Source organism: Hibiscus syriacus, unplaced genomic scaffold (assembly GCF_006381635.1).
Source record: "Hibiscus syriacus cultivar Baekdansim isolate YM2019G1 unplaced genomic scaffold, ASM638163v2 tig00000340_pilon, whole genome shotgun sequence".
In the NCBI taxonomy this organism is placed as follows: domain Eukaryota; kingdom Viridiplantae; phylum Streptophyta; class Magnoliopsida; order Malvales; family Malvaceae; genus Hibiscus; species Hibiscus syriacus.
In genome coordinates, this window is record NW_024061783.1 from 10829456 (window position 1) to 10901544 (window position 72089).

The 72089-nt window shown below is 32.4% G+C and overlaps 1 non-coding gene and 2 pseudogenes across 1 annotated transcript; all 3 read right to left on the minus strand.

Moving 5' to 3' along the window:
• Positions 1–12740: 12740 nt before the first annotated feature.
• Positions 12741–19135, minus strand: LOC120198816 (annotated as a pseudogene).
• Positions 19136–22545: 3410 nt separating this feature from the next.
• On the minus strand, positions 22546–28729 carry LOC120204295 (annotated as a pseudogene).
• Positions 24768–24840, minus strand: TRNAK-CUU. Its single transcript has one exon. It is a non-coding gene; the product is annotated as a tRNA-Lys (tRNA).
• Positions 28730–72089: the final 43360 nt, after the last annotated feature.

The window sequence follows — 72089 nt, forward strand, 5'->3', positions numbered from 1 at the left end:
GTTTAGCCAGAATTCACATTTGGACAATTTTGCATAGAGATTTTTATCCATGAGAATTTGCAAAACTAGCCTCAGATGTGCACTGTGCACTTCAATGGACTTCGAGTAAACCAGTATGTCATTAATAAAGGCAACAACAAACTAGTCCAAATAGGGCTGAAAAATCTTGTTCATGAGATCCATGAAAGTAGCTGGTGCATTAGTTACTCCAAATGGCATTACAATGAATTCATAATGACCATATCTCGTTCTGAAAGTCGTCTTCGGAATATATTTCTCCTGAATCTTCAATTGATGATAACCCGAACGTAGATCGATCTTCGAAAATATCGAAGCTCCTTTTAGTTGATCAAACAAGTCATCAATGCGCGGAAGGGGATACTTGTTCTTGATGGTCACCTTATTAAGCTGACGATAATCAATAAAGAGAAGCATTGATCCATCCTTCTTCTTAACAAATAACACCGGAGCTCCCCAAGGTGATACACTTGGTCGAATAAATCCATTTCCTAACAACTCTTGCAATTGATTCTTTAACTCTTGCAATTATTTCGGAGCCATCCGATAAGGTGTCATTGCAATTGGAGCGGTTCCTGGCATTACTTCAATTTGAAATTCTACCTCTCTATCTGGAGGTAATCCTGGAAACTCAGCCGGGAAAACTTCAGGGAATTCTTGAACTATTGGAATCTCCTCTAGCCCTTTCTCTATCGCTCTTAAATATATCACATTTGCAAGAAATCCTTGACATCCTTGTAGCAATAGCTTCTTAGCTGACATTACTGACATTACATTTGCTAAGGGACTAAACTTTTCACTGCTCACACTTATCTCTGTTTCTCCTGGACTTTTCAGGGTTACCTTTTTCAATATGCAATTAACATCTCCATAGTAACGGAACAACCAATCTATTCCCAGAATCACTTTAAACTCGTCAAAGGGCAATTCCATCAGATTAGCAGGGAATTCAATTCCCTGAACCTTTATGGGACACCCCTTACAGACTTTATTCACACGAGCACTATGGCCTAAAGAAGTTGTTACTATAATCTCATTACTCGTAGCTTCTAAGGGAATCCTCAATTCCTTTACTAACTTACTTGTAATATAAGAATAATTAGAACCCGGATCAATCAGTACCAATACTAATTTATCGTACAGATGAAAAGTACCTGCTATAATATCAGGGTCATCACGATCTTTACTTGTCTTTAGATGGTACACCCGTGCGGTTGACTGAACTTCAGGTTGAGCAGGGAATTCAGACGGGTTCCTTCCTCTGCCTCTTCCTCGTCCTCTTTGTGAGGAAGAACCAACTCTTTCAGATGGTGCAGGCTCACCAACCATCAATGGACAATCCCGGATAAAATGTCCGGCATCTCCGCATCGAAAACAAGTCCCAGCAGCCATCCGACAAGCCCCAGAATGGTTTTTCCCACAGTGCTGACACTGTCTCGCTTGACTCGGAGTAGATCTCCCAATACCAGATCCCACTGACTACGTCTGTCTAGGTCTTGCCTGACTTGCTCCCCTAGCAGACGATGCAACTGATTCTAATCTAGCTTGTGATCGAAATCCTGAGTCTCTTTCCCTTTTTGATGGTGCTGAGCTAGAAGAAGCACCCGTTCTCTTTGATGTCTGAACTCTAAAATCCCCAAATCTCTCATTCTGAGCTCTTTCAAGAGCCTTGGCATGATTAATCACCTCTTGGAACGAGGACAAATTCAATATTATCAGTATCTCTTTCAATCTAGGGCGCAAACCCTCCACAAACCATTCACAAGCCTCTTTTTCAGTAGGCACAAGCTCGGATGCAAACCTACTCAACTTTTTGAACTCACATTCATACTCATATACAGAGAGGTTCATCTGTTTCAAATTCAAAAACTCCTGCTTCATCTGTCGAATAAATTGATCTCCAATGTACTTGTTTTTAAATTCATCTAAGAATAAAGACCATGTCAATTGGTCACTGGGCATCCTCATGGTGACGTTCGTCCACCATATTCTCGCCTGACCCCTCAACAACGAGACAGCTCCATCTAACTTCTCCACTTCAGAATAGTGGAGACCATCCAACATGATTTTTAAATCATTTAACCAAAGATCTGCCGCAATCGGACCTTCTTCGGTTTCTCCCTTAAATTCGGGAGCTCCTAAACCTCTCAACTCTTTTGTTACATTCATCCTTTGAGTTGGTGGAGCAGGAGGTTGAAGACGCGTTAGAATAGCGTCTAACATTCTGAAGAACATATGTTGATCTTGCACAGGAACTCCTTGAGATGCCTGTTCTTCACCTTGTCTGGCCAGGGCAGGTGAATTACTGCTTTCAGCAGGCCTATATTCTCCCGCTTCACTTCGGGAGCTATTATGTCCGGACATCTAATAAGAATAAACACATTGTTCTATTAGCAAAACAACATACTCATACTATACCAGATCAGAAGTTCTCTTTATTTGTTGGCATGTATTCCATTTAAAGACTCTATAGACTCTGGTTTATGCCTAGAATCGGCTAAACCATAGCTCTGATACCATTAAATGTAACACCCCCAACCCGTATCCAACCCAGATACGAGTCAGAGATATTACATTGACTTTTAAAACACAACTCATTACAAATAATAGCAAAATATTTGAACTTATATTACGAAAAATACAATAATATACATATGGTAATATAAGTTTACCAAAATATTCAGAGCATACACAACTTAACTCTTTAGTTACATGCCAACATCCATTTTCATAACAAAATGACCTACTGATTAAGTTGCTTCTGATCTGGTAGTTTCAGGAGTAATGTTGTCCAGCTGCTTAACCTCGATCGTCTACTTTATCGGATCCTACGTGTTAAACACTCACACGCTAAGTCATCGACTTAGTGAGGCAATATAATAATAATATCGATAAATATAAAGTAATTGCCAAAATAAGATGGGTTGCAATGATAAGATGTATGTAAACAATACAATAACCAAAACCATGTTTCTTACGCATATACTTATCAAATTCACATTCATAAGTTCGCCTTAGTAAGTTCATTAGCCCATGGTACCATACAGAGAACCTAAGGTATGCGAGTATTGTGAGGTTGTGCACTATGCTGTCACCACAGCTCATAAAATTGCACCTAAGTGCCACATAGAATTGCACCGGAGTGCCGCGTAGAATTGCACCGTAGTGCCATATAATAATGTCCATAAGGACCACATATCATTCCTTAAGAATCATATACATATTCCAAGGATCAAGTATGTGTCTCACCAGACCTCACACATGTTCCAAAGAATACATATATGTCCCGAAGGACCACATATCATTCCTTAAGAATCATATACATATGCCAAGGATCAAGTATGTGTCTCACCAGACCTCACACATGTTCCAAAGAATACATATATGTCCCGAAGGACCACATAGACCCTCTACCCTTGGCATGCCAACTATACTTATAGTTCTCATTTACATAACATGGGCTTTCACAATTTATCTTATTTGTATCACGTAGACATATTATTTTCATACCTTTATCACATAACTCATATAACTTTTTCTTGCATATTCATGTCCCATAATGCATATGGTATGGATTCATGTCATATATCATAATATGAAATACTATCATGTATCAAAATATTGAATCTAGACTTATCACAAGTCTAGAACTGAATAAAATACATATTCATGCTATGCATATGCACTCACCTAGATTTCTTTGTCTTTCCCTCGATTGATCTTACTTGTTGATGGTTCTGGAACTCGTTTAGGCTCGATATTTACATAGTAATTCATTGATACTTATCAGTATACTAATTAATATATTCTAAACTATCATTTCTTAGGCTAAAAGAAAAGCCATTTTCATCTTTTAATGGAGGTATGCATCGATGCACTACACCATGCATCGATGCATAAATCTTATTCGAGGTTTATATTTAATGGGGATGCATCGATGCACTCCTTATGCATCGATGCATAAATCCTATTTGATGTTTTTCTTTTAAATTAATGCATCTATGCACTGCATGTGCATCGATGCACCTTATACAATTTCTGGGATTTATCATCGATGCATCGGTGCACAATGAATGTGTATCGATGCACATTGCCCATAATTGTCATTTTAGCATGAAAATCTCTTCTTAGTCTACTTAATACTTTATATTTCCCCTCTTTATATATCCTTAACTTGCATACTCTTACTTAAACTAATTATTATCCATTCCATACTTTTGAAACTTAAAAATCCAATTCTCCATGTAGAATTTAAGAATCTAACCCAAATTCCAACATGTTCTAATTTGAATTCTAACACCTCATACTTCTTAGTTAGCTTTATGACAAGTCAAATTCCACTTCTAATTCTTATTAGGAACTCTAATCCAAGATTTCACTTTTCTACTTCCTTTCTTTGATTCTTCATATTCTCCCCATCTTATGGTTTTAAAATAATCTAAGCTTTCCTTAAGCTTAGTTATCAACTAAGGATCAATAAGAAACCTTAAATTCATCAAGAATTTAATCAACAAGAAAACTCACCTTTAGCTTGGTCTCTCGATGGAGAAGAAGAAGTGAAGAAAAAGAGAAATCTGGAAACTTTTGTTCTCTTCATTTGCCTTCCACGTGGATTTAAATATCCTCATCTAATATTTAATTATTTCCCCTATTAAAAGACTCATTTACCCCTTTAGTTCCTCCTTCTTTGTTAATTGATCCTACACATAACATTCCCATTAAATTTTCAACTATTCAATTTATCTACTTTGGTCACTGAATTTTATAATTTCACAATTTGATCACTAACCCGGTATGGAGGATGTTACAACCACCGTCACATAAGAGCCGTCAGCAATGCTAAATGCTCCACCTCTATGGCATGCCAATTATACCTATGACTCTCAATGCATTTACAATGGACATTTCCATTGTTTCATATATCATTCACTATTCAGTGTTCTTTTTTTTCAAAATCAAGAAGACAAAATATCATTTAACAGTATAAAATACAACGGGCAGTTCATACCTAAAATCATTCAAAATAAATCATTTAAAAAATTAATATGAAATATATAATAAAATGACTTGAAAACAATTTCTTTTCAAATCATTCCAGCTTGACTCATCACAAGTCTTCCTTTATTCTTGCACTTTTTCCTTTAGTTTTGATTCGCTTTGGACTTGTTTTTTATCACGATCTACACAATCATTATTTACCCATCATATACAATTTCAAAGCATAGATTAGTATCCTACTAACATAGACACAACTTAGTAATAAATTTCATAGAAGTTCTACCAATACTTATTCGAATCTAAATCAATTTCAAAACGTCCAAACTAGCTGAAACATTTAAATTATAACTTCAATCCTCCAATACTCATATCAACTTATAATTCAACTAACCATTTCAAATTTCATCATTTACCATTAAAATGAATTCTTTGAGAATTCATCTCAAAATTTTCAATTTATTCAAAATGGTTCATTGCCATTTAAATCTTCAAATCCAAGCATCCAACAATCTAATCACACATTTTAAACTTTACTATTCAACTTCATGCTAATTTCTAATTCAAACCCATATTTTTTTCTTTTTAAAATTTGGTCCTTAAACCTTTTTAAACTTCCAAATTGGCCCAAACAACTTTCTAAAGCTTGCAAAATCATCAATTCATCATGTGTAACCTCAAAATAATTTTTCCAAAATTTTTCCGTAATAAATTCATCATGGTCGACTATGAAATGACACCTAAGGCTTGTTTTCCAATTTGATTCAAGCATGAATTCAACTTCCAAACATCATTTCCAATCATATACAATGAAGTCCATATCAATTTCAATTCAAACAACCAATTTCCATAAAACCCTAACTTGGCCAAAACTTACTACAAGCATTTCCGAATAATTTCAATCATCATACAAGCATGGAAATGATTCTCCAACACCAACTACACCATAATCAAGCCTTAGTTCATCAAACCCTAACATCCCCTTCATCCATCAAATTCAAGAATTCAAAGTTCTAAGCATGGAAAACATGAACTAATGGCACCAAATGATAGAGAATTTCATGAAGATCAACTTTGTATTTCATGTTTTCATCCAAATTCCTAAGAAATTAGCTTGAAAATCGAAAATAAAATTTATCCTTACCTGGGATGAAACTCATGGCCAACTTGAAAAAGATGAAGGAAAACCTTAATTTTTCCTTTAAAAAATCTAAGCCTAATTTTTCATCTTTTAATAATAAAATTAATTAAAAATTTATTTAATGCAAAATGACCATTTTGCCCTTGAAATCATAGGCTTCATTTCTTTCCACATGTTAATTTATTCATCTAATGTTAAAAAACCAATCATTTAGTAGTTACCAACTTTTTCCTTTGAATTTTCCAAAATTACAATCTAGTCATTTTTCATCCAACGGTCCAAATTTAATATGAAAAACCAACTTAAATCCAATGATCCATATTAAATCCTTCAAATTTAAGTCATGGAAATGAAATTTTTAACCATGCCTCATCATCCTTCAAAATTTCCCAAAAATACGATTCAACTCGATTATCTGAATTTTTCTCAAACTTTATTGCTTTATAGCTTTTAATAAAAATCCATACGAAAAATCTGATTCCCACATAAATGTCATTCTTGCGGGTCAAATATTAATTTAAGGGACCGGATTACATAACTTTTTAAAATTACACCTTGGTCCCTAAATTTTTCCCAAGTTTATACTTTGGCCACTAAACTTTCAAAATGTACATTTTGATCACTAGTAAAAATTTTGGGATATTACATCATACATGTAGTTTTTGTTTCATTTTATTACCCCGCTGTTAAGTTTTGAAAAAAATGAAAGTCTAGGTACCAAAACATGTTTAGTACCTAAATCATACTTAAGTTTTGAAGAAAAAAAATGAAAATTTAGGTATTAAAACTGATAGTTTAGGTACTAAACACGTTAACTTTTAACGATGGAGTATTAAAATGAAACAAATAGTAAACTTTAGGTATATTTTTTAAAAAATAAAACTTTAGATAATAAATGCATAATTTACCCTTTTTTACCAACATATTTTTCTTGGTTTTATCAAACAATTTGTTAAACTAAACAAAGGAAATACAATCCGTTGCATTTGATCCACCACAACAAATTCCATTAAAAATAAAAATTGCTTCGCAATGCAAATTGACCGATTAAAGTTCTTCTTTTGGGTCTACGCATCCTTAGGGGAATGTATAAGTGACGATAGCTTAATTTAAGGTTAAGGAAATACGTAATCAAAGTTGTTAAAGGAAAGCTTAATATTTTCAGTTAAACGCAACTTAAAATGTTAACTTTTTCTTAGTTTTTTTCTGGTTACACACGTTCTTCATAACATTTTCGGTTGGCAACAAAATTGTTAAAGGAAAGCTTAATATTTTCAGTTAAACGCAACTTAAAATGTTAACTTTTTCTTAGTTTTTTTCTGGTTACACACGTTCTTCATAACATTTTCGGTTGGCAACAAAAAATGTTACATTCTTCATAATATTTTTCAGTTGAACTAAAAATGTTAAAGTTAACATTTTAGGTTGCGCTCAACCGAAAATGTTAAAATTTGTTTTAACATTTTCGGTTGCGCCTTCTTTAGCCTTAAATTAGACCTTCGTACGACAGAACTACCCTTGTTCGATTGATAATTTTAGTTTATATATTTTAAATATTTTAGTCTTTAACGTTATAACTATTTATCAAAATAACTCATGTTAGATAAAAACCATTAGTTGACTAATGATCGATACATGTTGCTAACATGACATTTTTATATATTAAATTGGTGATGTGTCATATATCATATCACCTAAGGAGATAATGGCCAACTTTGATCTCTTGGGTGTATTCCGATTATCTTTATAAAGAAAAAGCAAACAACCCAAATTACGAGAATTTAGGTTTAAGTGTAACTAGCATGTTTTGTACGGAAGAGTTTTTTCTGGTAGTTGGGTTAGTTAGCCACGTATTGTATGTGCCACATCATTTAAGATGATAATGTGACATGCGACATGTCAGTAATTAAGTACAATTTAACATATCATGTTAGCAACGTACGTTGACTGTTAATCAACTAACAATTTTTATCCAACGTGGATCATTTTGATCAAAAATTAAAATATTAAGATTTAAAATTCTTCAAACAAATAATATGAATTAAAATAACTATTTTATCGTCTGAACAACTTTTGAAATTATACCAACACTTTTTTTTATTTTTATTTTTATTTTTATTTCACTTTTTTTCACTTTTTTCAACAATGTCATACTACCAATCCCACCAAAATCCACTCCTACCTCGTTAAATTTATCTCTCTTTTCTCTTCTTAAAATTAATATTTTTTATAATATAAAAGAAGTCATAATCTGAGAATTAAACAACTGTTATAAATGCTGATATTCAAATTTTGTATCTATTGAATATCGTATTTTTTAAAAAATATATATATTATTGTATGAATCATTTTGACTAGGCTCTAAATGCAAAAAATAAAAATAAAAACTAATTATCTACTCTATGAAAATACATAAACGAAATTATTACTTATTTTTAAAAAAATAGAATGAAATGGGCCCCACAAATTTGAAAATTTCAGTTTTAGACCCTTAAATTTTTCAAAAAGAATAATTTGGCCCCCACAAATTTTTTAAAAATTCATATTAAGCTTTAAAAAATTTTAATGTTCTTAATTAAACCCCTCCCATAATTTTTTAAAATTCTCATTAAGTTTCTCAAATTTAAAAAAAAAATTAATTAGACCTCTTTTTTTTTAAAAAAAATATAAATTTAACTCTTGAAAATTTTAATTTAAACCTCTAAATTTTTTTAAAATTGTCTCCCCACCAACTCTATCACCAAGTTCCTCCATTGGTCACATGATCTGAAATTAGAGTTCGATACATCAAATTAACTTTTATATAAATATGCCAAACTTCAAGATCAAGCATGAACAACGTTTGGACTAAAATCCAAAGCATTTAGAATCAACTACATGAAAACTTTTGTCCACATATTGGAGATCCCATTTTTGTCCAACCAAAATCAATAGATGAATATATGAATGAAATAAATTTGGGGAAACTTCAATTATTATCATTGCCAAGCTTCATTTAGAAGATCCCACCACCAAACAAAACAACACTATCATTCATAGAATTTGAAGGCATTACTTTTGTACAAATTAATATGATCCATACATATGTTTTCAACAAGCTAGTGGAAACACAAATTATTTTGAGGATATATATATATAAAGTAAAAGCATAAAATACAAGAGAATAGATCATCTTATCACATGCAATTGTAAAAGAATTGTATTTATCTATGAAAAAATACATACCAACCTTTGTTGTTTGAGAAGCTACAATTTCCCATTAATTTAAATGGAAAAGTTTAAACACATTTTTGTTACTTCTTTCAACATTTTAGGGCATTGAACCACAACATAGAAAGGTGAAATTCAAAGTGAACAAATGTGTATTCATGGAGTTAAGCTTCATATTCTGATTTAATCTGATAAATACGTGGGAAATAAAGAGTTTTACTTTGCTATATGTACAATATATATTTATAAAAAAAAAACTTAGCACACTTTTATGAGTTTGAAGAAATTTATATATTGATGAGAGTATCCTTTATTATTAAGGGTAAAGTACACAAATGGTTTCCCAACTATAGGATATTATTTTGTTGAGTCCATTGACTATTAAAAGTTACAAAATGGTCCCCCGACTATAGAGAGTTGCTTTGTTGAGTCCCTCAATTATTAAAAATTATAAAATAGTCACCTTACTATTCATTATGTTCCAAACTCGTACTTTATCGTTAAAAAATTAACAGTCGTATGGGTTTGACGTTAACATGCGGATATTATAGTTGTTTGAGATTATGAGATCAGATTTTATCATATCTTAGTCAGCATGTTAACGTCCAGCTCAGGCGACATTTAATTTTTTAACGGAAAAGGGCGAGTTTGGAAAATAATGAATAGTTGAGTGACCATTTTGTAACTTTTAATAGTCGAGAGACTCAACAAAGCAACACTTTATAGTCAGGTGATCGTTTTATAACTTTTAATAGTCATATGATTCAACAAAGCAATATCCTATAGCCAGGGGACCATTTTTGTACTTTACCCTATTATTTATTATGTTATTAAATTAATATTAGAAATAAGTTATTGCTATATTACCAATTATTATTGTGTAATACACTTAGAACTAATTTTAATTAATTAAATATTAATTAACGTGTTAATTTATCATTGTTAAATTAATTAACTTAATCATGTATGTTAGAAGTTCAACATGAGAGGCATTCAATCATCTTCAAGACAATTAGTGTACTAAGGATAGTCCTGAATGAAAACAATTGCTTAAATGTTACTAATAAGGCTTGATTTCATCTTACAGTTTACAAGTCGATGTTGCAGCTGATGGATCATTTTCCAATAACAATGTGGTAGAAGCAAGGAGGATCATTGAATAGTTATTCTCAAGGGCTACATTTAATCAAAGGATTAGCTGTCACTTCACTTGTTTTTGTTTACATGTAAATTAAGTATCAATCTATTAGATTTGGTGTTTATCAATACAATTGATTAAAAATGTGCAAGTAACGGTGATAAATAGTAGTAAATCAGCCTTAGTTGAAAATCGTGTTATAAATTTATTATGATCAAGCGATTTCAATAGTAAAAAAATGTTATTCTTTCTAGAGGTCTTGAGTACGATATCTACATGAAAGTACACTATGGGTTCAAGTTAGGAGAAGCAAATGTAACCTTGTCCATACGGCCTACTACTTGGAGATAGCATTTCTTGATCCATTGGCGATGGATTCAAGAAAAATAATTTGGGATAAGTATAATATAGCATTTGTTCAAAAATAATTCTCAATTATTTGACATTGAATGCTCATACTTCTGGCATTTCTGATGTTGAAACTCAGAACTTCAAGAAATAATAATAATTCCTTTACCACCGAGATCGCTTAATTCGTACAATTTTTAACAGAATACAAATAATCATTTTAGGGTTCATACATGTTGCCTTTCGCAGTGTTACAATCAAATCATCAATGTTCTCAATCTTCAAGTAGAAGATACCACAAACTAACAAAATGCCATTTATCATTGATGGATTGTCTTTTGTACAATCAAACGAACTAATATGATCGATTTGCATGTTTTCCAATAAGCTAATGTGAGATGGGACCATTTTGTCATGGAAAATTATAAATGAAGTTTATTTCAAGGGGTTTTTTAACACGAAAAAGATTTGACGTTTGTTTTTCCTTGTTTGAGAAGCTGCTTAAAAAAATTCAAATAGTTTCATATAACAAATTTCCAAAGTTAATTCACCGTAACATAAACTAAATTACTTCAGTGATTAATGAAATGATTGTTATCTTCAGAGATCTTAAGTTTGAGCATCATAGATTGCAGTTGTGTTTGAACTTTCATTGTGAAATTGTTGATAATCTAATGAAAAAAAGTTAATTCACTGTTATTGACATGTTGATGTATTAAAGTTATTATTTTCTAAAAAATAAGACCTTATTAATTTATAAAATAATAATTATATTATCATTAAAATTCTTTATAAAATCAATAGAAATAGCAAAATGATTTTTTTATAATATGGGTAAATACAAAAGGTAGTATATGTTCAAAGATAACTCCTAACTTTTTGACATTGAACACTCGTACTCCTGACATTCTTGGTGCTCAAAGCTGACACTTCAAAGAATAACAACATTTCTTTTACTACCGATGTCACTGAAATTCGTGGAAAAAAACGAAATTGTTAAACATGTGAAAGTAGGTTAATTATGTGTAATTAATTTTGTTGATATATTTATCCGGTATTTATATTTATTGATGGGTTAATTTATTATGTCACGATAGAGTCAATGATGATTGATGAAGACCGAGATTAGGAACAACGGTCCGACTACTTTATACAACTAATGAACAATCAACTGTTGTTGTTTTCTCATTTAAATTGGTGCTTAGACTTTTTGAATATTCCAATTTTATTCTCAAACTATGAATCCCATTCTAGTTTATCCCTTAAACTTTTGAACATTCCAGTTTCATCCCCAAACTATGAACCTCGTTTTAAATTGATCCACAAACTTTTGAATCTTCCAATTTCATCCCCTATGAACCTCTTTTTAAATTGATCCTTAAACTTTTGAATATTCCAATTTCATCCTCAAACTATGAATCTCATTCTATATTAGTCATTAAACTTTTAAACATTCTAATTTCATCCCCAAACTATGAACCTCAATTTAAATTGGTCCCCAAACTTTTGAATTTCCAATTTCATCCCCAATTTCATCCAAATATGTAATTAGTTTCAACCATAGTTTAACTTGAATTCTATTTTTTAAAAACATATAATAATATAACTTGGCCTAACGATTTTATTAACAAGGGATGTAATTAGTATATGCATATATTTTGGGATGAAATTGAAATGTTCAAAAAGTTTGGGACTAATTTATAATGATGGTCATAGTTTGAGGATGGAATTGAAATGTTCAAAAGTTTGAGGCCTAATATAGAATGATATCCATAGTTTAAGGATGAAATTGGAATGTTTAAAAGTTTAGGGACTAATTTAAAATGAGAGGCATAGTTTGGGGACATATGATGCAATTAACTCATATAAAATATAAATAAAAAAACAGCAGATACAAGCTTGGAAAAATCAATTGTCGTAAAAGAAAGAAATAACTTGTAATACAAAATCCAACTTTAGGGAAGTATTATCATCCTAGTCTAACTTTACCTGTGAGAAACACTGCACTAGTAATCCAGAAATTAGAAAACCATAGCAGCTGTTTTTGCACTCTAATTAAACCAAAAGAACCCCCATACAACGACCCAACACTCGCACCCAGTCGATCTCTGTGACCGTCCTCCACCGCTGACATCAATCGTTTCAGGAATGTATCTTAGTTCATGATCAAAACAAGAGTTGAAAGACAAACAATTAGCAATTGTGTATATTCATAATGCTTTTTTATGAACTAATCGCACATACAAATGAACAAAACGTTTTTCAATGTTTTAATTTGTTATTCTACTCTGACAAGAACCCATGATCTACCAAATACAAGGCAGTAAATGAATATTGTTCAAATAAATCAGAGCTCTCCAAGGACATATAAACAACAAAGCAGTTCAAATGTGGAATTAAGTTACTCTATTAAGGGTATGGATAGGTCACCATGCAAGACGAATCCACAACACAATATCCTGAGCAATGCTCTCATCTAAGAAGCATTCAAGTGTAATTGATGTAAGAATTGATCTATCACAGAAAAACCAGGTCACATCTTGATACGATCCAAACTAGCTCCAATTTTCTCCATGACTTGATCACACCATGGATGCTCTTCATTGTTGTTTCGAAGGGAGTTCTTTCTTACCCTATCTTATATTATATCATTTATACATTCTATTCTATCATAAGCATGCATTCACATGTTAGTATAAGTTATCATATTATTATTTCCATCCTATGCTTAGTTGATCAAGTCTTTCATATCATTCAAATATATGCTATGATTACATATCATTTCGTAGGATATTATTATTACATGTTTTCATTTATCATTTATGAATACCATGTTATATGATATTCATGCATAAAACATATGCCCAGATCTTTATGATTGATACACAATGTTATAAGCATGTTAGGATAGTCTTATAATCATATTAAGCATGATTATCATATATACATCAAGCGGTAATCAGAGCTTTGGTGGAAGAAAGCAACGTGCAACAACAACAAAAAGGAAAATACAAAAAGAAGTGCAAGTGAAGTGCAAAGTCAAAGAAAAAGAAAATCAGAAAAGAAATTGAAGCACTCCAAAAGAAAGAAAGAAAATCCAGCACTCAAAAAGAAGAAAAGCAAAGAAAAGAAATGAAAGAAGTTGAAGCACTCATCAACAATTATCATCACCAAGCAATTCAAGTAAGCCGTTTAAATTGATTGTGGTGATAGAAGGTTGTGAAGTGACTTGTGTAAGTAACCCTTTTGTTTCTCTTCTTTCTATTTCTAAGCCACCCTTTCATTATATTTGTTTTCCATTCCTACTAACCCTTTTGCAGCCGACGCCAAACAAGTAAATTTACTTGATACAGTTTTGAGTAAAGTTCTCTAGAACTTGAGACAATAGAATCGAGAGGAAAAAGGCTGGAGAGTGTGTGAGATCAGAAGAGGACAAGTAAAAGCCATTAAAGTCCTAGAGTGCAAACATGAGTGGATTGAGTGACATTCAAGTTTCCTTGGAGTGACTCGTGAGGCTTTGTGAGAGTATATTCTGGTAAGGTCCTACACACATTTCGTTTTTCCTTATTTGCTAACATGTCTCTTCCATCCAACATCTTTGTAGTCAAAAGGACTTTGAACATTCAAAGTCAAGAGGATGAACAAAGAGAGAACATCTTCCATACCAAATGTCACGTGGGAGATAAAATTTGCATGGTGATCATTGATGGAGGAAGTTGTACAAACGTAGCAAGTACTCAGATGGTGGAAAAGTTGGGTCTCCAGACTTCCAAGCATCCTCATCCTTACAAACTTCAATGGCTCAATGATATGGGTGAAGCCAAGGTAACCAAACAAGTTGTTATACCTTTTCAATTGGAAGATACCAAGATGAAGTTGACGTGGTGCCCATGAGTGCAAGCCACCTTATACTCGGGCGTCCTTGGCAATATGATAAGAAGGCTACCCATGACAGATTCTCTAACAAGTACTCTTTCCAACATCAAGGGAGGAAAATCATATTAGCACCAATGCTTCCAAGCCAAGTTCATGAATGTCAAGTTACCCTCAAATCACGTATAGAGGAATGGGAGAAAGCTAAAGCCATGAAGAAATTTGAAAGAGAAATTTTGCATGAGAAAAGAGTGGAGAGAGTTGAAAATGAACAAAATGAAAGGATTGAATATGGGAGAAAAGAGAAAAAGGAAAATGAGGGTGAAGAACATATTTTATCTAATCATACTCCTATTCTTTCTTTTGACGTGCAGGACAATCCAATAGACATGTCACTTCAAGTTGAAGATTCAAGAAACATGTCTTTTGAAGAATCAATAGACGTGACTTTTGGTGATGCACAAGATATGTCCTTTGACATTTCAAAGGATGTACCTCTTGAAATTCAAAAGAATTAGCCAATTGGAGTACCAAGAGTTGAGATCATTAAGACTCCAAGTACATTGCACATATTGAAGGGAATTCAACAACCAATGGAGTTTTTCATCATTAAGCAACCAATGCCCATTAAACATCCACCCTGGTTTGTTATTTCCATTCATCTTGTTAATAATTTTCCATTTACTAACTTTGATTTATTTTGCAGCAACTTGTTTCATCCTTATGGTGAAATAGTACCAACCTTAAAGGCAATCATTCAAAGAGGCACAAAGGTGAAAGGACATGATCATTTAAATCAGCACCAAGGAGTCATTCAAAGAATAATTATTTTCACCAAGATACGTGATGACTCCAACCAGGAGACAAACCTTTTCACCAACAAGCATGGTGAATTAAAAGGAGGAATTGAAGAGATAGAGGTCCTTTCCAAGCATTGTGATTATTCAAAGAATAAAATAAAAGGATCAAGTTAGTTCGTGAAGGGATATGTCTTTTCCATTTAAAGGACATGTGATGGTTCCCAAACATTGTGTCCTCCCATCAAAGGATGTGAAGTTACCAGATTTGAAGCCAAGAGGTTGAACATATCGTGTGAATCATCTATTGGAGGAAAACATAAGGATTCAATCATTCCTACATCAAGAAGGTCTTCAATGAGAAACTACTTCGATTTGAGGACAAATCGCCTAAAAGAAGGGGAGGATGATACGATCCAAACTAGCTCCAATTTTCTCCATGACTTGAACACACCATGGATGCTCTTCATTGTTGTTTCTAAGGGAGTTCTTTCTTACCCTATCTTATATTATATCATTTATACATTATATTCTATCATAAGCATGCATTCACATGTTAGTATAAGTTATCATATTATTATTTCCATCCTATGCTTAGTTGATCAAGTCTTTCATATCATTCAAATATATGCTATGATTACATATCATTTCGTAGGATATTATTATTACATGTTTCCATTTATCATTTATGAATACCATGTTATATGATATTCATGCATAAAACATATACCCAGATCTTTATGATTGATACACAATGTTATAAGTATGTTAGATTAATCTTACATCCATTTAAGCATGATTCAATACATTCATGAAATGGCAGCATGCTTAACTATTCATTTGTTAGCTCATATGCATTCATTTTAGCTCCTAGGTCTTACACACTAGCTTACATATGTTATATCATTATGTACTTAGCTCATGACATGCATTCATAGCTTATATCACTCAAACACCTCATGGCAGCATGCATTTTACCTTAAATAAGCTCACACATTACTTATTTTATTTGTTTGGTGATTCCTATAGGTGAAACACAAAGCAAGGCATATTATGGTAGCTTGGTTAGCTAAAAGGACAAGCATAGCAGCTCACACTAGCTCGTGAACATTATGGCAGCTCATTTCATCACATAAGGAGCTTCAACTTAGCTAGAGGAGCTAGCATGTAGCTGAACTTAGTTGGAGGAGAGCTTTGGACCAGCTAACTAGCTTGAGTTCTCAAGCTATAACTCAGTTAGCTACCAAGACACTCATATAGCTTACCTTGAAGCTAGTTCATCTCTAGGCTGCCCAATGGATGCCATGTCATCTAGATACACGTTGGAAGCTAATTCACGCCTAGTTGTTGCCTATCTTCATTCCATGGACTTCAAGACATCATCCTATGGTTGCAACCTCATCAAAGCATAGCAAGAAGACCCATGTGCATTCATGTAGGCTACCATGTGCATCATTAAGCATGTGCACTCCATGTGACATCAAATTGGCGCCAAAACACCAAGGGATGCTTCTTATTCGGCCAAAGACTCTTTCCTCTTCATTTTGGCGCCCAAATAACTTCCAAAGGCATTCAAATCATCCTTAGGGCCGAACCAACACATAACCATTCGGCCAAGAGCATGTATTTTCATTAAAGTTTTATTTTTTTCATTAAAAATCATGTCATTTTAGGAAGGTACAAGGGCTGGCCGAACCAACATGTACCTATTCGGCCAAGTCCCTTCAAAAACTATAAATAGGCCATTATATTTCATTTGTAATCAGACCTTTGTTTTAATTAAAGTGAGATTATTCTCTTCCTTAAGTCCTAGTGACTTTTTATCGACTTATCAAGTATAATTTATACTTGTGGCGTCAACCCCTTCTATTTTCACCTTGATACTTTTGGTTCCTAGTTCTTTATAACTAGTGGGTCAAAGTACTTCATACCACCCCTTAAAGAAGCAATATAAAGTATGGGTCTTTGCTCTATATAGCATTGGTTCTTCTTTGAGTCTTCTTTAAGATACTATCCTCACAACCATCCCTTTGTTTCATAAACCATAACCATAGCCATATCAATCATCTTCCGCTTCCATCTCTCAATTAAACAGCCCACCTAATCACCCTTACGTTTACCACCCTTAACAATTCTGTTTGAGCCATTCACTTCGCAGGTTGTTTTGCTTCCTTCCTAGATCCACAATCATTTGTTAAGGCATCAGAAGAGCCTTACATCACATCTTCTAGTGTCAATTTACGCTATTTCTCATTTTCTTCAACATTAATAATTTATTTTATTTCATTGAAACTGATCCATCAGCATAAACATTTTAATGAGCATACATGTTCTTTGTGGAACATTATTGATTTCTCGAAATTTTACTTCCCAACATCCAACATCTCTTGGTAAGACTAACTAACCACATACATGAATGAAAAAGCACCAAACAGAGCAATTATTCTGATACATATAATACTTACATTTCTTCCCCAGGTTCATTCTTGAGAGCATTTTTGGTTATGCACTCAAAAGCTGCATCAACATTGAGTCCTTTTGCAGAGGTCTCAAAGTATGGTATGTTTCCCTTTGAAGCACACCATGTCTTTGCTTTCTTTTCAGAAACCTAAACCAGAAAGAAATAACCTCATTCATAAACCATCAAGAAAACCCAAATACACACTCCCATTTGATATTACAAAGCAGTAATAAAAAGGGTAAAAAAGAATCTTACCACTCGGCTATTGCCACCATCAACATCAACCTTGTTTCCCAACACAATAAAAGGAAATTTTTCTGGGTCAGACGGACTGGCCTGAACAGTCAACCAATAATTCATAACATTACTTCATTCTTCCAATTAACATCTCCCATGTCATTGAATAGAAAATTACCTGATTCATAAACTCTTCACGCCAGTTGTTGAGATTATCAAAGGACTTCATAACATTCATATCATATACGAGTACACAGCAATCGGCACCTCGATAGAAAGCCACACCTAAACTTTGAAATCTTTCCTGCCCAGCAGTATCCAATATCTACAGACAGAGCGTATCAATGCTAAGAAATGTAAATAAAGCTTATTCTCGCTACTTCCCGAGCAAAATACATGTTAGATAGGCCAGATTAAAGGATGGCAACATCAAGCAGTATAATTAACTTGTTTATTTGTGAAAACAAGGAAATAAAATTAAATCGTTTCTATTTAGAATAAAGTAGCATTTTACCTGCAATGTCAACAATCTATCTTCAAACTGAACCTCTTTTGTCAAAAAAATCGGCTCCGATCGTCGCTTTGTACTGATTACTAAACTTGCGATTAACATACCTAATTCCAGTAAAATTAATAATAACTAGAACATCAGAAACAGCAATTGAAATTTTCAAAAACTAAAAACAGAAAAGAAAAATCAAATTCAAATCTTACTTATTCATGAGAGATGTCTTCCCAACTCTAGAAATTCAAAAATCAAAAGAATATGCATATTAATACATATAATAATTAAAACTAAAAAAAAAAGAAATTACAAAAAACTTATAATATATACAAATAAGAGAACACGATAATAAGATTTACCCGCTGTCACCGAGTATTACGATCTTTAGAAGCATACGCCGACGAAACGCCATGGGATCCGATCTTCAATTGTATTATTGTTTTGGTAATTTAGAAAATTGTAGGATTTGTTTTCTTAAAAATCAAATACGAAATTTCAAAGAGAATTGAAGTTTTGAGTGATCAATTAATTTGTTTTATTTTGCCAGAAAATCCAAATTCTGTTGCAAACAGTTACATACAAGTTCTTCAGTTTTCAGCCACCCAACGACCGCTTTGCTATCTTCCAAAAATGTCCCTGCTAGTTGGGGTCAGCGTTCAATTTAGTCGAGTCGAATCGAGTCAAAAAAATACGAGTTATTAAGTTGACGAGTTATTTATAACTCAAACTTGACTTGAAATTTTTTTAGAGTCAAAAAATTTCAAGTTGAGTTTATAAATTCGAATCGAGTTGAGTTGGGTTAAATTTTTGAATTTTTATTTAAATTTAATTGTAAATATTTATAGTATTATGATATTAATTGATTTCAATTTAAATGGTTTTTTTTATAATCGTATACAATACATATATATTTATTCATGTTATTTTCATATGTGTATACATATATCATACAGAATCAAGGAACTCAACTCAAACTTCATAACTAATACATTAATTATTAAAAATTTCAAGTTATTCAAGTTGTATTTTTGAACTCGATTTAAACTTGAAACTTTTCTGAGTCAAGTCGAGTTTATGAAATTACAACTCAAAGTCAATTTAATACAAGTTTTTTCGAGTCGAGTCGAGTCAAAAAAATCAGGTTTTCGAATGGAAAAAAAATCAGATTTTCGTGTCGAGTCGAATTTTACTCACCCCTACCTGCTTGTAGATCTAAACTTTGAGATATTTTTCTCAATTATACCTTTTTGTAAAATAATTTGTTTAAAATAATTGAGAGAAAAAGAATATTTCACATATCTTTTAAAAAAAATTACTTTAGAAATTAGGTAAAGTGATGGATTCCTGCAATTAATATATGCACACTAGTGTAATTGAAAACTCTTTAAAATTACCGCGCTTAATCTAAGATTAATTTGTGACCGGCTTTAATCCAAAATGTATCTTATCAAATCTAAAAAGTTATACGATTAATAATAATTTTTGTTATAACCGATGAATTTTAACCTAAAATATTTATTATATGTTCAATATAAAAAGTTACACAATTAATATTACAATCGAGAATGTATTGACAGTAACTTTTTAGGTTACTTGCAGAATAATAATGTAATTTACATAAATTGTTATGAAAAATATAATATTTTTCGATTTCAACATAAAATATTATATCGTTTACTCTAAAAAAATTATGTTCTTAACAAATTTTTCGATTATAACCGATTTTTACCTTTTTTATCTTATATAAATGGATTATATTTTAGACTCATCCAATCATGAATCCATCCAAACACCCAAATAAACATCCAAGCATCAACTCGCCCAAAAAAATCATTCCTCGATGAATAAACACCATAGTTCCATGACCAAATAAATTTATGATTCTCTATACTTTTTTATTTTATTTTGGCTTAAACTAAAAAAGTATACATAAATTATACTCATTTTTTGTTTTAACCCCTTAAACTATTTTTTGTCAAAATAAATCTCTAAATTATGACTTTTTTGTTTTAAGTCCCTAAACTATTTTTGTCAAAACAAATATCTAATTTTGTATGGAATATCAATATATTATTGGTTGAATTCTAACTAAAAAAATCGTAGGACTTAAAATGATTAAATGTAATAGTTTAAGTATTTAATTTGACCAAAAAAATAATTTAGGGACATAAAGAAAAAGATGACATAATTTAAGTATTTATTTTTACTTTAAGCCTTTTATTTTCAATGAATATTAATCTCTTATAGAATGTGCAAGGTTGTGATATGATTTATGTTAAGAAAAGTGAACTTATAAAATTTTAAGTATGAAATAAATTTATTAAATTTTATGGAGATAAAAATATATTTTTAAAAGAAAATTAAATTAAATTAAAATATATTAAAAAAATTAAAAATTTTAGGGAAATGACTGCTCTAGTTCATCCTGTGACGAACCAAAATTTATAGTTTCTGCCAAACAATAATGAGGCATTGTGGTTTTCGACAAAACAATGATTAGCGAAGGTAAAGTCATTTCCACCTTCAACTTTCCTTTTTCCCGTAGAATTTAGGTGGAGTAAGGAGCATGGTTTTTAGAACCGGATCGATTAGCGAATCGATTATGTTATCGATTTATTGGTTTAACCGGTTAAATTGGTTTGATCGGTCGGAAGAATCGGACGACGTCATAATTATTTAAAAATTAAATAAAAATACCAAAAATATTTAATAAAAAATAATTTTTTATATCACAAGTTATATTCAAAGCAAGTCATAACATATATAAATTAAAAACCATAAAATCAAGTGAAACAAAATGATTCAAATTAACTACAACATAATATTTAAGATAAAACATATTAAATAATAAATATAATTATATAACTATAATTAAAAAATAAATTTGGGGCTAAAAAATAATAACAAAATGATATTGTTTGGTTTAATTTTTTTTAAAAAACAATCTCACATGGCTAAGAAACATAGAAGAGCATCCCAAAAGTCTAAAGAGTAAAAATATAAGAATAAAACAATCACACATGGCTAAGAAACATAGAAGAGCATCACAACTAACTTCTATAAATAATTGAGGTAATTTGACATTCAAAATCATGGAGCCTTTTTGGTGAGCATTGAGTGAACTATTCTTTCACTTCAATCAAGCTCGAATTTTATGCTTCAATTGAGCTTCTAATTTTTTTTTTTTCAAGCCTTTTTGAGTTCAAGTTTCAATATTATATTTCGAGTTCGAGTTGAACTTGATAATTTTTAACTTGTGAGTTTGAGCGGAGTTGAGCTTACTTTTAAAGTTTTCAAGTTTGAGTCGAGCTCAGCAATACTCGAGTTCGACTTGGCTCGTTTAACAAACGACGTTTGGTTTAATTTTTTTTTTAAAAAAAAAAACAAAATTTCCGGTTTTTTCCGATTTTCAGCCGGTCCGGTTCAAACGGTTCAGCGGTTATGGCCGGTTCACTAGTAGCGGTTCAACCTGTTTAGATTAAACCGGACTAGGCAACAGTTCTCGGTTGAACTGGTTGAACCGGTCGGTCCGGTCCGGTTTTCAAAACAGAGGTAAGGAGGGATCGAGAGACAGAAGAGAATAATTTTAAAATTTTTAAATTCTTTTGTATTTTTTTTCTGTGTATTTTTTATTGATAATTTATTTTTTCATTCTTGAAATTTTATAAGTTCATTCCCTTCTAAAATTTTATAAATTACTCCTCTTAACATAAAATCATACGTCCTTCCAAGTATATGACTATGTCGGTATGATTTAATAAATATTGACATATCCAGTGGCATATAGTACCATCAAGCCATGGTACAACATAGCATATAGTGAGCAATATTTCAATTTCATTGAAGATCCTCTATAGAATTTGATACAGCATTCAACATTCTAGCCTTGAACTACATCAAATATACACACAATAGAGGTTTTGACAACTCTAAACAATCGAAATAGATGGAATTGACAAAATTCACCCGATTACCTAAACCAAATACCATGGCTACCATTTTGCAGATAGCAGAAATCTCAGATTTCTACCTAGTTGCAATGAGGCAGTAATGAATATTAAAGCTGGCTGGAAAATACGTGCTACTGTTAGCCCGAGCAAATTCCACTACAGATCTTGTTACGAGCTCCCGCTTACATCTTTGGTTTCTTTCTCGGCTTTCGATGTTTCGATTTGGGTACTTTGTTGTCCTTCAGTGCTGGAGCTAGATGGGTTAACACCATACTCACTGGTGACTGCACTGTATTCACTGCTAGCAAGCTCTTGGCTTTCCAGTGCCATCTTCCTGAACTTCTTCAGATCTTCCTTGTATTGGGTTGAGCTGTAATCAGAACTCTCAAAGGAACCGAACGCTCGGCTGTGCCCGGGAGCGATTCCCTCGTTCAAATCATCCAGAGAAATATTTCCTTCCAGGGCTCGAACTACCTGCATTAAGAGATAGAAAGGTGGTTACGTGCCAGTGTTTAGTCCAGGTTCATTAATTTTCATACCTATGTTACACCTACTTCTCTTTTTCCTTATTTTTTTTTCTGGATGTAACCATGTTCAACAGTCGGACATATTTTCAGACACAAGTATGGGGATATGACTCCATTGACACTACAAATACATAGAAAAACTTCAATAACAAAAAAAACTTGCACATACTTGTGTCAGACATACACATATCTTTCACACCAGTGTCTAAGCAACATACCATTGATTTGGAATAAGTATGTAGCTTCTATAAATTAAAAAGTGAAAACATTCCCAAAGAAGTAAAATATACCAAGAGTTAAAAGAGGTTACCGAACAATAATAAATACATACCATTTAACTTTTGCTTGTGGCAACATGTTAACATGGTTCACAAAAAACTGACAACTCGACTCTAAAACATTTACCTAATTGATAAAATGAAGTTGTGATTAAGGACCAAAACTTAAAATGAAGCAGTTGGTAAAAAACCTGGCTCATCCGTGGGCGACTCCTGGCCGAATGACGCACACAAGCTGCAGCACAAGCAACCATTCGGGTCATTTCATTGGAGTCATAGTCCTTCTGTAACCTCGAATCCACAAATGCGTCGAAATGTCCATGTTCCAAAGCTTGTGAGAGCAAAGGCCTTGCCTAGAATTCAATAAAAAAGATCTGTTATTCATCCCATAGAAGTCGAGCACTAATAAATCAGGGGATGTGAGAAAGGCCATAGAATTTGTGCAAGAAGATTGAGCATTTGCATGTCCATGTTCCAGTGGGGCCTGAACCTTTGTTTTGAACATTTGAAATGAAAACAAGATCTCCTTTTTAACATTAAAAATCACTTAAAAGGGAAAACCTTTCATGATTGACTAGATTATATATATACACACATCAAATGAAGTAATACTGATAAAATGAGTACAGACCCAATCAACTATGCTATCATCAAAAAATGGCTGAGTCTTATCAACGGGGCGGCGTCCAGTAATCATCTCCAGAAGCACAACCCCAAAGGAGAAAACATCCGACTTCTCAGTGAGCTTCCCGCTGGAGGCGTACTCTGGAGCCATGTAACTGCATATACACTCTCTTGTGAGAAGAGATGCATATGATTTTTAAAGACCAAGTATGAAAGTAAAATATGCCGCAAAATAGCATGGACTGAGCCATAATTTCTGTAGTGCAACAATATCAAATGCAGAAGAAATAATTGAAAATACATTTATTACCCAAAAGTTCCCATCACTCGAGTGGATACATGAGTATCAGTATCTAAAGAATACTTTGCAAGTCCAAAATCTGCAACCTGGAAAAAAAACATATAGGCAAGAGGCTCAAAGGCTTGCTTTAGAAAAGAAGCATGGACTGTAGGTCATACGAGTCAAAAATAAATTTTCTCTACATCAATAAATGCAGAACAAGTTTTCCTCAAATTTAGAGATGAAGTATCTTGAAGCAGTCTTACGATCAGATTAGCTGACCCTATTCCCATATGTAATGGGATAAGGGGGAGGTAGGGTAGTAGGCTGCCCCCAACGCTAGGTTGAGAGCAACTTCCGAGGAAGACCTCCAGCAATTATGAATTGCCCACCGTGGGACTCGATCCCACGACCACAAGGTTAAGAACCTTACGCTCTACCAACTGAGCTGGACAGGCAATTCCAGTCTTACGATCAGATACATTTTTTTATTCATTGTTCCAATCTAAAGGAGGATTTTCTCATTCAAGTGTCACGCCAAAACTAAATCAACAGTTTTATTTTTTCCAAAACATCTAAAGAGCTAATATAAACATTGAGAAAAATATATGCACTATGGTTTGTTCTCAACCTCAAGAGGCAAAAGAATTAATCAATCCTGTGGCTATAGAAATAGCATTCAACTTGAAAACTGAAGACATACCCTTGCCTCAAAGCTTTCATCGAGAAGAATATTAGCTGCCTTGATATCACGATGTATGATCTTGGGCTTACCTGATTATGTATTTATGTTTTGTGAAGAAAGTATAAACTGTTAGGAACAGGAAAGTGCTTGAATTTACAACTTAAAGTAGACAAGTAAGAGTATCCTTACAGTCCTCATGCAAATATGCCAATCCTTTGGCTGCACCCAGAGCAATTTTCATTCTGATTGACCAGTTCATAACTGGCCTCTCTTTTCCTGCATGTCGTGTGTTCATCCCATTAAAACATATCATAGTTAAGATATGAGCATTTCTATTCAAATTGATAGCCTTGTGGGTGATTTAACATTAGCGGACGTGCATCGTTCACCTTCCAAGGTGCGGATGCAAAATTTGAAGCGGTGTCCTCCTCCTAAGGGTTATTTTAAGATGAATGTTGATGGGGCAGTTACTTTTGATTGGAGAAGAAGTGGTATAGGAGGAATCCTAAAGGATGTTGATAATATAAAGTTAGCTTCGTTTTCCAGAGCAGCAGCCAGCAGGTCCGTGCCCTCCGATTCAGGCAGAGATTTTTGCGATCAAAACAGGGTTAGACTTATTTTTTGATTCAGGTTGGAAGGATAAGGGGTTTCTAATATTGGAAAGTGATTCTTTTCTTGCTTTAAAATGGATCAACAACCCGGATCTGTGCCCGGTTCTCTATGTTGATTTGATCAAAGATATTAAGAAGACAGTGTTGCAGTTTAGTGTTACTCTTAGGCATATTAACAGATGTATTAATGGGGAAGCTGACTGTTTAGCTAAATCTGGAATAGGATAGTGAGTGTGAGGTTGTGGCTTTGGTGAGTGGGGTTTCAGGGTTGGTGTAAGAGGGTTTTGTTGTGTGTGTTTCGGTTTGGTTGTACTTCTTATGTGTGGTAATAAATTTAGGGCACCCTTTTCCCCTTCCTTTGGTTATTTCAACAAAATAACTAAGAAGGGGGTTTTTAACAGGGCCTAATTCCTATAAAAAAAAAAGAACAAGATTATACAAAGCACTATTTGTTTCACTCAATAGTATATGAATTACCTATTTATCTTCCATCATATGTAAGATCTCTATTGTTCAACTACTTCATTGTTTTTCTTCTGCATGAGAATATTATAGTTTTTTTTTCAAATTTTTATAGCTAGATTTATTATTTTTCAAAATCTTAATCAAGTAGACTCGTTACGAAGAGCCAAAAATAACAAGTACCATCATTTGTTACTTTGTTGCTAAGCACAATCCTGAACAAACCTAGAAAACAGCAACACAATTTCCACCTCCATGTACAATAAATTTGTTGTACTTTCACTATTTTATGAAATCTAATATTTCAAGACTAAAAACACAGACTTTGATCCACAACTCAAGATATCAAAAACCATTAGAATTAGGATCTTCAAAAGCCCCTAAAGCATCCATATAGAAGGAAAACAAAGATACCAGGAACATGTATTAGCATTTAGCAACTTTGCAAAATTTTCAAAACGAGTGATGATATCAGTAAAATAAGCAAGTACTTGACAATTTCATTTTCTTCTTTTTTGTTTAGCTAGTCAATGTTCATCTTCTCACAGCCAGTAAAGTAAGAGGAATGGGGTGGAGGAGGCATTTAACCACCAAAATGACTCACCGTGTAAATGAAATTCTAATGTGTTGTTCTGGACAAAGTCGTAAACAAGCAACCTCTGCACACCAACTATGCAATATCCAACTAGTGAAACAAGATGTCTATGATGAACACGGCTAATGATGTCAACTTCTGCTTGAAACTCACGCTCACCCTGTCCACTTCCAGCTTTTAACTGCTTAATTGCAACTACTTTCCCATCCTTTAGCACTCCCTTGTGGACATAACCAAAACCTCCTTGACCGATGAGGTTAGAATCAGAGAAATTATCAGTTGCCAGTGCTAAATCTTCATAAGTAAATGTGCCCAATGAATGTCCCATGGCCACTACTGGGGAAGGTGATGCATTTGACGGTTTTTCTGAGCCCATACTAGTACTCGTTGAAGGAGGCTCAACAGAATTATGAAGATGTGGTGTGATTCCTGGTGGAGGAGTAGGTTTGGGCAGAACAGCAATTTGAGGAACACTCTGCTGCCAATGTTGGGGGTCAACTGGATGTATAACAAAATGCAAGATTTAGTGTCAATTCCATTTCAATTTATTCCAAAATAGACTGTAACCATAAAGCGATAATTGTCCAACTAAAACATATCATACAAGAGTGAAATAGAAGAATGCTTTAACCAAATGAAAATAAAAGCACATGAACAATCCTCAATATGATAATTGTTGCTAATCAAACATAAATAGAAACACAATTCCAGACTACGATTGGTTATCTTTCAAGCACCACGTATAAAATTATTAAAGTGTCAACCCCTCCCTTTCCCAGATATGCATGTGTTTGTATACTACTAGCAAATGCATGCCTGGATGTTCTTATACATATGTACGAACATGCATGCCTCATGGTGTGAGGGCTGAAATGGGTAAATCTCATTCTTTCATAAATGATTTAAAAATGCATAGTAAGGGAACATTAAAAATAACCACCATGATAAGAACAATAAAACTGATACTTGTAGGCTGCATCTTGATTAAGAAAAGAATACAATAGCTTACAAATTCATGAAAACTTTAAATCCTCAATAAAAGTAACTCATTCAAGTTTCACACCTTAGGTATATTATCTGTCGATTGATTCAAGTTAACTCCAAAAGAAAACTATGGCTTAACCTATACCATCAAGGCATCAACAATGCAAATCTAGCTCATAAGCATAAGCTCTTATATGCAAATTAAACCCATGAAAACCAAAAATCAATGTTTCAAAGCAATCCCAATGAAATAATGCTATAAAAATACTCGAAGGAACCCAAGATTCACTATATTATACAAAATATCTTATTTTCCTTTTTTAAGGAAAAAAACATTATTATACTCAAAACAATAATAAATAAATAGATAATACAAAGTTGACAAATAGATAGATATAGTTCTCACACGATTTAATTAATAGTAAAACACAATAGAAACTAAACAAACACTTTTAAAAATTAACCTAGAATCGTAAAAAAAAAAATTGAAAAACTAAAGTCACTATTTTTAGGCAAAATGTACTAAATGGAACTTCAAAAAATACAGAATTTATATACAGCCATAATGAAGGGATCAAATCGAGTAAATATTTCATAATTAAAAAAAAAATTACAGACCTCCTTGAGGAGCAGCTACAGAATAGTTGTTAGCAAGCTTCTTCTTTCTCCTCCTATAGAAAATTACGAAGATGCCCGCTCCAATTAGCACAATTAAGGCTCCCAACCCCACCCCTACTATAAGCCCCGCTAATGTCCCAGGCGGTAAGCTCTCACCGGACCGCGGCGGCGGTAGTAAATTTGCAAACGTACCATTCGGTGAATCAGCCACGGGAGCGGTATTATTAGTAACTGAGGGCGGCGGAGGAGAAGTATCGTTGGAAAGGGAAGACGGCGGTGTAGTAGTAGTAGTGTTGGGAGGGGAAGGCGGCAAAGTCGGTGATGGAGATGGTGGTGTAGCCATCTCCGGTGAGGTTCCGCTAAAATCGAAGATTTAAAATAAAATAAAAATTACTTTTTTATTTTCTTTAAGCTTTTTATTTTCAAGTTTTTTTTATTATTTTTTTTATGCGGGTTTGAACTTTGAAACAGTATAGAAGGTGAAGAAAGAATTTTGATTTGATTTTTAATTGTTTTTGGTCTTATGATTGGAGGGGTAAGTGAAATAGAGAGAGAATTTGAACCGAGTGGGCCCCGTTTCTGACAAACAAATGAGTAGAAGACAGACAACGACGTCGTATTTTTTCCCCTTTTCTTATTGGGTAAATTATAAAGTTGGTAACTAATCTTTATTCTCTCTCCTATTTCATTCATTATATTTTGGATCTTTTTAATTTTTTCACAGAACCTAATACATTAATTTTTTGGTCACTCAATTATTTTCTCATTAATGACGTTATAAATAAGTTGTTATATAGATGCAAAGTAATGTCTTTTTTGTGGAAAATTTGTTTTTTTTAAATAGCATCTTTTTAATGATGTTAACTATTTAACGGCATAATAATAAAAAAATTAATATATTAAGTTTAGTGAAGAAATTTAAATTTTTTTGAGTTCAATGAGTGAAATAAGATAGAGGGTAAAGTTCAATAATAAAATTTGTAATTTACTCTTTTTGTTTTTTTAAAAATATTTTACAGACAAAATTTTGCTGTTCTCTCTCGGATTGCCCGCGTGCACCCTACACCGGATGACAAAATCATGCTCCTTGCTTTGCAACGTGTGGTTTTATTTTTATTTTTACTTTCCGCGGCTTTATTTATTTCTTTAAAACTCATATATTAAAATATATGATAAAGTATAGAAATAGTCCCTGACTATAATATTATTTTGTTGGGTTCTTCAACTATTATAACTTATAATATGGTCTCTCGATTATATGATATTATTTTATTGAATCTCTCGATTATAGGATATTATTTTATTGAATCCCCCAATTATATGACACTATTTTATTGAGTCTCACGATTATTAAAAGTTATAAAACAGTCATCTGACGACTCATATGTTTCAAACTCGTCATTTCCTGTTAAAAAATTAGCAGTTATTTGAGCTAGACGATAACATGTTGGCTATGATATGATAAAATCTGATCTTATAACCGTTTGAGTTGTATTTTATGGATCAATTCTTCGTTTATATTATGTCATCGAGTTAGTACTTAAAACATTATGTTGTTGAATCAGTACTTAAAAGCAACAATAGTGCTAGTAGACATCATTAAAATATGATTTTATCATTTCTCGATCAGCATGTTAACGTCCAGTGCAGACGACTATCAATTTTTAACAAAAAATATGAGTTTGGAAAATATGAATAGTCGAATAACTATTTTGCAACTTTTAAAAGTTGGGGACTCAACAAAATAGTATCCTTTAGTTGAGGGACTATTTTGTAACTTTTAATAGTTAAGGGACTCAACAAAGCAGTACCCTATAGTTGGGGACCATATGTATATTTTACCATAAAATATAAAAATATACACAAACCAAGCGACTTCATTGGTTAAAAGATTATTTTTATCTCTTGAGATTTCAAATTCGAACACCACGTATATAGGAATATATGAATGTTCATTATCAAATAATTAAAAATCTTTAAACATATATTACATTGTATTCATCCAGATTAATCAAATATATATATATATAAGTATCAATTATTGAATAGATTAAATTAATTATCTTATAATAATTTTTATAATATTTAAATTTGTATTAATTGATAAATAAATAAAATATTAAATAATTATAAAATATAATCATCAAATAAATAGAAATAATAATTTTATTAATTCAAGATTTAATTATAAATTTATATATCTTTTAACAGAAAAATAATATGAACTTTCGAATTTCCAAACTTGATGAGAAAAAAATAAATAGATAAATAAAGTCTGTAAAATTAGAATTTCCTAAAAAAATTTGATTTAATATTTTCTGATTGATTATTTCTTAAAATATATTTCCAAAAATAGCAAGAATTGTATATATTTAAGATTAAGTATATACATTTGCTTTAAACGGGAATCTCGGTGTACGAAAAATAATGATTAAGAAAGGGGAACATTAATTCAAATAATTATAAGAGCTAATTACATCATGTCTTTAAACAATTACCCTCATTTTAAATTGATCCTTAAACTTTTGAATGTTTCAGTTTTATCCTCAAACTAGGACTCATGTTATAAGTTAGTCTTTAAACTTTTGAATATTCTAATTTCATCCCTAAACTATGACTATCTTTCTAAATTGGTCCACAAACTTTAGAATATTCTAATTTTATCCATGAACTAATCCAAATATGTAATTAGTTTCAACCATAGTTTAACCTAATTTTTTCCCGAACATATAATAATATAATTTTGCCTAACGGTTTTATTAACAAGAGATATGATTAGTATATACATAAATTTTGGGATGAAATTGGAATGTTCAAAAAGTTTGGGGACCAATTTAGAATAAAGGTCATAATTTAGGGATGAAACTAGAACATTTAAAAATTTAAGGACCAATTTAAAATGAGAATCATGCTTTGAGACATGTGAAGTAATTAACTCTAATTATAACCATGGGTTAAACCCAATGGAAGCCGTAAATCCGATTATAAAGACTTCAATCCAAATTGGCTCGTTAATCCATATTTAATAGTGGAATTAATGCAAAGATTGAAGGATTTATTATTATACGGATTAAAAATGATTCTATAATAAATATTACTTATTGATATGTATTATTGATATCACAAATCAATATATATTAGGGTAAAATACACAAATGGTCCTTTAGTTATAGAGTGTTGTTTTGTTGAGTCTCTTGATTATTAAAAGTTATAAAATAGTTTTTTGATTATAGGGCGCTACTTTGTTAAGCCCTTTGATTATTAAAGTTACAAAATGGGGCATCTAACTATTTATATGTTTCAAACTCGTCCTTTTTCGTTAAAAAATTGGTGGTTATCTGAGTTGAATGCTAACATGTTGATTGGATATGATAAAATCTAATCTCAAAATCGTTTGAGTTGTATTTTATGTATCGACTCTTCATTTATATTATTTCGGTAAGTCAGTGCTTGAGACATTATATCGTCTAGTCAGTGCTTGAAAGCAACGGCGGTTCCAATAAACATTATTGAAATATGATTTTATCATGTTACAATCAACAATTTAATGTTTAGTTTAAACGGTTGTCAATTTTTTAACGGAAAATGACGAGTTTGAAATATATAAATTGTTGGGTGACCAGTTTGTAATTTTTAATAGTAAGAGAACTTAACAAAATAATATTCTATATTCGATGACCATTTGTATATTTTACCCTACATATTAATATAAATTATTAATTATTATTAAATGTGATTGTAACAATCAAATTAAGAATAAGTACAAATTTACTGACCGAGCTTCATTTTATCTTTTAATTTCACTCATTGTATTTTTATTTTTTATAATTAAATCACTGTATTTTATACATTGAATTTTTTTTGTCACTCCACTTTTTTTTCTCTAACTCTTAATGACATGACATTTTTATTATTTTTTAAACTAATTAATATTGTTTTCATATTTTTCCCCACCCATATGCCGCTCACCAAGAACAGTTTTTGCTTTCTCCATCATAAAAAAAAAAAAATGTTTTCACTCTACCGCTCTCTGCAACTTTTAAGAGATGATGGCGTGAAGAGGAAGGTGTGATATCTCTATGACTCGAAGATGGGGAACTATTACTATGGCCAAGTTCACCCTATGAAGCCTCACACAAAGAAACAAAGAAGAAAACAAAAGAGTAAACAAAACCCAATATCTCCCTGATAAATGAATGCTCTCTAAATACCAAAGAATTAAATTGCGGTCTTAATGCAGTGCAACGGTTGTATCTTAACGTTTTTAAGATCACCACGACATTACAAACCGCATCGTAACATAAAATATAATTATTTTTAGGGAAAAATCATGTCATAGCGTCTGCAACACAATCGTAACACCGCAGCCACAACCACGATGACAACCACAACCGCAATTTAATACTATGCTAAATACTAAGATTAGCCACAAGAAAAATCGAATACCTATTGAAAAGACTAATGATTTGATGATTTTTCAGAGATAATCAATTAACATGTGAATAAGCACAGAATTAGAAATGGTGATGAAGTGGGTTCTTGATGACTGATGAGTAAGTTAGAAGAAAACTACATACCCAGTGACACAGATTCAAAAATGATAGTACTAACTAAACCAAAAAGTGGATCATAATAAATACACACACATGCACATACTAGGGCAAAGGGTTGTTCTTCACAGCTTTTTGACCATATTTTCTCCATTTAGAGCCATCATCTAGGTGATCGATTTTCCCTCTTGGTTGCCTATACCTTTTTTTATTCTTCTTTTTGGTTTCAACCTAATCCCGCTAAAACTTTACTTAAAAAACCAGCAAAAACCAGTAAAAAATGTGTACATAATATTCATGAGGCTCGCCGGTTACTGGAGCTTACGGTTTCATTTTCATGTATTTATCATTATGATCCACGGATTTGTTCCGCTCATCATTTGCGGTTACTTCATTAGAGGAAGAAGAGATGGAAGAGGAGTTTGGGGTTGCGGGTTGTTCAAGACCTCAGAAGATTCCGGCAATGGAAGCCACCGAGGGCAAGAGGCCTCCTTGGTGGAGGCACGATGAAAGCCACCGGGGACAAGAGGCTTCCCTGGTGGAGGAATGATTTTTTTTAAATGAGCCACGTCTTATAAAGTTAGAGTGATAAAAAAAAATTTAATATATAAAATTCAGTGGTTGAATTAAAAAAATAGAATTACAGTGAGTGAAATAGAACAAAGAGTAAAATTTAGTTATTAAACTTATAATTTACTTAATTAAAATTTATAACTAAATATATTTTATAAAATTAAACAACAATGTTTTTCAAAACTCTCACCTGGGGGTTCTGTTCATCGTCTTTCTGATATCGGTGTTAAATATTTTCAAAAGGTCATTGTGGCGTGACCTTCGCATATAATTTCAATGTAATGACGTCGACTTTTGTACTATTTATATTATTTTAATGGAAAATTCGTTTCGAGGGGGAGAGTCTACTACGACCAGCCGTCTAGACAGATTTCTTATCTCTCCGAAAGTTGTAGGTTGTTGGCCGAATCTAATTCAAATCTCACAATCCACTGCTATTGAAAACTGAGAATTTGAGTCGGGGTCCAAGGCCGTTCAAATTTCTTTCGCATTGGGCTGATGAGCATGGTTTTGTAGACTTGTCAGGAGAAGTCTGGTATTCTTCAATTGTTGAAGTCTGTTAAAGCGGCTACCAAAGTGTGGGTCAAAATTTTCAAATCTAGAGAATCGGAATCCATATTGGAAATCGAAAGGAGAATTGAAAATTTTGGAAGCTTCCTTGTTGAAGGGTGAAAATAAGACACTCATTTTAGTCAAATTTTATTTCAATTTTAAATTATGTTAGTATTAATTTATCATTACTTATTTTATTTTTATTTTGTTATTTATTATATTAATTAGTTTTTTTATTGTAATTGTTGTAAAAGTTTGTTATTGTGCATATTATAATACATGTATAAATTTAGTTATAATTATAAATTAAAGGCATATATATATATATATATATATTAAATTCAGTTAAGTTTGTTATTGTGCATATTATAATACATGTATAAGTTTAGTTATAATTATAAATTAAAGACATATATATATTAAATTCTGAAGCTCTAGGAAGTTAGTCATCCTAACGTTGCCTGATGCCATCCATTGGATCTGTTTAGATCCAACGGTCCAGATTTGTTACAAATTAGGATTGATGAAACCCTAATTCTCAAAATATGCAGACGCCGTCGCCACTGTCCAAAGCTGCCTTCGCCGTCCATGCAAGTTCAAAAGCCACACGATCATCCGAGCCTCCACACCATCGTCACTCGTGTACCCCATCCATGTGGTCCATCCTCTGTAAAGGACAGAGTACAACAGAGGGAAAAACTTCCTCTACAAAAAGCAGAGGCAGCAACAGTCCACCAAGACCTACAACCTTCACATGAAAAAGAGAAATGAGGCAAATCTCATTCTATCATATAACTTGAAGGAAAATCAACAAAAAAAAAACAAAGGAATCCACTACCGAAAAACAACCACAAATCCCCATTTTTCATCAACAAAAAAAAACCTACAAAAAACCCCAATAGCAAAAATCATTTGAACCAAAAAAAGGAAAAATCAAAAAGAGAAAGAGAAAGAGAAAGAGCTTCTCTTTCGGCTGGAGGGAATCCATAGCGGTTGGGGCATTTGTTCAAAATTCGAACAGTGAGAAGAAGGAGGAGGCCGCCATGGACAACATACCTCGGCGGCGGCTCCATCGAATGGCGAACTTAGCGGCGACGGGAGGTAGATCCTTCAGTTATCTTTGTTAGATCTAGGCTTTCGAGGTCGGTTTTAGGGGAAAAATAGCTTAGGTTTTGGGTTTTGGAGAGTGGGAGGGCCTTTTCGTGTCTTTTTTCCAAGCGTCGGCTGTCGTGTGCGGCAGTTGGAGGTATCGTTGAGTGGCGACTATTCGTGGTTTAGAGAGAGAGTTTAGAACTTTCCCCTTTTTCATTTTTTAGGCAGCAGTAACAAAATGAAATACAATGGTTTCAAAATCATTAGTTAGGCTTATATATTAACCCTAAACGACGATGTTTTGAGAAAAAGAGGGAAGTATCTGCACCTTTCTTTGGGATATCCGTGCGTCAAGCCATTTCCTTTTGTAATTCTCCCATTCTGGTCACTAAGTGAAATTTATTTTCTCTTGATTCGAGCCTTAAACTTTTAGGCGTGTGCATTTTAGTCACTTTTTCTCATGATTACATTATGGTTAAATATCTATTCTTAATGGATATTTTTTTATTCTATTTTAGTCACTAAATGGAATTTTAGAATGATGTATTTTGAGCCTTTACTTTTCAAGTTTGTATTTTTATCCCTTTTTATGTGTTGTAGCATTTATGTTGATTTTTTACTCTATTCATGATATTTATGATGTATTTACTTTTGGTTAGCTTGTATTTTATTTTATTTTTATGACATTTTTAATATATTTTAACTTGTATTTTTTTAAGAACATTTATCGTAGAATGGGTGTGAAGAGCACTTCTCAATTGAAGTAGTGCGATTCGAGACGACATTCAAACGAAAAAGTGAACTTCAAATAAATCGAGTTTATTTTATAAAAAATAATATTTGTTCCATTTTTTTTTTCAATTTAATGCATGTTTAAAATGGTAAGTTATGTTATTTCATGAAATTACCGATATTTAATTTATATTTAATTTTTGCTTTTTGACAACGTTGAGGAGAGGACATTTCTCGTATAAAGGAGAAATAGATGGGATAGCCTTCCCATTGGAGGATGTGCAAATCCCGTTATTTCTTCTCAAATTAAGGAGTGTTCTCTAATAATTAATTTGAAATAAATTAATTAATGTTCAATAAAAATGATCTTATTCTAAATTTTGATTTGAATTTTCAATTTTCACTATTATGACAACGTATAAGTCATTAAGTATCAATTTTGGGCGTTGTGGGGGTGCTAACCCTTCCCCATGCGTAATCGACTTCCGAATCTTAAAAATGGATTTCTGGTAAACGCATACCAACTTTTTTCTTTTAAATGATTTTTCTTAAAATTATTTTAAAATGCGTTTTTAGGTATTTGACCTACCTAACCCAAAGGTCGGTGATGACTCCAAATCAAATTAAATAAAAATCCAATTTTTTAATAAGTCGTAAATAGAGGTTTTCATTTAAAATAGAGAAATCTTAAACCTTTGTTTTTCAAAAAATGTTAGGACATCTTGGCGACTCCGCCTGAGACTGGTATAGAGTCAAGCCATAATCGTTTATACATTGTCATGGTGGTGGAAATTATGAGTTCGAATCTATAGTTAGTTTATGATCCTTTTATTGAATTTTGCATTATTATACATTCTTTATGTAAATAGTTGTACTTATGTTTAAATTCATGTTTTCAGGTTCACCAAAATTTCTCTCAAAAGTTTTTCTATTATTTTTGTCATTTTATTTGGTCGAAAGTTTGTATGTTTCTCTACATACAATTCACGTGCATTTGCATGACATAAGCTCTATACCCAATCTTCATCCCAAGTAAGTAGGGGTGAACACTTTGCTCTCGTAAGAATTTATTCTTCGTATGAGCCTTAGCAAATAACCTTTGAGGTACACATGCCTTATACATTTGTAGGGATTTATTCCTTGTAAAGGTATAGGGAAGCGAATCCCTCAAATTGAACTCGATCCGTTTAAACCTATAATGGGTGAGGATTGAGGGTTTTGGAAGCCCAAGGGGGCACTGACTACAAGGACAATTTGAGTATCTTTCCCCGTAGAGTCGAAACCAAGCATATAGTGAACCATAAAATGGTCAAGCTAGGTAGAACTATACCAAACCTTTGTCTGTTAGTAGGTACCAAAACAAGTGTACATGAAGGAAGAACAACTCTAAGCCTTTACACTTTAATTTAAATTCATAAAATAAATTTCTTTTTCGAATGAAAGTTGTGAACTAGATACCATGCAGTTAGGATTAATTCCTTGAAATAAGTTATGTTGGGTAGAAAACATGTCCAGGTAGGATTGATATTAATAAAAACATGTTTGGATACATGTCATGATTGGGTAGACGTTATATTTATCTTTAAGTAGTGTTTTTATTTTTATCGATTATCTCACGTGTACTAATTTATTTCTTCTTATTTTTATGTCATTTATCGCCTTTTGTGCATTACATCGTCATGACATAGTGGAAAGTTGTTGATCTACAATTGACTATTTAGTAGAAATGTTTCATAAAGGGAAACAAATTTCTTCAATCAAATAGTCACATACACAGATGTGCACTGATGGCTAAAGGAAGTCCAGAGAGAACAAAGATAAAGCATCGACCTAATTTAGACCAAGCGAGAGCAAATCTATAAAAAATACTATATTGTAATAATGAAGACTTTTGTATCTAATAAAACTTGTTCTATGATATTCATCTTTGGGATCAACACTTTTTGCATTAGCATTTACATTTGCATATGTTCATTTCTGCATTTCATCAATTTAAGTATTTTTGCTTGCGTTAATCATGGATATATGGATTTAACTCATTGAGGACTTTGAGGAGGTGTTTTTAACTGCGAATATTCATTCACACAGTACTAAGAATGGAAGAAAAATTTTAGAAACTGAAGAAAGAACTGGAAAAGAATTTGCAAATGATGCAAACATATTGGGAAGCTAAAATAGAGTAAGGCAAAAGGCCACTGTGGATCGCATCTTGAAAAACCAGGACAACATGTGTAACATCCTCAATATCGGGTTAGTGATCAAATTGTAAAGTTTCAGAATTTGGTGACTAGAGTAGAACCATGTATTAGTTCAATGATTTATTTGGAAATAAATCATAAAAGTTATTAGTAATTATAAGATGAATTGAAGGGCAAAAAGGGTCATTTGACAAGGAAGATTTTTTATTTTCCTTATAAGATAAGGAAATCACGTAGGAAGAGAGAAAAGGTTCCAGAGTTCTATTCTCTTCTATTCTTCATTCTTTATACGTGAAGGCTTGACTCAAAGGTGAGTTTCTTTGTTTGTTGATTAATTATTGATTTTAAGGTTGGGCTATGATCATTAGATGATAATTAAGCTTAAGGAAAGCTTAATTTGTTCTAAAACAACAAAATGAAAGATTTAGAAGAGATTAAAGAAAATGAGTTTTTAGATGAATTTTTGGAAAAGAGTTAATAAGTGAAATTTGAGAAGGAATTTGACTTGTCATCACTAAGAATAAGAGATATATGAAGTTAGAAATGATTAATAACAAAGTTGAAAGTTTAGTAAGATTCTTAAATCTTAAGAATCATGATGAGATATGGAAGATAAAGATGGTTTACATGGATATATAAGTTAGTTTAAGTAATGGTAGTTGAATTTAATGACATAATAGGGGCTTAAAATATAAGAATTGAATGAAACATTGATGGTTTTCGGGCTTAAAATGCAAATTCTGGGCAAGGTGTATCGATGCACATTCAATGTGTATCGATGCACTCTTTAAAGAAGAAACATCGAATGCAATTGGTGCATCGATGCATAAGGAGTGCATCGATGCATCCCCTTAAAATGAAAACATCGAAAGTAATTTGTGTATCGATGCATGGGTAGTGTATCGATGCATATGTTAAAGAATGAATCGATGCATTGTAGAATGCATCGATGCACTTCAAGGGGAAATTGAAATAGACATTTCTTTTGGTCTAAGAAATGATATATTAGAATATATCAATTGGATACTCATATGTATCAATGTATGATTATATAGATATCGAGCACAAACAAGTTCCGGAGTGATTATCAAGTCAAGATTTGATCGAAAGAAATGAAATCATAAAAGTGAATTGGAACTTAGTGAGGCCCAGGTGAGTGCATATTAGTTAGTCTATGGTGCTAAATGGAAACAAGACTTGCGACAAGTCTATTTCCTATATTAGAATGCATGAATATATGATTATATGTATATGAATGACATGAATTGTATGTATGCATGATTATATGTGTTAACATGCTTTTGAATGTAATGATATGAGAATTATGTGCTATGTGACTGCATGAGAAAGATATCATCCATATGACATGATATATGTGAACATGAGGAAACAAGGTATAAGACATGAACTATGTAGATAATAAAGATTTAAGTAATAACAAGATAAAGTGGTATACACTTGGTGGTATAAATACCCAGAATTATATGGACATGTAATATAGGTTTAGATAATAAAATTATATGAGATGAATGGTGAAGCTATGTGATATGTTATGAGAAATGACCCATGTGAATACATGAGCTTATATGAATTAGTGATGTGAATGTATATGTGAATATAAATATGAGCTACGTGCTTATGAGATATGAATATGGAACATGAACTATGTGAAAATAAGTTAAGTAATTACATGTGCAAATGGAAATGTTATATGAAAAGCTATGTGGATATGTGAAGATGTGTAATGGTATAAAAGATAATGCCCATGTTATGTGATATGAGAGCTAGGGGTATAGTTGGCATGCCAAGAGTCGAGGGATTATCAGTGGTCCTTCGGGACAAACAGTGGTCCTTCGGGACATAGTGGTTCTTCGGAACAACCAGTGGTCCTTCGAGACATATTGGTCCTTCGGGACAAATATTCAGTGCCCCTTGAGGGAATTATACGAGCTGTGGTGACAGCATAGTGCACAACCTCTATGTACTCACATATCTTTAGTTCTCACATGTGTACATGGGCTAATAAAGAGATAATATAAATAAACTTGATATGATGATATGTTTGTTTCCTTGTGAAATGTTATGTGTGATGTATGATTGTACAAATGGTAATTATAAGATCATATGATAAAAGAAATCTATGATAGTGATAAAAATGAAGATAATGATATAGTTGTTTGATTGTATATGTTATATGAAATAAATGAGTACATGTTAAGATATATGATATGAACATGAGAGATTATATAAACAAGAGAATAAGATATATGAATGATAATGACATGTATGTATATAGTGTATTTGTTACATGAATAAGGATATGAGTGGTATGATATAATAGTAGTAATTATTCATGCATGATTACAAGTTATAGTTTACATTATATGATTATTTTCCTCACTAAGTCATAGACGTAACTTGTGATTGTTTCACACGTAGGTTACAAAAGCGAGAAGAGAAGCGAAGATGAGCAAGACATGTCATCATCTCCCTTACAAAATTTCAGATCAAAAAATAGATGATTTAAATGTGTTTGGTTATTTTGAATATAGTAGGCATGTTCTAATTGATTGAGTTAAATATGCTCTGATCAATTTTGGTTATGGTGGTCAATTTATGTAAATAAAATGCTTTTAGTTTATTGAAAGTTTTAAATTTTCTTTGAATTTTTGTCAATAATCAAAGTTTGAAAAGTCAATATGACACCTCAGACTCGTATCCGAGTTGGGGGTGTTACATTTAATGGTATCAGAGCTAAGGTTTAGCCGATTCTTGGCATAAATCGAAGTCCAAAGTGCCATAAAATGTGTACATGCCAACACAGAGTGAAAAAAAATTCTGATTTGATAGTGTAAGGAGTATGTTGTCTTGCTAATAGAATAAGATTTGTATGATATAGTAGAAATTGATTATAGAAATTGTTAAAGTGAATCGATAGCTGACAAATCTGATGGTGATAGCAATTCACCTACCCTGGACAGGCAGTATGAAGAGCAGAAACCTCAGAAAGTGTCTTATAAGATTAAAGGTTGATTTCAGAAAGTTGAAATCATATTAGAATAGTGATAGAAGATTTTCCTAGTTTTGAATCAGAAAAGTGATGTGAAGTATTCTTATTATTCCTTGGATAAGATAGAATATGGTGAACAAGTGTCACCATAAGAGCGTTAAAAGATCAAATGATATAGTGAGAATTGGTAGAAAAGCTCAAGAATAAGTGCATCAGTGACAAGAGTATAAGATATAGAAAGCCATAGTTTATGAGTTGAAACAAAGAATAGTGTTGTAGATAAGAAAAAGTGTAGATATGATAAGAGATTGCATTTTAGAAAGAAAAAGTTAGCGTTAGCTAACAAGAATATGTGATGGGAATGTACTGGAAGTATAAGATTGTAAGATATTGTCAAGATATGATAACCAAATATGAAATGGATCTGGATACAGTTGTCTATTTGAGTAAAGCTGAGGATTGATAAGAATAGTTTGGAGAATGTGTATATCGATAATTAGTTTATAAGACAAAGGAAGTCATAATGTTGAGTTGAACAACGGAAATTTCAGGATGTATGATAATAGAGGTGAAATTGACAAGTCAAGTAAACGAATTTTGAGATAATTTCGATTGGAAAGGATGTATATGGTTGGTTGACTAGGGCTTGTGCTCTAGATTGAACAGATGTTATTGATTAGATACCAGAGTAAAAGTGATAGAGTTATAAGATTGGAGGAAAAGATAAAGTTGAGTCAATCAATTATGATGTGAATCTGAATATAGTTGTGTATTCTGATTAGATAGCTATGATTTAGAAGCGGAGATAAGTATTTGCATGAAACCTTAAGGAAGGAAAATACAAGTATAAGAAATGATAAAGAATGAAGTTCTGTATAAGAAATGGATTATCAAAGTTATGAGGATGCAATGAAGATTGGTACATAGAGATGAGTATAGATGATAAGACAAGAGTATGTGAAAATGAAAGGAAATATATGATTTGTGTATAACGAATAAATAAAGCAATATTGGAATAAAGAAATGAAAGGGATTGAATTAAAGGATCAGATACGATAAAGGTTATATGGAAGTGTAGATGATAATTTTGATATAGAAGTAAGAAAAGTGTGCAAGGTGATGTGAAAAGATTCTTTAAAGTGTATGTTGAATTGTATTTAAAGAAGATTTAATGTCGTGTTCTTGGTTAAATGATGATGGAAAACGAATTTGGTTATTATAAGGTAGTTAGAGATAGATTTATGATGTTGAGTGATGAAAATGAATGTTACTGTCTATATAATGAGTGACATTATATGGATTTTAGAAATGTCAAAGGAAAATACATAATCGAAGGAGATAAAAGACATAAATGGATTGAGGTTATGGGTTACTGTGTATATGATAAGTGACAGTAGATAAATGTATAAAGGAAATCGATAATTGAAGAAATAAAGGAATGAAAGATTAAGTAAAGGAAGTAGCATGAGAACATTAGAAGATATATTATTATTGATATGTTCAATGAAAATTCGAGGACGAATTTTCTTTAAAGAAGGGGAGATTTGTAACCTCCTCAATACCGAGTTAGTGATCAAATTGTAAAGTTTTAGAAATCGGTGACTAGAGTACAACCATGGATTAGTTCAATGATTTATTTGGAAATAAATCATAAAAGTTGTTAGTAATTATAAGATGAATTGAAGGGCAAAAAGGGTCATTTGACAAGGAAGATTTTTTATTTTCCTTCTTCATACATGAAGGCTTGACTCAAAGGTGAGTTTCTTTGTTTGTTGATTAATTATTGATTTTAAGGTTGGGTTATGATCATTAGATGATAATTAAGCTTAAGGAAAGCTTAATTTGTTCTAAAACAACAAAATGAAAGATTTAGAAGAGATTAAAGAAAATGAGTTTTTAGATGAATTTCTAGAAAAGAGTTAATAAGTGAAATTTGAGAAGGAATTTGACTTGTCATCACTAAGAATAAGAGATATATGAAGTTAGAAAGGATTAATAACAAAGTTGAAAGTTTAGTAAGATTCTTAAATCTTAAGAATCATGATGAGATATGGAAGATAAAGATGGTTTACATGGATATATGTTGGTTTAAGTAATGGTAGTTGAATTTAATGACATAATTGGGGCTTACAAATAGAAGAATTGAATGAAAAATTGATGGTTTTCGGGCTTAAAATGCAAATTCTGGGCAAGGTGTATCGATGCACATTCAATGTGCATCGATGCACTCTTTAAAGAAGAAACATCGAATGCAATTGGTGCATCGATGCATAAGGAGTACATCGATGCATCCCCTTAAAATGAAAACATCAAAAGTAATTTGTGTATCGATGCATGGGCAGTGCATCGATGCATATGTTAAAGAATGCATCGATGCACTGTAGAATGCATCGATGCACTTCAAGGGGAAATTGAAATAGACATTTCTTTTGGTCTAAGAAATGATAGATTAGAATATATCAATTGGATACTGATATGTATCAATGTATAATTATATAGATATCGAGCACGAACAAGTTCCGGAGCGATTATCAAGTCAAGATTTGATCGAAAGAATTGAAATCATAAAAGTGAATTGGAACTCAGTGAGGCCCAGGTGAGTGCATATTAGTTAGTCTATGGTTCTAAATGGAAACAAGACTTGCGACAAGTCTATTTACTATATTAGAATGCATGAATATATGATTATATGTATATGAATGACATGAATTGTATGTATGCATGATTATATGTGTTAACATGCTTTTGAATGTAATGATATGAGAATTATATGCTATGTGACTGCATGAGAAAGATATGAGCCATATGACATGATATATGTGAACATGAGGAAAAAAGGTACAAGACATGAACTATGTAGATAATAAAGATTTAAGTAATAACAAGAGAAAGTGGTATGCACTTGGTGGTATAAATACACAGAATTATATGTACATATAATATAAGTTTAGATAATAAAATTATATGAGATGAATGGTGAAGCTATGTGATATGTTATGAGAAATGACCCATGTGAATACATGAGCTTATATGAATTAGTGATGTGAATGTATATGTGAATATAAGTAATATGAGCTACGTGCTTATGAGATATGAATATGGAACATGAGCTATGTGAAAATAAGTTAAGTAATTACATGTGTAAATGGGAATGTTATGTGAAAAGCTATGTGGATATGTGAAGATGTGTAATGGTATAAAAGATAATGCCCATGTTATGTGATATGAGAGCTAGGGGTATAGTTGCCATGCCAAGATTCGAAGGATTATTAGTGGTCCTTCAGGACAAACAATGGTCCTTTGGGACAAACAGTGGTCCTTCGGGACAAACAGTTGTCCTTCGGGACATAGTGGTTCTTTGTAACAACCAGTGGTCCTTCAGGACATAGTGGTCCTTCGGGACAAATATTCAGTGCCCCTTGAGGGAATTATACGAGCTGTGGTGACAGCATAGTGCACAACCTCTATATACTCGCATATATTTAGTTCTCACATGTGTACATGGGCTAATAAATAGATAATATAAATAAACTTGATATGATGATATGTTTGTTTCCTTGTGAATGTTATGTGTGATATATGATTGTACAAATGGTAATTATAAGATCATATGATAAAAGGAATCTATGATAGTGATAAAAATGAAGATAATGATATAGTTGCTTGATTGTATATGTTATATGATATAAGTGAGTACATGTTAAGATATATGATATGAACATGAGAGATTATATAAACAAGAGAATAAGATATTTGAATGATAATGACATGTATGTATGTATGCAGTGTATTTGTTACATGAATAAGAATATGAGTCATATGATATATTAGTAGTAATTATTCATGTTTGATTACAAGTTATAGTTTACATTATATGTTTATTTGCCTCACTAAGTCATAGACTTAGCGTGTGATTGTTTCACACGTAGGTTACAGAACCGAGAAGAGAAACGAATATGAGCAAGACATGTCAGCATCTCCCTTACAAAATTTCAGATCAGAAAATAGATGATTTAAATGTGTTTGGTTATTTTGAATATAGTTGGCATGTACTAATTGATTGAGTTAAATATGCTCTGATCGATTTTGGTTATGGTGGTCAATTTATGTAAATAAATTGCTTTTACTTTAATGAAAGTTTTAAATTTTCTTTGAATTTTTGTCAAGAGTCAAAGTTTGAAAAGTCAATGTGACATCTCAGACTCGTATCCGGGTCGGGTACGGGTTGAGGATGTTACAACATGGTTGACCAAATTGTATAAAAATTGACTTAGCTCAACCAAGAAAGAGGCAAAGAGAAGATTTCCTCGACCATGGAGACCTCTGAGTGTGTGACGGCACATATTACTTCACAACCGATCATTTCACCCAAGAGGCTTCCAAGCCACCAATTAGGCTTCTCTGCCACTAGTACTCAAAGAAATGTGACAGATCATTATGATAACCTTACTAATTACAACATGCTTGATTCTTAGGTTCCTGATAACTTAAAATACTGGTGTAAAGATTACTTCAAAGGAATGAGAGGACATATGTCTCAGAATGAAATTTATGCAAGTGAACTAGTCTTGGTTCCCGACTTGGTGCTCCCACCCAAATTCAAAATGTCTGATTTTGAAAAATACAATGAAACCAGTTGTCTTACCGCCCATCTTATAATGCTTATTCGAAGGATGGTTGAATACACCAACAATGACCAAATGTTGATCCACTGCTTCCAAGACAGTTTGATCGGACCCGCTTCTAAGTGATATATTCAACTGATTCGTACTAAAATTCGCTTCTAGAAGGATTTTTCTCATGCCTTTTTGGGTCAATATGAGCACATGACTGATATTACCCCTGATCAAACAACACCGCAAAATATGAGGCGTAATGAGAGCTTCCGATAATATGCATAACGATAAAGGGAAGTAGCATCTCAAGTATATCCAACAATGGTTGAAAAAAAGTTCACCACTTTGTTCATCGATACATTAAAATCTCTATATATTAACCTATGTTAGGGGTTGCCACTAAGAGTTTCTCTGACATCATCATGTGTGAAGAAATTATTGAAAAAGCACTAGCAGTACTACCATTGAGAAAAGAGCTGAGATTAATACAGTGGGATCTTATCCAGCTAATCAAGGGACCAAACCTCATAAGGTGTTACGTGAAAAGACTCACATCAATCCAATTCCAATGACATACGAGGAATTGCTCCCAACACTAGTTGAGAAGAACCTTGTGACTCTAGTTTAGTCTAAGCCGAAAGAGGCCCCATATCCTGAAGGCTATGACATTAACTCCATATGTAGCTATCACATAGAAGCTCAGGGCACACTACTGAGAACTTTGAGGCATTGAAGAACAAGGTCCAAAATCTAATTGATTCAGGGGCATGAACATTCTATGGGTAATGGGGTATTCTAATCAGGAATGGGCTACGACATCCATCAATAATTTTTGTTACACTTACATTAAAAGCATTTCATCTAATTTGAACTTATTTTTCTTTCTTTCTTTCTATGTTTAAATGTTTGTAAGTCATTTGACATTTTAACATTTTAAATAAAATGTTACCTTCTGAGGTTATGAGCAATGAGCAAATTTTAATCTTGATATTCTTTGATTATCAACTCAATTAAAAGCTCTTTAATAATTGAGGTTATAAATATTTGACATGTAACAAGATTGAACCCTTGCAAAACAAGGACCCTTGATCCTAATCTAATATATAAACTTGAATATCACACCCTTCTCTTGTAGGGACCAAGATAACCTTCTCCTCCCATAAAGAGACAATCAAAGGGCTTGAAATTTAAGTATGTGTTAAGAGCAGACAAAATGAGTCATCTCATGTGTTTGATCTTGCAAAGCTGATTAGATTATACTTCTGTGGATGATGTTTGATGATGATCATGATCTTCACAGATGGAATAGTTGGGTAGATGAATTTATTTTAATTCTATTTCTTGTAAATTAAACACTAAAGATGAAATTCTCTGACCTCTAACAACACCCAGACTATCATAGATTCTTCTCAACGAGCTTACGAAATCTTGAATATTGATACCCCGAAAATTAATGAAATATATTTATAAGGTAAATGCAATAAAACTAGAGCTATTCCACTAAAGCATTTGGTTAGAGAGATAACTCAAAAGCCTTGGCTTTATGAATAGATTATATTCAAATCATGACATTGATCAGATACCTTGTAGTTAAGTGTTTGCTCCAATGTGGTTGTCAAGTCAAAGACTTTATGATAAGATGAATCCTCAACTATGCCAAAATAATGGCAAACTAAATCAAAGCAATAAAATTCAAGGAAATGACAAAAGTTCAAGGTTTGAATTAATGAGTATCGGTGAACGATGGACTAAGGGAGTTGAGATATATCTATTATAGTCAACTTCGCACAAGCACTCAGGAATTATGTTTTTTGACTCGTATTTCGGCACTGCCTCTATTAAATGAGTCTATGAAGCTTGAACAAATGGAAGATTTTAGAGAATCGAAATAGAAACATTCTAAAAAGTCTAGCAATTGATTATTCTAGTTGCGTCATTTTGTCTGCATTCGATCAAAATGCCAAGCTAAGAAAGAAGGGCACGTCATAATGTTCACAAGGACCGAGAAAAAAGGATGAATCGATGAATCGAACCTTAAAATTTAGGTAGCTAACCTCAAAACCAACATGTCAATCCTGACACTTGTCAAAGAATTGTAACTTTGAAAGATTGAAAGAGTAGTTGATTTATTTGATATTCAATGTAATCATATTTTGTGATTTGCTTCAATTATGAACCCATAAATGGGGCACTATTTTGATTTCTTTAACAACAAAAAATTCATATATATTTTTTTAAATTTCTTCATCAAATGTTTCGAAGGAAGAAGAACATTTTCAAACAAGATAATCTTTCTGGAAAAGTATATTGGAATTCAACAAGTATCTCTCAGGCATAGAAGTTCATGATCGAAGTTAAGGCAAGGGAAGCCGAAATTTTTAGGGGCAAAATTCATCGAGGCAAGAAGAAAAACTTGTCACAAGTTGAAGTTTGCAAGAGCACACTCTGGTGGAAAAATGAAGGAAATCGAATCAGTAAGAGAATGAGGATAACTTGTGTGTCCATTCATGACCATTGATCAAGAAAACATGCATCAACATAAACATACATGTCACATGAATTTGCATCTTTGTATCAGACATTCATCATCACATGCAATAAAAAAGGAGAAAAAAGTTGTGTTTCCCTTCTCGTAAGGGTTTTCTTTATAATATTTTTGAGAAACTAATTTCGTCTTTCTTAAGACTGTTCCTCTAAGAACATCAATCTGGTATTTCTTAAAACTATTTTCCCTAAAATCCTTATTTTGTTTTTCTTAAAGGCCAATTTTCTCCTCTCATAAGGACATTATATAATTTTCCTTCTCAAGATCATTTTCCCCTTTCATGAGGACAAATTCAAAAAGTCATTTTTAATTAATTAAAAATCAAATCAAATACATGAGATAAACTTAATCTTGACATCCATGAAAGCATTCAAGAAGGTTACGTTAATAGGTGCACAATTTTACAAATCTTGTAAGAAATAAAAGATTGGTGATGACAATATCTTCATCAATATGAAGGGACCATGTCATCTCTTATAGCAAGTTATCTAAAGGTAACTAATTCTCCTCAATATGAAGGAATAAATTATCTTTCTCTATTGAGATAGTTTCTTTGGAAACAAATTTTCTTTCGCTCAAGACAATTTATCTTGAAACACGACATTGTGATCGTTTCACTCAAAACAATAATTTTATCTTATATGAGATCATTTCTCTTGAAACTAAATTTGCCTCACTTGAGACAGTTTCCATTGAAATACAAACCATTGAGATCATTTCTCTTGAAACAAAATTTTATTTCACTCGAGACAATTTCACTCAAAATGAAAATTCTATCTCACATGATATAGTTTCTCTTGGAACACAAACATTAAGATTGTTTCTCTTAAAACTGAATTTTATCTCGCTCGAGAATTATTTCTATAAAATTATAACTTTTGATATTATTTTTCTAAAAAGAAAATAAAATTTTCTCTCTAGAGCTTGAAACAAGATTTTTAAGACTGATTATCTTAAAAATATATCATATGCTGAGATTATCTCTCTTGAGATACATATAATTGAAATTATTTCCCTTGAAATACATGTTTCAATGGATAAAAAGTTTTTCCTATTCTCTCATGAGAAAGCATCAAATTTCAAAATAGAAAATGAAATCGAACGAAAATTCATCGTCTATCTGTCTTTGCTCTATTCTTGTTAACGCAAGAATGATCAAAGAGGGGCTGTTGTAGACACTTATTTTTGTCCGAGGCCCATCTCAAATTTTATTTCAATTTTATATTATATTAGTATTAATTTATCAATACTATTATTATTTTTATTTTGTTATTTATTATATTAATTAGGGTTTTTTATTGTAATTGTTATAAAAGTTTGTTATTGTGCATATTATAATACATGTATAAGTTTAGTTATAATTATAAATTAAAGACATATATATATATATTAAATTCAATTAAGCGTTATTATACTATAACTATTATAAATATTAATAACATATTAGATATTTAAATAAAACACTAACATTATTCCTTTTTTTATTTACAGACCCACACCATATTGCAAAGCAACAACCCAATTTACAAATGGATCCAAATGGCCCAAACATTTAGGGTTTTCTAAAACCCTAGGAAGTTAGTCATCCCGGCGCCGTCTGATGTCATCCATTAGATATGTTTAGATCCAACGATTCATATTATTGTAAATTAGGATTGGTGAAACCCTAGTTCCCAAAATGTGCAACATTCGCCACTGTCCAAAGCTACCACCGCCGTCATGCAAGTCCAGAAGCCACACGATTATCCGAGCCTCCATGCCAGCGTCACTTGTGCACCTCATCCTTATGGTCCCTCCTCTGTGAAGGACATAGTACAACATATTGCAAAACATCCTTCATAAAAATCAGAGGCAGTAGTAGTCGATCAAGGCCTACAACATTCACACGAAAAAGATAAAGGAGTCAAATCTCCTTTTCTCATATAACCTAAAGGAAAATCAACAGTAAAAAAAAAAGAAACGAAGAAAGCCACCACTGAAAAAACCACAAATCCCCATTTTTCATCAGCTACCAAAAAATCTACAAAAAAATCAATAGCAAAAATAATTCGAACCAAAAAGGGAAAAATAAAAAAACAAATAAAAAATATGAGGAGTTTCCCTTTTGGCCAACAAGGCATCCACAACGGTTGGGGACTTTGCTCAAAATTTTGAATGGTAGACGAAGGAGGAGGCTATCGTGAACAACATACCTCAGCGGTAACTCCATCGGACGATAGATTTAGCGGCGGCTGGAGGTACTTTGGTTCTCTTTGTTAGATCTTGGCTTTTGAGGTTGATTTTAGGTAAAAATTGCTTAGGTTTTGTGTTTTGGAGAGTGAGGGGGCCTTTTAGTGTAGTTGTTCCAGGCGTCGGTCGCCGTTGAGTGGTGACTGCTCGTGGTTTGGGGAGAGAGAGTTTAGAACTCTCTTCTTTTCTTTTTTTTGGGAAACTATAACAAAATAAAATATGGTGGTTTCAAAACCCTTAGTTAGGCTTATATAATAACCCCAAATGCCACTATTTTAAGAAAAAGGGAATTATCTACGCCTTTTTTGGGATATCTGCACGTCAAGTCTTTTTCTTTTGTAATTGTCCCATTCTGGTCACTAAGTGAAATTTGTTTTCTCTTGATTTGAGCCTTAAACTTCTATGTGTGTGCATTTCAGTCATTTTTGCTCATGATTACATTGTGGTTAAATGTATGTTCTTAATGGATAATTTTATGAATATTTTATTTTAGTCCCTAAATGGAATTTTAGAATGATGTATTTTGAGCCTTTAATTTCTACAATTTTGTATTTTTATCCCTTTTTATGTGTTGTAGCATTTATATTGATTTTTGACTTTAGTCGTGATATTTATAATATATTCATTTTAATAATTATTTATTGTTTAGTGTTTAAAACTTGAGGGGTTTATTGTATGTTTGATCCTCATTGTCACTGTTTGTCTTATGATTTAGTCCTTGTAGTTATTGCATGACTTGGTTTTTGGTTTGTTTTCATTTTTATCATGTTTCTTCTGTTTTAATACATTTTAATCCTTATATTTAGTTTACTTTTTGGTTAGCTCATATTTTATTTTGTTTTTTATGACATTTTTAATATATTTTAACTCGTATTTTTTAAGAACACTTATCGTAGAATGGGTGTGAAAAGCACTACTCAATTGAAGTAGTGCGATTCGAGATGACATTCGAACAAAAAAGTAAACTTGAAATAAATCAAATTTATTTTATAAAAATAATAATTGTTCCATTTTTTTATTTTTTATTTTCAATTTAAATAATGTCAATGCATGTTTAAAATGGTTTGTTATGTTATTTCATGAAATTATTGATATTTAATTTATATTTGATTTGTGCTTTTTGACAACGTTGAGGAGGGGACATTTCTCATATAAAGGAGAAATAGATGAGATAGTATTCCCATTAGAGGATGTGTAAATCATGTGATTTCTTCTCAAATTAAGGAATGTTCCCTAATAATTAATTTGAAATAAATTAATTAATGTTCAATAAAAAGGATCATATTCTAAATTTCAATTTGAATTTTCAATTTCCACTATTATGACAACGTATAAGTGATTAGGTATTAATTTTGGGCGTTGTGGGGTGCTAACCCTTCCTCGTGCATAATCGATTTCCGAATCTTTAAAATTGGATTTTTGGTAAACGCATACCAAATTTTCTTTTAAATGATTTTTTGTAAAAAAATTTAAAATACGTTTTTAGGTATTCGACTACCTAACCCAAAGATGATGGCAACTCCAAATCAAATTAAACAAAAATACAATTTTTTATTAAGTAGTAAACAAAGGTTTTCATTTAAAATTGAGAAACCTTAAGCCTTCATTTAAAAAAAAGTTACGACAATAACAATGAGACTTTAGCCAAAATCCGCTAGCTAAAAGGCTAACTTTGGTCTATGTATCTTAGAGAGCAGAGATAATGGTTTCAAAATAGTAGATTTAAATGGTTCAAACAGGGAGACAGAAACACGAAGTTTTTTCGTATGTCGGCTGCTATCAGAGGTTGGTCTAATTGTATTTCTCGCTTTTGTATCGACAATCAGGTGGTTAGTGATTCGGAACAGGTTTCTAAAATTTTCAAAAACCACTTTCGGAGCTATTATAATATGGTGAAGACTCTTCCAGGGAAACAATTTGATATTCAGCTTAAGAAAGTTAGCGTAACTTCTCTTATATTATTGGAATCGCTTTTCTCGAAATAAGGGGTTTGGGAAGTGATTCTTTCAGTAGATGGTTCCAGGGCGCCAGGTCCCAATGGATTCAATCTGGAATTTTTCAAGAAATTTTAGGTTGATTTAAAAGGCAATATTATGGGGTTCTTTGACGACTTTTATAGAGGGATAGTGTCAGATTGTACGTTTAATCTGTTGCGGAAGACGACTATCGGATAGAGCAAAATCACAACTGATAATTTAAGAAAATAAAAATGAAGATAAAAGAGACACAAAATTTACGTGGAAAACCCATGAATAATATAGGGTAAAAACCACGGGAAACGGTAGAACCCAACAAATCTCTTATACCAACACCTCGGTGCCTGCTTTTGACCGTACAGAGATTTGTTCAACCTGCAAACCAAGTTCTTCTTTTCCTCTTCTTCAAAACCTTCAGGCTGGAGCATATAAATCTCTTCTTCAAGATTTCCATGAAAAAAAGCTGTTTTAACATCTAGCTGTTCCAAATGTAAATTCAATGTAGCACACATTGCCAAGACTACTCGAACTGTTGTTAGTCGAACCATAGGAGAAAAAATTTCATTGAAATCAATACATTCTTTCTGATCATATCCTTTGACCACCAGTCTTGCACGATACCTCTCCACTTGATCGTCACCATTTCGCTTGATTTTGAAAACCCATTTGTTACCAATTGGCTTCATTCCTTGTGGTAGTGGCACAAGGTCCCATGTATTATTTTTATGAAGGGCATCGATTTCTTCTTACATCGCCATCATCCACAGTGAAGCATCTGAGCTGTTTATTGCCTCCTGGTATGTTGATGGCTCACCGTCCTCTGTTAAAAGGCAGTATGCAATATTACCTTCTATAACATAATCTGAGTGTCAATTGGGACGTCTTCTCACACGATCTGATTGATGAGTTATTGGAGCTTCAAAACTCTCTGGTTCTTGTTCTTCATGTGCTAGTTCTGCTTCAGAAGAATCTCATTCTTCAAACTCTTTTTCCACATGTATCTGAGTAGTCTCTGACTTTTCAGCGCTATCATCATTTCTTTTCTTTGTAGTTTATCTTCTACAAAGATAACATCCCTGCTAATGATCACTTTGCGGGCAGTGGGATCCCACAAGCGATACCCCTTTACTCCATCAGCATACCCCAAGAATTTGCATTTCCTGGATTTTGGATCCAGCTTTGAAATTTCTTGGGCATTGTACATCACGTACACAATACTTCCAAATACATGGAGGTTTGAATAATCAACTGGTTTACCAGTCCACATCTCCATTGGTGTCTTCAGCTCTATTGCAGTTGATGGAGCTCGATTCACCAAATAACAGGCGGTATTGACTGCTTCTGCCCAGAATGATTTTTCTAGGCCTGCGTCCCTCAAAATTGCTCTTGTTCTTTCTAACAAGGTTCTGTTCATCCGCTCTGCCACTCTATTTTGTTGAGGAGTGTTCGCCACTGTGAACTGTCTTTTGATGCCTTCTTTCTTGCAAAAGTCATCAAATTCTTCGCTTGTGTATTCTCCTCCATTATCTGTTCTGAAACACTTGATCTTATTTCCAGAATCAAGTTCCACCCACGTTTTGAAGTTTTTGAAAGTTGAAAACACGTCTGAATTCTTCTTAGTAGGGTGCACCCAACATCTCCTGGAGTAGTCATCAATAAATGAGACAAAGTATTTTGCTCCACCTAGGAACGTTACTGGTGCTTGCCATACGTCAGAGTGAACCAATTCTAGAACACTTTTGCCTCTAGAATTTGATGTGTTGAATTTCAACCGGTGCTGCTTACTTGTTATACAATGCTCACACAAAGGAAGTGATACCTTTGTTAAGCCTGGAAGTAGCTTTTGCTCCACAAGGACTTTCATTCCTTGTTCTGACATGTGTCCAAGTTTCTGATGTCATAGCATTACCGAATCTGAACTACATGAGGCAACAGAGGCTTCTGGTTCTACCAAAGTCTCTCCCTTCAGCATGTACAAGTTTGCAGCTATTTTTTCGCCTTTCAGTACCACAAGCGCTCCACGGAACACTTTCATGATTCCTTTTCGTGTTTCAATCTTGCTTGCATTATTATCCAACAATCCGTAGGATAATAAATTTTTCTTCAGGCCTTTCACGTGCCGCACATCTCGAACAACTTTAATTGTTCTGTTATACATCTTCAATTTGATGGTTCCCACGCCAACGATCTCTAAGGCATGATCATTGCAACTATAAACAGATCCTCCTGAGACAGGTTCATAATGATGGAACCATTCTCTTCTTGAGGTCATGTGATATGTTGCTCCCGAATCAATGAGCCATATATCTGCAAATCGTTTTATTCCTTCCACGGTGGTTGACGCTTCACAGCATAGAGCATCTCCATCATCTGAAGTGTTTGCGGTATTGCCTTGTGGATTGGAGTTTTTATTTAGACTCCAATAATCCTTCTTCAAATGACCCTTCTTTCCACAGTTGTAACACTTTAAATTCTTCTTGCTCCTCGACTTCGATCTACCATGTTTGTGACTGCTGCTTTGGCCACATTCTGTTGATCTCCCTCTCATCGTTGTCAACGCTTCTGCTTGTTGCAGATTTACTTGTCTGTCTTCCTTGTTCTTGCGCCGATTTTCTTCTTGTAGAACAGCAACTGCAACATCATCAAAGACTAGACTAGTGACATTACTGTTTGTCAAGTTGATGATGAGTTGATCATACGAATCCGGTAGACTTTGAAGTAGAAGTTCAACACGTTCTTGTTTTCCTATTTTACAACTTAAGGATGTAAGCTGAGAAAATAAAGTATTCAGTGTATTTAAGTACTCCGTCACTGAAGTAGATTCTGGAAAACGGAGAGTGTATAATTTTCTCTTAACGAAAATTTTATTGTGCAGCGATGTGGCCTCGTACAGTTTGGTGAGATGATCTCATATCTCCTTAGCTGTCTTTTTCTCCTCGATGCTTGACAATATTTCATCTGCTAATGCTAGATGAAAGTTTTCCATAGCATTCCCATCCATTTCGATCCATTTGTTGTCATCTGTGAAATCTACCGGCCTTTCACTGATAGATGCTAGACACCCGTCTTTCCTCAGGATGGCCTTCATCTTCAATTTCCACAATGAGAAATTTCTCCCATTGAATTTTTCAATATCAAATTTCGTTGCCATAGCTTCTTTTACGGATAGCTCCCACTATTTCACTATCATGAATAGTTCTCTAGAACCTTCAAAGAATGGGTAATACCTTCTTACTTTCTTATGTTGGAGGATCTACCTTTTGGTGGCAACCACAAAGACAATAAGCAGATATTACACACTCTAATCTAGCTCTGATACCAATTGTTGCGGAAGACGGCTATCGGATAGAGAAAAATCGCAACTGATAATTTGAGAAAATAAAAATGAAGAAAAAAGAGACACAAAATTTACGTGGAAAACACCTGAATAATATAGGGTAAAAACCACGGGCAACGGTAGAAGAATTTCACTATGAGAAAATAGGAATTACAACCTCTCTCGATCTACCAAGGAGAAAACAATGATAATTCTCTCTAGATAAAAAGGAGAAAACAACTCTCTAGAAACTCTCTAAAATCTCTCTAGTATTGGAAGAAAGCTAGAATGATTTGGGATGGTTTTGAAGCTAAATGAGCTAGGGTATTTATAGTTGAAGCTTTAAGGACTAATTTGTAAATACCCTAAATTACAATGACTAATTGCATAGTTTTACCATCCAAAATTTTCAACAATTTGGTGGCCAAATTTTGACCAATTTTGCCACCCCATTAATGCCACCAAATTACCACCCATAATGTTGACAATTGATGCAATTTGGTGTGCCAATTTTCAACATAATCATTCTTTCATTTCTCTTATCCCAAAGAAGCCAAATGCTGAGACTGTGGAAGATTTCAGACCCATTTTTTTAGTGAGCAGTATGTACAAAATAGTGGCCAGAGTTCTATCCAGAAGGTTAGCAAGGTGTATAAATGAGGTCGTGGGTGAATTGCAATTCACCTTTGTAGCCAGGAAACAAATTTCTGATTGTGCTCTTATAGCGAACGAAATCATAGATGATCTTTCTATAAAGGCGCAGAGAAGTGATGATTTTAAAAGCTTAATGTAAAAAGGCATACAACTCCATGGATTGGAATTTTCTTGATTTGATAATGAGGAAGATGGGCTTTGGAAGTAGATGGAGGAACGAGATGAGCCTTTTTCTTTCAACTATTTCTATCTTTGTGTTGGTAAATGGGCCGCCTTCAAGTAACATTAGGATTAATAGAGGGCCAAGGTAAGGTTGTCCTTTATCTATTTTCTTATTTAATCTTGTTGGTGAAGCTTTGAGTGGTCTGTTAAGGAAAGCAGTTGAGTTGGGCGTGGTGAATGGTGTTAGGGTGGGGTCAAACGATTACTCAATTTCCCACATTCAGTTTACCGATGATCTAATTGTATTATTAGAAGGAAATTTGGAGTTGGTGAAAAATGTTAAAATGCTCCTAAAAGTGTTCGACTTTCTGGTCTGAGTCTCAATTTATGTAGGAGAAAGTTATTCGAAATCAATATTAATGATACTCGAATTTCAGAATGGGCTGGAGTCATGAATTGCTGTTGAGATAAGCTCCCAACATTGTATCTCGGCCTTCCCCTTGGTCGTTCGCAAAACTCAGTGGAAATTTAGAATCCCATTATTGATAAGTTCCTAGCCCAACTCGCAGGATGAAAAGGAAAGTTACTATCATTCGAGGGCAAATTAACTCTGGTAAAGTCCGTTCTTGTTAATTTACCTGTTTATTGCTTATCTCTCTTTCATATTCCTGCAGCGGTAGCGGCTAAGCTAAACAAGATCATTGCTATTTTTCTGTGGGGTTATAGCACCAGTAGATCCATTCATTGGGTTAAGTGAGATAACATTTGCAAACCTAGGCTTTAGGTGGCCGCCTCGACATCACCGATCTACGGCTTAAGAATAGGTCATTACTAAACAAAAGGATTTGGCGGTTTAGGCGAGAATCTGATAGTCTTTGAAGGAATGCGATGGTGGTGAAGTATGCGTTGGATCAACAAACTTTTTGTCCGAGTCACATTCTTTCGAATAAGTCTTCATGGAATTGGAGGAATATAATGAGTCCCTTTAATAAGAGTGATTACATTTTAAGAAGAATTTAAGGTTCTCTTGTGGTGATGGCAGCTGCATTAACTTCTGGGAAGATTTTTGGACAAACGTTCTGTCCTTAAGGGCAGCTTTCCCAAAGATATTCAGTGTGGCGATCAAGAAATCCGATTCAATGATGGCTATAAACTCTCATTATGCCTATTCTGGTCGTCTGTGATAATAAGTAGAATTTTCGATGATTGATCTAGGTTATAGGTGTGTTCTGGTTTGGTTCTCCTTATTATGCCTATTCTGGTCGTCTGTGATGATGGCTCGATGTTCCTTGTCATGTTGTTCAATGATGTGTTCGATTCAATTTATGGTGTGGAATCTATGATCTGGTGTTATTTTGTGGTTTATGGTTTTTCTTTTGGAGTTCGATGTGCTGAGGCGTTTCATTGTTTTATCCTTTGTTTTAGGTCAGTTTTAATCATGCTTATAGTTGAAGGTCCTTTCGAGTAGTTAGTGTCAGAGTTTCAAGTCGCGGTTGTGTTTTCGATTATTTCGGATTTACCGTGATTGCAGCTGTCGCGGACGCTATTGCGGCCGTCGCGGGTAACTCGGACGGCGGCGAAACCGCTATATCACGGCCGAAATCGCGGTTGCGGACCGTTTTTTAAAACCCTGGACTTAGTGAAGCGCCTACATTGGTTGTCCATGATTGTGGGATAGTAGCTTTAGAGCTTTGCTTTCATATTTGTGACATTGTATGCCTGATTGGTATTGTGTTAGTACGAATGGTTTGCTTTGTTTGTGTGAAGGTTTTACACCCGATACTCTCATGGCGCACCCTTTTTTCTTCACTTAGGTTTAGAGAGGTTCTTTCGAGTAGTTAGTGAAGCACCTACATTGGTTGTCCATGTTTGTGGGACAGTGCTTTAGAGCTTTGCTTTCATATTTGTGATATTGTATGCCTGATTGGTATTGTGTTAGTTTGGACAGTTTGCTTTGTTTGTGTGAAGTTTGTATACCCCATACTCATGGCGCAATCTTTTTCCTCCACTTAGGTTTAGAGAGGTTTTTTAACGAGGATTTGTTTGTATATCCTAAAATACAATACAAAAATCCCCTTATCAATTTTTTAATAGAAAATGCATTTTAAAACAAACTATTTAAAACAAGTGGTTTTTTTGGGTTGGAAAAAGTATTGCTTATACTACTGTTTTACGAAGTAAATCTATGGGTTCTGTGAAACTGATAGAGCTTTGGGTTTAAGAGAAATAATTGATGGAACCTTTATAAATAAATTATGATTGTAAGAAGAAAGAAAACAAATGAGAAGAGAGACACGATAGATGTTAAACGATGGGAAAAGAATTAGGGTTTTAAAGGCCCTTAATACAAAATAAAATTTAATTTTAATGATAGCATTAATGATAGAATTAAGAAGTATTGAATTTCTTTACCTAAAAGTAAATTTGATTTTAGGTAAACCCTAAAAGTAAATTTGATTTTCTTTATTCTTTTCAATTTTCTATATTTTATTAAATGTTGGGTTGTAGGAGGTGATTATATATAATATTTGTTCAGAATATTTCTAAGTCATTATTAATGCATACACACCCTCCAGACTGTTGTTTGAACTTGAATCCTATAGAGAGAGCAACATTCTCTTTTACTAGTGAGACTACTCAATAGATTCTAGTATGAACAAATTAAATGTCATTATTAATTCAATAAAAATATTTAAAAAACAATTATTAATATGAGGGATCAATTTGATTTTTTTATCATATTTACATTAATTAATGTTAATGAAAGTTATTGAGAGAGACTTCTAACAAAAACAATGTAGATTTAAGTTGAGGATCATTCAAGGATGAAGGTTTACATAGTGAATATTAAAGAAGAAATGTTTAAATAGCAAATCACAAAAAAAAGGTTAGATAATGAAAGTTTATATAGTGGATCAGTAAAGGATAATTGTTTAAATAATAGATAGCATAAAACAATTTAGATAATAATTTATAAAGAAAGTTTAAATAGTAAATCACATAAGAAAGAATGATTAAGGGGTTGTTTGTTTGTCTCTTAATGGAAGCATTCATCGTTGAATGTTGAACCGTTCAGCATTCAGCGCGTTTGTTTCGCACATCTGAATGATTCAGTGCTGACTTATTCAGCAAAACAGTGTTGAATGATTTAGCATCGAAGTACATTCTGAATGATTCAGAGTCATTATCAAACAACATGTCATATTCAGAGCTAATTCATACAGAGCCTCTGAATCATTCAGCGCTTAATCATTCTTAAGTAAACAAACAGCCCCTAAATGTCAAATCTTAAAATAATTTATCAATATGATCGTATGAAAGAACAATATCCACATTTTTTTATTTTAGGTAAATTTTGAGAACAAATTTTTTTTAAAGGGAGAAAATTGTATCATTAATTTTCTAAACTAAAATATTTTAGAGTGATCAAAATTTTTTAAGGGGCTAAAATATTTATTTGAACCGTCAAAAAATGTATATAAATTCATTATATTAAATTATAGTTTGATTAGGGATTAAATTGAAAACTTAAAATTGATAATTGAAAGTTTATGGACCAATTTGTAATGTGAGTAAATTATAAAGTTGTGCATGGTTATTTTCCCAAAATTTTTGTTTAGTAGATATTGATGAGAAATGTAGACTATGTGTCATTGAATTGTAATATTTGAATTTCAGTATTAAAAGAAATCAATTAAATTAATGAAATAAGTTTAAACACCATAAACTTCCTAGTATTGTCTTAAATTGAATTTAGACGAAGAAAGCATTAAAATATCATTTTATTCTCCAAATTTTTTTAGACACTATTGTTTAATACAATATGGAAAAATAGAGAAAAAATGATGTTTCTTCTTAAATCCTTAAGTGCATGTATAATCTGAGCTTAATTCTTCAAACCCTAAGTGGCAATCTACCATTTTAAGATATTAATTTCTAGTTCTAAGGCTTACTAAGATTCATTCAAATCGAATTCATCAAGTGATCTTAGTGATTAAAGGGAGTTTTCTTTTTAGAGGTTCTGGATTCGAGCAGTTGTGTCTCAGGGTGTGTGTGCGATGTCAATATTACAGAAAGATTCTGAACATATACTGCCATGTAATCACCTAAACTATAAAAAAATCCTACAAACCTTAAAAATTAAGGTTCATGCTTCATGCTTTCTAATTTTTTGTAACACCCCCAGACCGATGCGGGTGACCCGATTTGATCTAAGGTGTCACATTAGGGCCACCAGAGTGACCCACCGTAAAAATCTCAAAAAATTTAACACTTTTATTAAAAACATGTAAACTCATAAAATGATTTATGAATACAAAATAAAATTTATCATTATTCAGAAATAAAACAGATTTTCATACTCGTATATAAAACAAAAAACAACCTACATACCCCTAATCACATGTACCATACTCTGCAAGCACCGCCAGAAGAACTCCCTTACTGATGTCGATATATGCACTTGTACAATTCTTTTAACCTGAAAATAGTGAGTAACAGAGTGAGTAACAGAGTGAGCTTTGGGAAGCTCAGTAATACAATACTACCAGTTGATGTTACCGGACATGCAGATAAATGAAAAGCCATATAAATTTCTTATTGAATTAGACGTATACCATTTTTGAGATAATATGGGTTCCACTGGTAGTTCATCGAGTAGAAGCCATGAAGATCTTAGTTCATAGGAAACATTCATAGTATCACGTTTACAGGAGGTTGAATAGGATGTCTAGTGTGTTCCAATCAAAACCAGTGAAAATATATAAATCTTTTAAAACCATAGTAGAACCCTCCAACCAAACTCCATTATGTAGTTCCTCAGAATTGCGTCTGTAGGGCTTACCCTAAGCACACAACAAAGGGAGCCAACCTAAGATATGACTTAAGGCCTATGGGCCTACCCAAGGGTACCCTTAGGTCCATAAGGTCTTACCAGCTGGATCAGGGCTGTGCCTCCATACTCCAGAATCCTATCAATATAAAAAATCTAGTAGAAATCAGTTTTAACTGTAATTCGTAATATCTGGATCATGATCTAGTAAATCTCATAAGCGTAACCATTAAGTAAACCATATAATTTCCCTCCACCCGTACGCCATAAGTAGTCCCATGATTAACTTAAGGGTAATGCCTTGGGGCCTGAGAGCCTACCCAAGGGTCACCTTAAGTCCGTGAGTATTTACAAGCTTGATCAGAGTTGTACCTCCATACTCCAGTCTACCCAGATAATGTCCCAATAGAACAGTTTGGGTATAACCCGTGAAAACAGAAAATCATAGTTCATAAACCAGTAAATTCCATGATTCCATAAATCAAGAACAATTCATATTTTCCAGTGAAAACATGAAACCTGAGAAAACATTTCAGGTACCATAATTCATAAACCAGTAAAATTCCATGATTCCATAAATCATGAACAATTCATAGTTTTTGATGAAAACCGAAATCAGATTTCACATACCATGTTGCCATGGTTTATAAACCAATAAATCAATACTTTCGTTAAAACTCATTTCAAAACATATAAAACTGTCATGTAGTACATGTGGAACACACTAGAGATCCAAGTATTTCTTTGAGAAACTAAGTAGTTATCAGAATGAATAACATGAAACTGATGTAATTTGACCGGATTCCAGGAACGAGGTCCTATTGAAAAGAATCGATTACTAACCGATCTAATCAGACATTTAAGGTTGACAATTTAGAATCCCACTATGTTTCATGTACATCAGGAAAGTGTTAATGTATGACCAAAGTTATTTGAGCTGATAAAGGAGAAATGAAGATTCAGGGCACTTACCATCCATGTCAATCGATCGGGTTATCAAACAACTCGAGCTGAACAATTCCCAGAACAGATGTCTATCGATTGGTCAATTCATTGCCCTTCCAGGGTATTCACTCTTTAATACCAACAATTCTTGTCCATAGATCATCTTCAGAATCATCGTTGAATATATCTTAAGGACGTGAATAGATATCCCAATATTCTTTATTTTTTTCCACATTTCAACAATATCAAGAATTGTCGACGTATTTAATTCTTGGTTAATAACCCATATGGATGATACATCATGTAAGTTCATCAGAGTTTCCAGAGTAATTTGGTCGTTTCAATAATTTAGATACATACAATACTTCCATTCAGTTCATTTCAGAACCGCGGCATTAGTAATTCCATAGTTTAGAAGTATTTTAGGTCATTTTACACTTTAGGGGCATTTTGGTCATTTTAAACTTTAGAGGTCTTTCTATAATTCTAATATAGATCCAAAATTTAATTCAATGATCCCAATGTTCCAGTGAATCAACGTATGAGTTCTCAGGTCGTCTCTATTATCATAGTCATCCATATTTCATTTTACTCTTTAAGGTATTATCGTAATTTTACTCAATCCCGACAGAGGCATTACTTCGGGTAAGTTAGGCTTGAAAGTATTATAGTTCCATTAAAGTTCAAAGTACTATGCTCATTTGCTCACTGGAGGTTAATTTCACCACTAGGAGAAGTCTTGGTCCTTCTTCAGTACAAGGACATTTTTGTAATTTATCCATGGTGCTCTTTTCGGTAATTTCACATATCCAGAGTATTTGTATCCTTTCTTTCCGTCCGATCGTATTATTTAATTCAAACTTCTAATATCTTGTACAAGTCATCTTGGGGTTAGAACTCAGTTATCCATATTTTCTAAGCAAAACTAGTACTTTCTATGCATCTCAGTAGTTTCATCGGATCAATATGTCTTTTCAGAGTTATTATTCAACTCCCAAGGATAATTCTTGTCTTTTTACAACATAAGGGTAGTTTCGTAATTTCACATAATCAAAATATCCTCATATTTTTTCATTTAAGTACCTTTGGCCTTTAACTTTTACTGAGATAATTTATAAATTATAGATCTAGGACTGATTTCTTTATCACTAAATCACAGAACTTGTAATTCAATAGAGTCTTAACCAATTTATCGCTTAAACCGTATTTGGTTCGAGTCCATCCATAATCAAACATGCATAATAGACCAATCATATCCATCCAAGCATTTATCCATTATCAACATATTTCGTAAAATATGCAAAAAGGTAGTAAAGTATTATCTCGATTTTTGTGCCATACTGATCGACCATTTAAACTCCATTCGAACGCCCTCAATCTTGAAATCAACTTCCAATAATTCCTCAGATACATATCAACATAAATTTCATCAGAAACGGAGCTTAATTACGAATAACGGATCGAATCGGGTGTTTAATCAGTGAAAAACAGCTTACCATATTTAAATTTGGTGAAACGGACCTAAAAAATGAACTCAGGACATCAAAAAACATCAGCATAGATGTACCCAAAAAAAGTCAACGGTCAACAGCTCGGTCAAAGGTCAACGGCTTGGCTCGGCTCAGCAGCTCGACTTGGCTCAACAGATTGGCTCGGCTCGGCTCGGCTCGGCTCAGACCGGTCCAATCGGTTAACACACTCCCCAAGCTGCCAGACAAGGCCCACGCGCAATGGGTGGCGCGTGCGGTGCCTCTGGTGGTCGTTTTGGCGTGAAATTTTCCAGACTCGTAGATTGTAACGTCGGGATTCTCGTGCAAGTGTTATTTTTCAACGAAACATAATATACTTCAGAATTTTAAAATGTACGAACCTCTTCAAAGGTGACCTGGGAGTGACGACGACGAACGACGTAACGATTTCGGTCAGGTTTTGAGTGCACGATGACGGTGAGTCCGATGGTGCAGGAGGTGTGATGAACGGATGGCCGGATCGACCAAAATCAACGAAAAACCAACGGCGATTGAGTTAAAACCGATAAAACTTCCGGTTGAGTTTTAAGACGAACAGTGTCAATTCATGACAGGATAGAGGTCTGGTTTTTTTATCGTTCGATGGTGAGTCTATTAGTGGTTTTAGATCAGCGAACGGTGGTCGGACGGTGGAGAATCAGAGCTTCAAAGGGGTCGATGGGGGAGGAAATTGTGGAAAATTAGGGGTTTTTTATTTCTGGTTTGTAACTAGAAACCAGAACTTTAAGCATTTCAACATATTCTCTTTCGACACAAAATGGGCAAACTCGGGTTCAAGTCCCTGAATTTTCCTGCACTTCCTAAAATAATCTGCCAAATTTACGACTTTACACTTTAATCCTCAAGTTCTTTCAAATTACCTCTTTAATTTAATTCTTTATAATTTCTAAAATTTAGCCCTTAAATTAGGATGTGACATTTTTAATCTTTTACTATGATTTTGGTGTTAAAATGTGATTATTCTTGAAGTTCAAGAAGATTAGGTGGAGACCTTCTATGAAACAGGAAAAACCAAATTAATCGAACAATATGTATTTTAAAGAATATCATAAGTTATATTAGATGAGTGTAGTTGAAATCAATTCTATTGATGTGTTTATATGATCATGTATTGCTCCTTATGTATTGGTGTAGACAAAATATACTTTATAATTTCTAACTTACGATTTTAGTTCAAAACTTGGCTAATATCTAGTTCGAACAATGTTAAAGTATGCTATAATATGTTTCAATATTGTTTTCAATGCTTTGATATGTATAAACATGTTATTATATATGTTTGAATGGTGTGTTATGTTATACATCACAATCGATAAGTAAAACATGTTTGGAATTAAAATTAAGCAATGAAAGTGTTAATTGTCATATATGAATTGTGATATTTGATAAATTGAGATTTAATCTTTTATGAATGGTGGAAGTAAAAATTTTCATTATCCAACTTGTAATATTGAGTCGTTTATTATTAGTTTAGTTTAAGATACATTTGGCATGCTATAGGGTCTACAATATTTGTGTAAGAGTTTGTAAAAACTTTGATCTTGGCGAGGATGAGAGATGTTATATATTAAGAATATGTGTCTCGATGAGAAGGAGCGATGTTATTGTATTTGTATCACATCGATGCTTTTTATGCCTGTGTTTAACTACCTCATTAAGCTTTTCAAAACTTTTTATTATTTGTTTAATTTTTTAAGATTGTGATATGTAAATTTGAGTTATTTTGAGTAGATGTTTATAATTGACATGTATATATGATTATCATGTTATATTTGGTATGTTTTATTATGTTAATGATATAATTGTTATGTGTGATATGTTTATGAATGTTAGTCTTGTATGTTTGTTATAAAATTTATAGATTGCAATAACATTCTAGGTATATGATCTAACATAGAATGCTCTTAGATAAGTTAAACGGGTAATGTATGCAATGTTACATGTTTTTATCCATAGATAAGTAGATAAATACAAGTTGATTAATGACTATACTTGGTAAACCGATAAAATAAACTTCAATGTTTGTTTTGAATGATATTTGTTTGTATGATGATCAAATCAAATAAATGTAAAATATTTTGTTTTCTTTTTGCTTGTTGATATCTAAATGCATGTTAGGCTTATTTGTTTTTTTATGTTGAACATGTTGCTTTATAATCAAATACACTTCCAGGGGTCTCTTATGACTTAGGCATGTTAAAATTATGAATTAGGGTACTAAGTTTAGAAACTCAAAAGTAAAGTTTCAAATCATATACTCTAGAAAGTTTAGTGTTTTTAGAACTTCACACAAAACATTAATACTCAAAGATAGAATTTCAATACTTCTATATAAGTTTTGAAACTCAAACTTAAGTTTATAAAAATTGTTTTTAGACTATTTTTTTTATAGATATTAGTTGTTTTAGAAACCTTTTAAATGATATATTTTATGATATAGCTCATAAATTGATGTTTCATGCTTGTATAGTGTTTGATTTCTCCAAATTAGTTCCAATTTGATGCAATATATAGTTTGAACGATTATTCTGACAACTCTAGTTTGATTTTCTATTAAGTTAGGTTAAGGGTGTTACATAATCACTTGGCTAAGAAATATAATAATTTTTTTAATAAATTGTATTTAATTGAAAGGACAAGCAACAATTATGATTTCAAAATCTCTTATGACATGCTTAAATCAAGTTAATAAAAAAACATGACCAATCAACGTTTGGTTAATAAGTTTAAGTTAACTTTACAAGTACAATTTTGTGACAAACTGCACATTCCCAATCTTTCTTTAGTTTCTAGTAAAAATAATTGAATCATCTTTCATATTTTTCAATTCATGACTATATTAAGCCTACAATAAAAAAATAAACAATATCAAACTATATAAATATAAAGAGTAATTGCTATTATCTTTTATATCTAATTACCTTAGACATGTCGCATTCATCATATATGTTGGACATTTTATAAGTTATTGTAATACCCCAAAAGTTGTCAAATGACCAAATAATAAAAAAAAAGTTGGAGTCAAAGGGGCAAATTTAGAGAAAATTTGCGGATTTATTTTTTAATTTATCCATTAGATCAAGATGATTTCCCATGTTAAATATGGACGATCTAAAAGGATAACACTGGCCTTAAATTTTTTTAATGACAAAATGGTCTTTTGACATTGTATAGAATTAATATAAACAATAGAAATAGTATAAGTGACATATGACATATTATAGATCATAAATGTTCAAGGGAAAAATAATTCTTTCATTAGTGAAATGGTTAAAATAATATTTATCTTATAAAATGCCTTTTGTCAAGTTAAGAAAAAGAAAAGAAAAGGAAAATTTACCTTCACTTTTCCCCATCAGCCATGAGTTACAATGGTAAGGAATATGTTTTTTTATTTGATTTTCCTCTCAGTTTACTTTAAGGTTAAGACATGAAATATATAATTGTTTTTCCTTGATTTCTCTTTAATTTGGCACCAATAATTTATGGTTTTCTTGTATTATATGATTGGTAGAAAGATGACATGTTTTAGAGTGTGGTGTTTCATAAGATTTAAAGTTTGGATATGATGAATTGGTGTTGTTCTACCATTTCTGTAACATCCCGAAATCTGGGTCAGTGACTAAAATGAGAATTTTTGAAATTTGGTGATAAAAGTAAAATAGTTAAATAGTTTAATGACTTATTGAAAATATAGTTAAAGGTTGTTTAGTAATTATTGAATGAATTAAAGGGCAAATTGGTCATTTGATAAAAAGAAGAAGAAGATATTTTTCCCCTTTTATAAGAATGAATAACGTGGGGGAAAAGAAAGAGTTATTTGGAAACTCTCTTCTACTTCTTCTTCTTTTTTCTCCCGTATCTCCAAGCTCAAAGGTAAGTTTCTGATTTCTTGATTATTTGTTGATTTAAAGGTTGGATTATGATCACTAGATGATAATTAAGCTTAAGGAAAGCTTAATTTGTTCTTAAACAACAAGATGAAAGATATAGGAGAGATTAAAGATTTTGAGTTCTTGAATGAAATCTTGGAATAGAGTTCATTACTCATATTGGAAGACAAATTTAACTTGTCATCAACTTAATTAAAGGATATGAAGTGTCAGAATTCGATTTAGAACATTTTGGAAATTGAGTGAAATTCTTAAATTTTATATGGAGAATTGGATTTCTAAGTTTTAAAGGTATCGAATGGATAATAATTAGTTTAAGTAAGTGTATTCAAGTTAGGGATATAAAAGGAGGTGAAATATAAAGTGTAGAGAAGATTATAAAGAGATTTTCGTGCTTAAAATGACATTTCTGGGCTATGTGCATCGATGCACATTGATGTGCACCGATGCATCAAGGATAAATCCCAGAAACTGTTCAAGGTGTATCGATGCACTAATTTAAAATACAAACATCGAATGCCATCAGTGTATCGATGCATAAGGAGTGCATCGATGCATAAGGAGTGCATCGATGCACCCCCCTTAAATATAAACATCGAATAGGATTTATGCATCGATGCATGGTGTGGTGCATCGATGCATGCCTTCATTAAAAGATGAAATTAGCTTTTCCCTTAGTCTAAGCCGTGATAGATTATAGTATATCGATTGGATGCTGATAGTATAAATATATGATTGTGTAGATATAGATCGAGAGAAAGTTCCGGAATGATTGAAAGATTAGAAATGATCCAGAAGAGAAAGAAAGCCATAGGAGTAATTGATAGCAAGTGAGGCCAATGTGAGTACATATTAGATCGTATATGATATAAAATGGAAATAAGACTTGCGACAAGTCTATTTCCTATAGTGTTATGCATAAATTCATGAACATTAACAGGTGTTTGTTATGAATTATATGTTGTTGTAGGTATGATATGACTTGTATGAATATATGTTTATATAATGAATAATATGCATATATGATATATGAATATAAGAGATTAAGTGAATGAACATAGATGATATGCATGATTATATAAGAATAAGATATGATATATATGTTTATGAGAAACCATGCAAGTGATATGAACTATGTGAAATATGATACAAAGTGATGTGATTATATGGTCACAAGAGATAAGAGACAGGTGAAAGTGAACTATGTTATTATATGAATATGTGACATGGTATATATTGTTAATGCCCATGTTATGTGTAAAGAGAACTAGAGGTATAGTTGGCATGCCAAGAGTTGAGGGTCTACGTGGTCTTTCGGGACATATATGTATCCTTTGGAACATTTACAGGGTCTTTTGAGACAGATTTGATCCACTGGAATATGTATATGGTTCTTAAGGAGTGGTCCTTCGGGATAAATACAGTACATAGGTCCTTCGGGACAAATCTCATAGCCCTAGTGGGACCCCATACGAGTTGTGGTGACAACATAGTGCACAACCTCCATAGACTCCACATATCTACAGTTCTTAGAAATGTACATGGGCTAGACAAATATATAACAGTAAATATATTACATGTGAAGAATATGTTTTTGTGATATATGTTGATATGTGTATTGCACGAATCATTTGATGATATGTGTAATATTTGGTTACACGAAGCATATGTTGGTTAAAAAGGTTAGGTTCAAGAGGATATGATCAACACATATAAATGATAATAATATGGATAGTGAAATAAAATTAATGAAGTAAATGATGAGTTTATGTTTCTGTGTATATTTGATTATATGTAATGTGATATTGTTTTGTGTGATAGCATAGTATGATATGTTCATGCATGGTTAAGAAGTTAGAGTTTCTCTTATAAGTTTAATGCCTCACTAAGTCATAGACTTAGCGTGTGAGTGTTTCACACGTAGGTTCTGGAAAGCAAGAAGAGAAGTTTAGAGGAGCAAGACATGTCAGATTCTCCTTTCCACAATTCAGATCAGAAATATGTTTAAATTATATGTATTTTGTCATATGAAATGTAGTTGGCATGTAAGATAAAAGATTTGTACTGGATACGCTCTGACCAATTTGTAAAACCATACGTTTTATACAATAGATTTTTTTTTTGGATTTTATTGGAAATGTCTAACTAAATTTCATTAGATTTTGTCAAAGTAAACTTTTTGAACGGGCAATGTGACACCTCAGACTCGTATTCGGGTCGGGTACGGGTTGGGGGTGTTATAATTTCCATACTTGAATAAGTGATGAAAATTAATTGGAAATGAGAGAAAAAAAGTTTTGGCTAAGTAGGGTTTTACATGGATTATTAGAATTAATGATTGTATATGAAGAATATAGGGTTCCTTATGCTTAGATATGATGTTTGAAAAATAAATCCATGTTTGAATGCCTAAGTGACCAAACCGACAACTTTGTAAAATTTGGCTTTTATGTATAAATTATTTTGATGAATGAAATTACTAGAAAATTATGTTACTTTTTGAATATATTATTAGCATATATTTTGAATTGTATGTGTTAAGTAAATGGTGTATTTGTAGAATCTAAGAAAAATCGAGATCTAAGCAAGTTCAAAGACAATGAAAAGATCTAGAATTAAAGCTTATATTCTACTTTACTTTTGTTTGGTAAGATGATAAGGTAAATACATTTTGTATATTTTATATATTAATTATATATGTTTATGATGAATTGTTACAACTCTATATATATGGCAAATGATGAATTAATAAGATATATCTCATATCTAGTTTTGCAAGTAAAGTATATATTGTTTGATCAAAATCCATATTTATGGGTAAGTATTTTTAATGTATATTATTATCATAAAATATGACATAGATTAAGTGACCAATTATGTTATAAAGTCATAAGGCTTTAGAAGTATCATGTAAATAAAAGTGTAGATACTATTAAAGTTATATTTATAATTTGATGAGCGACATAGTTATAAATACAGACAATAACTGATTATTTAATAAGCTATATAAAGAGGTTATAATCTCCAAGAAATAGATCATCTCATATTTTCTATTATCTTCGTCAAAGCGTTTATACTCAAGATAACTCAATCTTCTTGGAAGATAACAACCAAGACAATCTTCAATATCTCAACCTTCTAGATAATCTCCAACAATGAATTCAGGTACGCTTATGCAAATCTAGTTTATTTTATTCTTGATGGTTTGACATGATTACGTTCTGGTTAGTTTTCATAATTATTATGGTTTGGTTCTAACATATATAGTCTATATAATGAGGTATGAACTGCCCTATTATGATAGATGTTGATATTATTGTTATTTATATTAAATAAATAACGTAATAAGATCATAGGTACCAAATGTTAAAAGTTACTAAATGTTACAAGCTACTAAATGTTACAGAGGTCTACCAAGTATAATGCCTAAGTATAGTGAAAGAGAGTTGTTGGTACAATTGAATATCATAGAGTTTACCGCTGTATAGATTTCATACTTCGGTAGGATGCATAGTATTCCACCTTTCAGGGTGATGCATAATAATTCATCATTCGGGGTGATGCATAGTATTCCATCTTTCAAGATGTTGCACAGTTCCATACTTTAGTATGATGCATAATATACTTGCTTATCTTAAATTAATTTGGGCATGTAAAGAAATGAATAAAATATTTACAGGTTATAGATTGTACAATTTATAGAGATTGATGAAAAAAGAACTTTTGTGGTTATGCTGATTAGGCAGATCTTAGGCAGTCATGTTTTTAGGCAGTCATGTTGCCTAAACTATATGTATGATATGGATTATATTATTGTATAAATCTATGTTGTTTATGCATAATTTAATTATATATTAAATATGTGTTTAAATTGTGTACAGATAGGTGGTACGAGAACGTGAAGTGAGCAATTTTGCATATGTGTTTTTTGGGTGGATCTACATACTATCATAGTATGCTTTGACATCTTACATGACGTTTTTGGATATAGTGGCATGTGTATATGATATACCTGTTTTGTGTTATAAATGACCCTTTTTACCTATATGGCTATTAGTATTCATTTTGTTTGTAATACTAAATATAAGATTACTAATTTTATAGATATGCGTAGTTATTTATTTTGCTAATGATATGAATACATTAATATTATTAGCATGATTATAAATAAATAGGTACGTTCAAATTTTAAAGGTGCAAAAGAAATAGAAGTTATAAGAAAATTATTTTTTTAAGTATATTGACATCTCTAACTCGTAATTGTTACCATTACGGGAAGGGGAGTTACAGTTATAACTATTTTTTATGATTGAAGTATGCTTTATATGTGATTAGAAGACTTGTTTGGA